The 72089-nt window shown below is 40.0% G+C and overlaps 2 protein-coding genes across 2 annotated transcripts; one reads left to right on the forward strand and one right to left on the reverse strand.

Moving 5' to 3' along the window:
- Positions 1-13838: 13838 nt before the first annotated feature.
- On the reverse strand, positions 13839-22110 carry LOC149297999 (cilia- and flagella-associated protein 68-like). The gene is made up of 3 exons (XM_089487860.1): positions 21886-22110; positions 15272-15341; positions 13839-13975 (listed from the first exon to the last, which is right to left on the reverse strand). Exons 1-3 carry the CDS (start codon positions 22108-22110, stop codon positions 13839-13841), a joined length of 432 nt encoding a protein of 143 aa, XP_089343986.1.
- A 1964-nt stretch (positions 22111-24074) lies between these two features.
- Positions 24075-30429, forward strand: LOC149298000 (ferredoxin-fold anticodon-binding domain-containing protein 1-like). The gene is made up of 6 exons (XM_089487861.1): positions 24075-24078; positions 25505-25690; positions 26125-26281; positions 26629-26832; positions 28460-28609; positions 29247-30429. Exons 1-6 carry the CDS (start codon positions 24075-24077, stop codon positions 30427-30429), a joined length of 1884 nt encoding a protein of 627 aa, XP_089343987.1.
- Positions 30430-72089: the final 41660 nt, after the last annotated feature.

The following is a 72089-nucleotide window of genomic DNA, read 5'->3' on the forward strand; positions in this document are numbered from 1 at the left end:
GAGAACATCAGGTCAAAATGGCTTAAAATGCAGTTTTTCAATTTCATAACTTTTACAATGTGTTTTTCAGATAAACTTGCTATTTCCCAATTGGTTGAACAACTTGACAATCCTGTGCAGACGATCGGTGCCTCAGTTGCTGAAGGTATTTATTTGCTATATTTCATTTTATTAACCCCTTTATCTCCAGTAGCCAGATATAGACCGATGTGTGTATTGAATATTGTTACAAAGAAGAAGTGCAGTGCTTGAGCCATAACACTAGTGGTAGATTCAAAAAAAGGATTAGCGCCGTTGGGCTGGCAGATGCTCGTTCAACGACTCAAATCAACTTTACTTCTGTACAGCAGATCGGGGATTCATTTATACCCAAATTGTTGCTGAGATTTGGAAGAGGTAGAACGTAATTAAAAATAATGTTCTAACAGGTACTTTTCCTCAAAGGAGACAAATAGAGGTTTAGTCTTCACCGACCCGATATTCTAAACATGAATAAACGATATTGTAAAGTATATGGTTACCCCTGCATCCCGACGATCACAGAATGGGTGGGAAATGTATGTATTTGGCCCGTAACTAAACTTTTTTCTTTTGGTAGGAACTCACTACATGAACACAATCGATGCAAGTTTGAAACACCTTAAAGCAAACTTCAGTGCCATCTTTAACCAGTTTATGACAGAAAGTAAGTAAGGATTTAAGAAAAGCACAATCTCTTTGGAAACCTAAATAACTAGTGTGTTAATATTAGATTTGAAATGTAACTTTGCAGGTAATTAACCAATAGAGCATTAACAATAATGAGGACTATTTTTTAGATTTGATGTATTTTTTGCATTATGTGTAAAGAGATTACTGGTGGTTCTGTATTAATTTCTATATAGTTCATCATGTTTATGCTCAGTATGGGGGTATTTATTTTCACATTTTGGGGTTTTTCTTGTTACATTAGTGGTTGGGCAACAGATATTAGACTGTATCCCAGCTCCCTGCTTAGTGCATCATGTGAGAGGGAACACGTAATAGAAATGTGTGATGGGGATGCTTATTTCTTGATCCCCTCGTAGTCAGCAACAGGGATAAGAAAGAAGACTCCTAGGGATAGATAGAAAGCAGTCTTTGCAGTTATTTGGCAGGGCATTGGTTGTAACCTTTATGGATGACTCGAATAGTTCAATTGGCCGATATATACTGTATGCATGCAAATACACTTTACAGAAGAGGCATTAATGATGTTATCTTTGTTTCCAGGGTACTGTCCTAATCTGAAAGGTAAGCACAATTTAAAGTTTCTAAACATCTATATGTGTTTTTTTTATCCAAAATATCAACATGTCCCAAATGGCTTAAAACAATGACTACATTTAATGAATGAAGAACTTTAAAAGAAATTATATCCAGAAATCAGTTTCTTAATGAAAAACCTTTATTGAGATAAACATTAACAACGGTCGAATAACAATAACATCTTCCGACATTGTAGCATTGTGGCATTTTTACCTTGTTGGGTTACAAAATCCCACAATAACCATCACTAAAACAATAAAATATAGTTGTCCAACCTAATGCTCAACGTCATTTCTTGTAAAGGAAGAATTGTGTATTGGCTGGAAAGCTCTACAGAACCTAACTTTAAATATTTGGTGTTTGACTCTTTTTCATGAAGTTATTATATATTTCCGTAGATATATTTTCCTAACTTAAAGTTATTCCAGATTTTTCCAAATTCCTTTCCAAAACTTCAAAATTCCAAATGTTCCAAACTATTATATATTAATTGACCTGGTTTTAACCCAGGAATGCTATGGACATGTCTTATTTAGTATTTATCCACATAGTTTTACTAAATCTATAACCCTGTAATCTAAAAACAGAATAAAATCATTAATTTCCACATTTAATTTATTGCGGAATAACACATAATGTAAAAACATGTATCTTTGTACTTTTAGTGTTAAATAGCAAATCATTTTTTTTCATTTTCTTATTCTGTTTTCTTCTCTTTTTAGGGGATAAAGCATGTGGTAAGTGTCTTTCTAATATACTTTAATCACGACAACAAATCACAATCCTTGTCAACATTATGGTTCCAACTGTTCAGCACTGGCATGATTCTCCACATACAATATGTCCTAATTGCTGGTGATTGAGGGTATGAGTGTTAATGGGGGGAAGAGAAATCAGAAATGTATCGTGCAATACAGAGAAAGGAGATAATCCAATGGAGCAGCCGAGAGGTGCTGTTAAGAGAGTGGCCACTGAGAGGTTAAGATAAGTCCTACTTTGATAAGGAGAGAAGCAATATATTGTAATCAACAGAAGCCCCTAGAATGGAAACAGGACAACAACCACTAAGGGGTTCCCAGAACTGGTCTATATTAATCTGAATGTTCTTCATATCAGCCATCATTGTATTGATTTTTTAAATGTTTTTCTGCAGGCTTGATGATCCAAACTCTCACAAGCTGTAAGAACTGTGAAGAGGTAAAGGTACCGTGCATGGGAGGTCATAGCCAATGTAATGGTAAGTGTTTTGCTCCTCACACAGTATCAAATGAAAATATCCACTCATAAATTACATTATAAAGGTTATCACTTATTAAAATAAAGTCAGTCGTGATATATTCTCGTGATGTGTCTAGTAAACCTGGTTGGTGGGCTCATAAAAGATTCCATAGCTTCAGTGAAAGTTCTTTTTCTACAAAACTCTACTCAAACATGTGTTATATGTAATTCTCCTACGTATATCTCTTTCAGCACGGAATATGCTCTGTGTTGAAATTTCCCCTGGATTATCCTATTGCCACCAGAATACGCTGCTTGTTTCTATAACCATTTAACCCCTTCGCGACCTTTGCCGGTCAAAGGTCATTTAGCGACCTTCATGTCATGACGGTCCTGAACCGTCATAAAATAAAATAAGCTTAGAAAGTGATCAACGATCACTTTCTTCGCTTAAACGGCGTTACTGTAATGCCTCGATGTCGAGGCATTCAGTAACGCCGAGATCGGCATCGGGGGCCATGTCTGGCCCCTCCCCGGGGCGTCAACAGCCGCCATACATTGTATGGCGGCGGACGCCCGTTTTAAAAGCGTTTAGGAGGCGATCGACGATCGCCTCCTAAACTTAAATGGTGTCGCTGGAATGCCTCGATCAGGAGGCATCCAGCGACACCAAACACTTACCTCTGGGTGGGCTGTGACCGCTCCGGAGAGCGGTCACAGCCGCCGCTGCCGGTGATCTTCGCCATCAAGCAAGATGGCGGCGGTCCGGGAAAATAAACAATAAAGATGATAGAGTTAGCTAGACGGTCTCCAGACCCTCTAGAGAACTCTGGCTCCACTTGCAGGTTGAATACAGGTACTGCATTCAACCATGCAAGTCAATGGAGCCCAGCTTTCTAATCACTATGTGATTAGTAAAATATTAAAAAAAAAATAAAAAAAAATAAAAAATGGAAAAAAAATAAAAAAAATTTGCTAACATTTAAAAATAATTATGCAGTGATGTCACTAGATGAACCATCCAGTACATTGCAAAATGTGTAAAAAAAATATAAAAAAGTATTAAAAAGATAAAATAAAATAAAAAAATAAAGTTTATTATTTTGAGCAAGTGCTAAAATTTCTCAAAAATCTCAACAAAGAGTTAAAATAAAAGCACTTCAAATACCCAAGGGGTGTCTAATATATAAAAAAATGGCTGATGGGGTAAATTGGAGTGGCCAAGCTCAAAGATAGGGCATAGGTACAGACTGACCAAAACGGAGAAAAAAAGCGCACTTCCCAAATGTGGCATTTTAAATCTCAAACAACCCGACAAACCCATGCATGTCGGGTATCACTGCACTCAGGAGATGTTCCTGAACACATATTGGGGGGTTGTTTGACAGTGGCATATACCAGAACCTGTATATCTATAACTAAAGTACAATTTGTGTGGAAAAAAAATAAAAAAAAAATACTATTACAAAGTTTGACAAAGTGTAGTTCTATAATTGGTGCACGGAAAGGGTTAAAATAACAGCATTTGGAATACCCTGGGGTGTCTAGTTTTCAAAAATATATGGTTTAAATGGGTTAAATTGAGTTAACCGGCTTCAAAGATATTCCAAAGAGGAGATGGAGGCAGAATGACCAAATGACCACCTGGATTACGCATGCCCCAAAAGTAGCCTTTTACCAGCCAAACAATCTGACAAACCCATGCATGTGGGGTATCGCTGTACTCAGGAGATGTTCCTGAACACATATTGGGGGGTTGTTTGACAGTGACATATACCAGAACCTGTATATCTATAACTAAAGTACAATTTGTGTGAAAAAAAAATAAAAAAAAAATACTATTACAAAGTTTGACAAAGTGTAGTTCTATAATTGGTGCATGGAAAGGGTTAAAATAACAGCATTTGGAATACCCTGGGGTGTCTAGTTTTCAAAAATATATGGTTTAAATGGGTTAAATTGAGTTAACCGGCTTCAAAGATATTCCAAAGAGGAGATGGAGGCAGAATGACCAGATTTGTTAAAAAAGATTTGGAAATCATAAAACGCTGCTTGTACTTATTGCCCTATAACTTACAAAAAACAGCAAAAAAACATAAAAACATTGGGTATCTCTAAACTCAGGACAAGTAGTAGAATCTATTTAGCTAGTTTTTTTACTTGCTTTTTTAGGTGAGTAAAAGATTTTTCAAATAAAAGTCATAAAATGTGTTTTTTTTCAATTTTTCACCATGTTTTTTTTATTTTTTTTATAGTAAATAAGATGATACGATCAAAATAATGGTATCCGAAGAAAGCCCATCTTGTCCTGAAAAAAACAATATATAACTTATGTGGGTTCACTAAATGGGTGAGGAGAAAATTACAGCTGAACACAAGCACCACAAAAGTGTCAAAACAGCTGCGGTCCCACAGGGTACAAAACGAAAAATGAGCCTGGTCCTTAAGGGGTTAATCCAACTATGACTTTTTATTTCTGTTTTAGAAAAGATGGATCAGTGTTCGCTATGCTTTTGTACTGCAGACAACAATAAATGCAAAGGTAAGAAACTACCAGAAAATTATATTAAGCATTTTTATAATGGTTCATAGGTGAACTCCTTCGCATGGCACAAAAAAAGACAGATCCTATTATCAAGTAGCAACACTGGCCTGTAAACTCAAAATATCTGTTTATTTTCTGTGAAATAATCACGTATCTAGGCTGATTATCTACACAATATCATTAAGAAGCATGTAATAACTAAATATTGCAAATAATGGCATTTGTATTGTTCTAGATGTGCAGAGTGGGAAATCCTGCAAACCTTGTAGCGGGCACGAATCCTGTATGACCGAAGTACTGAAATGTGGAGGTAAGACAGTCATAATTTTGTACAAGGAAATAGAAAAATGATTTCTCTTCTTTATTAAAGTCATAGGATACATTGGCAAGACCTGTTCTCCCAATCCTTTACAACCTCTTTTCTCTCTATCCCACATTTTCTTCATTTTCTAATTATTGTTGTGTTTTATGTTTTGTTTTAACCATTTTAGCCATAACCATAATGGCTAATTTTCCATATTTTCACCTTCCTATTTTTTTATCTTCAGCAAGAATGGAAACGTATTCCTGGTGCTCTGGTGGAGGTCTATGCATATCTGAGTTAGCCTTACGCTACTAATTATAAAAGAAATGAGTCTTTTTCGCATATTTTATACTACAGTTGATATAATCTTGAGGTCATGATATATATAACACTTGTGATATTTTCATTTTAGATCGGACTACAGACGTAATCAAAGGTCAAGAAGTAATCTTTGATTGTAGTTTAAATTGGCACGTCAATGTGGGGGAACCAATCCAGTACGTTTTTAAGAAGGTAATGTTCACAAGACCTTATAAGACAATTCACAACTAGAATACATATTTCACTGAAGACTAAAAAGTAGTTTAAGTCAAGAATAGTTATTGCAGTTTTTCAAATTCCAAAATACCAAGTAATATCAGAGCATCGCGTTATTCCACATTAAACTGTAAATAACATGAGAAGTCATTTGGCTTATAAACTAAATTGTGGAACTACTGTTCATGGAATGTTTGTCAAAAATACCACTGGTAAAAGCACTCTTTTTTCTGTTAGAAAAAAATATTTTATTTTGCCGCATTAAAGGCAGATCATTCCAGGGGCAAAAATAATCAAAAAGCGACTTAGGGTTTTTTGTAAAAGAGCAAGTGTGACACGAGGGAATTAGTAGCGCACATACTTAATAACAGTAAAAGTAATGAAGCTGATGCCTATTATTATTGTTCTGTTTATCTCCATTACTCATTTTAGGTAGTAAATCACAAAAGTGAAACATTGAGCATCACAGACCAGCCCTTCTTGGAGAAAAAGGATGTTGACTTTGGTGATGAGGGAGAATATACTTGTACTGCCCAAACGAAGACCAAGACACCGGTCAGCACCCTGTTTTATAGAGTGAACGGTAGGTTTGATTTTGTGATCAAAAAGATGGTGTTTATTTCCACATTCCATATTATTCTATTTCCCATACACCACTATATATTGATCTTACCAGTGAGATATATAAGTCAACCTCATGTCCATAGATATTGCTACATGTGGGTCAATGTACTAAAGAGTGAGATATCAATTGTTTAATATGACTCACAAGCTACTGAGCTGATACTTGTTAACTGTAAGTAAGGAGTAACAGTTTATCAGGACTTGATACTCAGACTCAGCTGCCACCTCAGTTATTGAATAGAGCAACAGAAATGCAGAAATTGTTCAATTATCTTCCACTTGGTGAATGAGCCTTATTTCACCCAATACAAGATTTTGTGTAGAGACACTTAACAGGTATGCATCATATAAGCATATTTCATCGATTCTCTTTCTTTCTCTTCATGCAGTTTCAAAAGGGCCAGGAATGCCCTCAAACGCGACACAAACCCCCATTAATTTAGACGTGGAGATTGTGGAACAAGGCATCTTCCTGATCGGTACGGTTGTACTCATTTGTTTGATTATAATATTTGCTGTGGGAATACGGTGAGTACATTTTATGGAATTTGTTTCTTTCTTCATCCCAGGTCTCTGGAGATTGTGAGAAGTTATTCCTACTATTGGATACGCTATGAATATATCTTATTACCGTGACTAGATACATACATGCATGGAAGTGCTATTTACATGCAAATAATAAAAAGGGATGTATTGTTGGGCTATCAGTAACAGGCTTAATTATCTGGTCATGTTTAATCATCACAGGCTGGACATGGATTTATTTGGGCAGCTAAGTAACAGCAAATTTATAAGCCTTAACATGTAAATGAACATGAACTCTTTTCAGTGTAGTTTCAAAAGGGAGAACCAGGCAGTGAGATTATGTGATGTTTTATTAACAATTGCAATACAAATATATGTGACAAATATTTAATGTTTTTTTCAGCATCTTAAAGTACCAAAATGAAAAGCTGGAGAGAGCCATAGTAGAACAACTGAAAGCACTCGAGGAAGGCTTGGAATCCAATTCTGATTAAGATGATCACCAGAAACATCTGTCCCATCCCACGGATTCATGTAACATCTGAAATAAATTCCAATTTCATACAATTAACACCAGGTGACTGTGCAATATGTAATTATTCAAAAATAATTATTTAAAAGATCAGTGGACTCTTACATTTGATGGGGCTTCCCTAAGCCCATATAGTGCGCCTATTCCGGAATAATTTTTTTTTTTTTTTTCCTTTTTCTTTTTTTATCTATATATTTTTATTCAAAAGTTCAAAATACACATGTAAGACATATCATTCTCAGAACCATATTTCATATATCAAACTTCTGAGTATGAATACATATATACTGTACGTGTATGCAGATGCGTATCTACTGAAAATAGTGCCTATGGCAAGCACTGAAATTGCGCCCCTGTCCAAATATCTAAAACCAATTTACTAGCCCCTGCTGCCCATATATATATATATATATAAATATTAGTCCCTGCTGCCGATAGCAGGTATAGATCAACACACAAACCCAGATCAATTAAAATTCACTTGTGATCTCAGCACTGAAGGTATATATCAAATAAACAGAATCAGATACAAATCCTGTATTTGAAGGTATACAATAACAATATATGAAATGTAGCATCGCAGGTATAGATCAAATACATGGAAACATCATTGCAGGTATTAATCAACTGAATAAGATATATTAACCCTGTATTTGCAGGTATACATAAATGATGTATGGAAACATAGCATAGCAGATATGGATCTACAGAATAACACAAAAACCCAGCTTTGCAGGTATAGATCAATCCATCTATTGATGGACAACTCATCCACACATTAACTCATGCTCTTCCTCATTAAGATAATTCATCCACACATTAACTCATGCTCTCCCTCATACAGACAACTCATCCACATATTAACTCATGCTCTCCCTCATACAGACAACTCATCCACATATTAACTCATGCTCTCCCTCATACAGACAACTCATTCACACATTAACTCATGCTCACCCTCATTCACTCAATGCATCCACACATTAATTCACACTCTTTACTTATATCTACCCCCTCTCCTGCCCTTATCACTTTGTAACCCCTCTCCTTCCCTTATCACTTTGTAACCCATCTCCTTCCCTTATCACTTTCTAACCCCTCTCCCTCCCTTATCACTTTCTAACCCCTCTCCCTCCCTTATTACTTCCTAACCCCTCTCCCTCCCTTATCACTTTCTAACCCCTCTCCCTCCCTTATTACTTTCTAACCCCTCTCCCTCCCTTATCACTTTAAAACCCCTCTCCCTCCCCCTACTCACTATCTACCCTCTCCCCCTTTGTAGTTCTCTCAGCTTGAGGTCCAGCGACGGGAGCAGGAGGCTTCTTTCTTCTAGCACTGTTGCAGTGCCCGCTGCTTCACTGCTGAGCGCCGTAATATGACGTATTACGGCGCTCAGCAGTGAAGCAGCGGGCACCAGCGAGCGCCTTTTAAATGCTGTCTTTTTTTTGATGCTGAGGAGAACGAGGGGCGTCGAGCGGTTGCTAGGCGCCCCTCTCTCTCCTCCGCATCAAAAAAAACAAATAAAGACGGCGTTTGAAAGCCGATCACTGGCGTGCCCCTTTCAAATGGCGCCGATGCCACGAGCCATAGGTGCCATACCCTAGATACGCCTCTGCGTGAATGCGCCCAATACAAAAGAGATGCAAAGAAAAAATAAATAAATAAATAAAAAAGAATTTCTCACGATATATATATAATTCATAGAACTAACAAATATCGTTTACCCTTTCTTCTTAACATTCATACATCAACGTCAACATTCTCTCCTGGGAGTAGCCGGAATATATCTTGTGGGCCCGCAAGTTGATCTCATAGTAATTTAATAAGTTGATTTCAAATGTGCAGGGGCCAAAAATATAAAAGAAAATGTTGTCATGTAGGGGTACCAACGCGTTCCTCCCAAAATAATTTCCAGGGTCGCCAGATTTTATCAAACAGGGGCGGCGCAAGGAAGGTGCCGGCCTAAAGCACAGTCCAGCGTGGGGGTGCCTACCCTCTATGGTGGACTAAATGAGTAGTCCAGTCATCTGAAGATAAGGCACCTCCATGTAGATCTGCTGGTGGAGTGGGGCCATTTGGAGAGATCATGGCTCTCTCTCTAACTTGCCCTAAATAAAAGGAGTGCAGGGCCTGTTCAGACCTTTGTCTCATTGCTCCCTTGTGAATCTGCCGTCTCCGCATATGACCGTCAGTTGAGCGGACATTGGCTAATCCCCAAGATAAACGGAGGCATGCATTGCGTGACCCGTTGGGGGTAGCAGGGCAATCTGCATCGAAGACCGGCTGAGGTTTTCAGTAGTAAGTGAGCTACATGTAAGTGTGTGTCTGTCTTGGTATTTTTGTGTGTGTCTGACTATGTATATGTGTCTGGATATGTTTGTGTGTCTGTCTGTTAGTATGTGAGTTGGTATGTAAGCATGTGTGTCTGGGTATGTTCGTGAAAGTGTGTGTTTGGGTATGACAGTGTGTGAACATGTGTCTTTGTCCGGGCATGTTAGTCTGAGTGCCTAGGTATGTTTTCGAGTGTGTGTGTCTGTGTATGTTAGTGTGTGAACATGTGTCTTTGTTTAGTATGTTAGTGTGTGTTGTGTGTCTGTGTATGAAAGTGTGTGAATATATGTCTTTGGGTATGTTAATATGTCTGGTTGTGCTAGAATGAGTATCTGGGTATGTTTGGGTTGGTGCATTGGTGTGTATATTAGTTTGTGTGCATTTGTGTTAGTGTCTAGTGTCTGGATGTGTGTGGTTTGAGTGTCTGTGTGCGTTATTGAGAGTTTCTGGCTGTGTGTTAGTGTGAGTGCCTCTCCAGAGATCAGGCTTTGGATCCACACCTGGCTCAGCAGGGAACCTGTGTACACCGCAATGGAGCATTATCTACCCATTATCTACCCCCCCGTACTTACCTTTCATCAGTCCTGATACGAGTCTCCCTGCTCGGTCTCGGTGCCGGCTTGTAATGCTGAGCGCCGGAAATGACATCATCTTCCGGCGCTCAGCATTACAAGACGGCAACGAGACCGAGCTACAGGGCTCGCAGAGGAGAGAGAGGGGGGCGCCGAGCAGGTACTGACAACTTGGTAAGTGTAAACCACTCGGCGCCCCTCTCTCTCTCTTCCGCTTTAAAAAAAAGGGCTTGGGGCGGAAAAGTGCCGCCCCTTCAAAAGTGCCACCTGTAGCAGTTGTCCCACTCGGCTCCATTGTCGGGCCGCCCCTGGTTGCAATGTAGGCTCCATCAACACAGAGGGGGTCATGTGTATGATGAGCTCAATGGCTCTGCCCTCAAGGGGGTATACTGGAGCCAAAGGAATGGCAAAATGAGGTTACAAAAATTGTTGCACCAGCCCTGGCCACAACTTGCCTGCAGAAGTGCTACAGTGGGGCAGCTATGTGGGACCATTGTCTGAACATTGCGATTGTCCTATAAAAACCATGACACTTGGAACGTAAATACTTGCTAATTTGGTACCATATTGAATGCACAAACTACTGATTCAACTAATCTGTAAATGCTCAAGTTCCCTGTAACATCACACCTGGGCATCTATGCAAGCCTTAAACAGTTACAGCCGTGTGGTGCTATGATTTAGACCCCAATGTCTATCGTTGCTGTAGTAGACCTTATTGGATTTTTTATCACAATTAAAACTTTGGCTAATGTGTCTCACAATGAGAAACAGCTGATGTCCATCCAAGATCACATATGTGGTAAGATTCTAAAGACCCGCATGATACTGCTGTGGAACATTACAAGTTGTGCAATACAGAAAGGTCTGAACATGTAGCAGAAACGAGCAGTTCTTTCTTCTGTCTGTTTCAGTGTTTTTTTCTGGACCAGATTCATATTCTCCATTCTCACCTCATCAGATCCAGAAACTAATGATGCAAATTGGAGATCCTCTAATGAAATTACATATGAAAATTATGAGATACAATATGTAAGTAGTGCAGTGGTTTTCATAAAATGGAACATCATAAGACCACACCTTGTTAACAGGGCCGGACTGTTCAACCCTTGAACCCGGCTTAAAATCACTCAAGGGAGCCAGAGGTCTGTTAAAGACCTCCGATATCGCTCCCTTACGATCCGCGCGGCAACAGCTGCTGCGCGCCGGGGTTTGTTGTCAGATCCCGGCGCACATCACTGAAGCCGCGCCCACTGAACCGGAAGAAGACAGAAGAACTGAAGAAGAGGAGCGAAGAGGAGGAACAGAAGCAGTAAGGAGAAAAGAGGAAAGGTAGGAAAGCATTCAATGAGTGAGAGTGGATTGGTGTATGTGTGGATTGGTGTATGTGTGGATTGGTGTATGTGTGGATTAGTAAATGTGTGGATTAGTGTATGTGTGGATTGGTATGTGTGTGGATTGGTATGTGTGTGGATTGGTATGTGTGGATTGGTATATGTGTGGATTGGTATGTGTGTGGATTGGTATGTGTGTGGATTGGTATACGTGTGGATTGGTATGCGTGTGGATTGGCATGCGTGTGGATTGGTATGCGTGTGGATTGGTATGCGTGTGGATTGGTATACGTGTGGATTGGTATATGTGTGGATTGGTAAGTGTGTGAGAGTGATGGGTGTTATGCTGTACCATTTCCAATGTATTTTTCATTATATAATTATGCTCTAGTACATCATAACTCCCATCACTCTATATTGTTCCATACAGTGGCAGAGCTGGGAGACAGAGGCCTTGCACCCCCACCGCAGGACTCCTGAAAGGTAAGTGAACTTCAAAGGGGGAGAGGGTAGATAGTTAGGAGGGGGTAGATAGGGAGAAAGAAGTGAGACGGGGGATAGGGGGTAGATAGGGAGAAGGGAGTGAGAAGGGGTAGGTAGGACAAAAGGGAGTGAGAAGGGGTAGATAGGGCAATCATATTCCTATCATGCCAAGTCTGGAATCTGGGTATGCCTGGGCATGATAGGAATGTGATTGCTGTTAACAATCATATATATATATCTATATATATTTATATATATATATATATTGTTATTTAATTGTTTTGTCCTATTTTGGTGTGTTACTTACTTTAAATAAAAGTGTTAGATTTTTTTTAATGGTGTGTAGGGGGGTCATTTCGGTTTCGGCCAGGTAAATGCTGCATTTTCAGTTTCAGTCCAGAATTCATTTCGGTGCATCCCTACTACTAATGAAGTGGTAGGCCTACACCACATCAATGTTTGGCTTAGTATATAGTGATAGGAGTTATGCTGCACTATTGTCAATGTCTGGCTCAATGTATAGTGATAGGGATTACGCTGTACCACCGTCAATGTGTGCCTCAGTATATAGTGATAGGTGTTATGTTGTACCACCGTCATTGTCTGCCTCAGTATATAGTGGTAGGTGTTATGCTGTACAACCGACAATGTCTGCCTCAGTATATAGTGATAGGTGTTATGCTGTACCACCGTCAATTTCTGCCTCAGTATATAGTGATAACAGTAAGTGTTATGCTGTACCACCTTCAGTGTCTGAGCCGGTATATAACGGTAGAAGCTATGCAGTTTTAAAGTGTGTGTGTGTGTGGGGGGGGGGTGCCACATACAGGATCCGCCCCAGGTGCCAAATACTCTAGGTACGCCCCTGCCACAGGGAAACTACGAGTCGGCGGAAGTGGCAAAGCAGCATGCCCCATTTTCCGCCCCTGTACCTCCCTTACCACCATCCTGCAATGGTAAATGTAGCCACAAAGTTCCCAGGTATGATTTTGTCTTATTGCGGTGTTAAGCAGTGAGGACAGTAGCCATGGAGGGGATATCTGGGGGCACTGCCCTCGGCGAATAGTTTTGCTGGTTTGTCAACCCAGAAAAATATTTATCTTCTAGATTAGAATACTATATAATATTAGCAATGGGTTACCAACAGGTTTCATAATCTAAATAAATGCCTACAAAATTAATAAAAAATTAGGTATACTATTAATGTTCATATTCAATTTTTATTTGGGAAAATAATGTTGAGATTTCCTCATACAGGTGTTCATAAAGTGTTTGTTAATATGAAAACCTACATAGTTGGGACTATCAGCCAGTAGCATGTGGTTTGTTTTAGCAATACTCTTTACGTCAGAAGCAACTGTATAAGGCCACAGCAAAGTGCCCCACTGATAATGTATACTTACACTTAATAGACTTTCCAATAAAATGATTTACTAAAATGTTATAAACACTGGAAGGTCATAAATACCAGGCAATCCTTACAGGGGAGCTCCTAATATTATATTAATTTTAAGGCTCAGGGTACAAATAGGAGCTTTTGTTGTCTTCACTGCAAAGGATTTTGGGGTAGCAGCCAAGGATTTTTATAATCAGTCATATAGCATGAACTCTGAAGACGTTTGTCTGGGGAGATATCCAGTTCTGGCTGATGTCCCGGAAAAGCATGAGGTTCTTGTTTGAAAACTGCAAAAAATGTAAACATTATAATTTAAAGTATGTTTTCCTGATTGTTAGTAGGACACAGCTTTCTCTATACAGTTGGACAATTAAAAAAAAAAAAAACAAGTAGCATTTTAAAATATAACACCAGTTCACTTACACGTCTGCAAAAATCTCTTATTCCAACTTTAAACTAGTACTGCCTTAAAGTATTTTTTTTGCTAGTCATTTTCCCGAATTTTCCATTATCCAGGAGCTTGATCAATGTTTAGACTAAGTGTGGAAGAACGTAGGCATTTTCTAAAACTTTACAGCATATATACCATCCTAAGTGTATTCAGGGGAAAGCAATGTGTTCTGTCCTGCAACGCTAATTGTGATAAGGAATTTAACCCCGTTGGCATCTACACCACTTGTATCAGTGTTGTGGCACAAACACAACTAGTGCCTTATGGGACCAAGAGACGCTTCAAAATATGGTTTGGGTAATTAATATTTGGTAGGGAACAGTACTTTAGGAGTACTTGTGGGTATTTAGAGGTACTTGAATCACACTAGTAACTATTGGAAAACGCTACATAAACTCTATGAATGCCATCTACTGACCAAATATTGTAATTCACCATCTCTATTCTGTTACTTTTTACACTAAAGATTTATTCCCTACGAGAAATGTAAAAAATTCTAAAAAGTCCAAAAGTTCAGCTTTACGTCCCCAAAATATGCAATACAGAGGTTTAACCTAGGGCATGAATTTGTGACACTAGGAACTGGCCAAAAAAGTCAAGGAAACGGCTTGATTTTTTTTAGGAGTTGATATAAAATAGAACAAAAAATAGGAGCCTAATCTAAAAATCAAGGAGCCACTGCTACCTCGCTCCTTGCATTTGTCAAACTCTGCATTACCAAGACTGATATTTATGAAGGAGCCAATTATCCATAAACAATGGTGTTGGCATGATGGGGGCCATGACTCTACCACCTAAATCCTGTGCCTCTCAGCAATGACCTGCTGAACTGCACCGGGGCATTAACAGTCCTCCATAAGCAGAGAAATCACGTTAGGTCACATATAGAATTGAGGTTCTATGGCTCTTATGAAGGCCGCTAAAGACCAAAAATTAGTATTTTACCAATGTAAGTACGTTTTGCATTTGTAAATTACTTCTGCACATACCAGTGCCTGTCCAGGCATTATTATAGGTAGCCCCCTTTCAAATATGGATTTCTTACAAGGCCTCAGAGTCAAAGCTTCAATGGAGTAAAGGGACATTTTTCCCGAAGAAAATTTGACCAGTAAGAGACAAAAATTTTACTTACCCTGTCGCCTGGAAGACAAGTCTCTTTTGGGGTAATCAACGGAGTGGGAGGTTTGGTAATAGTGAGCAAACTAAAATAAAAAAATGAGGTTTTATCAGTACCTCAAATTCCTGAAAACTTGCCAAACATTTTGTGATATTATATCTAATAAAAGAAAAAAACAAAAAACGGAAATTTTTTACTTACCGTAAATTCCTTTTTCCTTAGTCCAGTGGCAGTACAAGTGGGTAGTAATCTTACTCGGGACAAGTAGAATCTAAAAGTGAATAAACAGTTAAATATCCGAAGCCCCTCCTCCTTACCCATAAAAACCGGCACCTCTCCAAAGATGGCAGTTAGTAACAAGACACACAGAAATGGATGCAAAGTAAAGTTTATTCTCAACGAAGGGAGGGAAATCTGTACTGCCACTGGACTAAGGAAAAAGGAATTTACGGTAAGTAAAAAATTTCCGTTTTTCCTGTCATCCAGTGGCAGTACAAGTGGGATGTAACAAGATCCCGGAGAAGGGGGGGAAAAAATGCCTAGGAGACAACAGCTCGAAGCACCTTGCGCCCGAAATCCGCCGCAGAGGAGGAAAAGACGTCTAGCCGGTAATGTTGTATAAACGTATTGAACGAGGACCAGGAAGCCGCCTTGCAGATCTCTTCAGGAGAAGCCGAAGCCCTTTCAGCCCAAGAAACAGACATGGCTCTAGTGGAGTGAGCCCTAACGGGAAATTGAAGCAACTCGCCCTTGGCCTGGTAGGCCATACGAATGGTGTCAACAAGCCATCGAGAAATGGTAGCCTTTGAAGCCGCCTTACCAGCAGAATGACCAAAAAAATGGACAAAAAGGTGGTCGGTGGTGCGGAAGGATGAAGTACGCTTGAGATATATGTCCAAAGCCCTTTTAACATCCAAGGAGTGCCATTTACATTCTTCCGGGGAGGAAGGAGACGGAAAAAACGAGGGAAGAACCAATGGTTGATTGATACTCGCCCTGGAGATGACCTTTGGAAGAAACGAGGGTTTCAAATGCAACACGACCTTGTCCTGATGGAAAACAGTGAAATCCGCCGAAGACGAGAGGGCTTGAAGTTCCCCCACTCTCTTGGCTGAAGTAATCGCCACCAAAAAAATCGTCTTGAGGGAAAGGATCTTCAATGAAACTTCCTCCAATGGTTCGAAAGGAGCCGAACAAAGAACCTGCAGGACGAGAGTAAGGTCCCAGGTAGGAAAAGGAGACCTTGACGGGGACGCCGAATGGTCGCGGCTTTAAAGAAACGTCTTACTAGAAGGTGAGAGGCCAAGTCTGAAAGAAAAAAATGATTAAGTGCCGAGACCTGACCCTTTAAGGTAGAAACACTGAGACCTGAATCCAAACCATCGTGCAAGAACTGCAGAATAGAGCTGATATTCTGAGGGAAGACAGTCAAACCTCGAGCAGAGCACCACAGAAGAAATTTTTTCCAAATACGAAAATATATTCTGGATGTAGAGCGTCTCACAGAATTCAACAGAAGATCAGAAAGGTCACCGTCAACACCTTGGTTCCGCAGAATCATCCTTGCAAAAGCCAGGCCGTCAACCGAAACATCCGAAGGAGGTCTGGACGAAGCTCCCTGTTGTCCAACAAAGGCTCTGACGTCGGAAGTTCCCAGGATGCCAAGGTAAGTTGTCTGAGAAGGGCAAACCAACTTCGACTTGGCCAGTAAGGTATGATGGCCAAGACCCTGGCCCTGTCTGAGCAAATCTTTTGGAGAATTCTCGGGATCAAGGCCACCTGAGGAAATATGTAGGCCAAACGGAAATTCCATTGAATTGAAAGGCCGTCCAGAACCTGAGGAGAATCCAGCCTGTTGAGGGACGCAAAAACCGGCACTTTCCTGTTTTTTCTGGTAGCCATCAAGTCTATCTCCGGGAGGCCGAATCTTGCCACCAAGATGGAGAAGGTCTGCGCGGTCAGGGACCACTCCGCCTGAGACCACTTTGCCCGGCTGAGGTCGTCCGCAATAAGATTGTAGCAGCCTCTGATGTGGGTTGCCGAGATGTCCTGCAGATGTTGTTGGGACCACTTCATTAAAACAGAGCACAGAATCTGAAGCTTTCGTGTTCGCGTTCCTCCTTGCTTGTTTATGTAAGCCACTGTCGTAGCGTTGTCCGACTGAATTCTTACAAAACGACCCTCTACATGGGGCCTGAAAGCCATGAGGGCCAGAAGGACTGCCTTTAATTCCCTGTAATTTGAAGACTGATGAGAATCTTCCGGAGACCAAATTCCCTGCCTGAAGAGGCAACCTAAATGCGCCCCCCAGCCGATTCTGGAGGCATCCGTGGTTAGAGTTATCCAATGTCTGGGTTGGAACGAGAGACCCCCGGAAAGATGGGTTGATTTCTTCCACCAGTTCAGCTGAGATAGGACTTGGCGTGATATTGTGAAGATTGCGTCTAAGTCTTCTTCCCTTCTTGACCATTTGGAAAGGATCTGCCACTGTAAGGGACGCAGCTGAGACTTTGCCCAACGGACCGCAGGGATGGACGCTGTAAGAACACCCAGGACACTCATAGCCCTTCTGACAGAGCAGGTAGGATTCCTTTGAAGAAAGGAAATTTCCTGTCTTATCCTCCTGATCTTTGATTGCGGGAGGAAGATGCACTGGGAAACTGAGTCCACCATCAACCCCAGGAACTGGATCCTGGTGGAGGGAAGGAGATTGGATTTCTCCTTGTTGATGATCCAGCCATGTTGTTCTAGAAAATGAACCGTGGTGTCCAAGTCTGCCAGAAGTTTTTTTGTAGAGTTGGCCTTGATGAGCCAGTCGTCCAAGTATGGTATGATAGCGACACCCCGGAGTCTTAGGCTTGCCGTCAATGGGCACAGGATCTTGGTAAAAACTCTTGGAGCCGACGAAAGACCGAATGGGAGGGCTGTGAATTGAAAGTGATAAATTCTCTTGTTTACTCGAACCGAGAACCTGAGGAACTTTCTGGACGCGTCGGCCATAGGCACATGAAGATAGGCGTCTTTCAAATCCAGTGTAACCATAAAATCTCCTCTTTGCAGAATATGAGTGACAGATTGGAGGTTCTCCATACGGAAATGTTGATAGCGTACACAACTGTTGACCCTCTTTAGATCCAAAACCGGACGGAATGAACCGTCCGGCTTTGGAACCAGAAAGAGACGAGAGTAGACACCCTGGAATCTGTGACGGACTGGGACCTTCTCTATGACTCCTTTCTGTAGCAGCGTGAGGCATGCTGAAAACAGGGCTACATTTTTGCTTTCCGCAGGATATGAGGAGATGAGAAAGCGGCTCAAAGGAGGTCGAAAAAACTTGATTTTGTATCCCTCCGCAATGATCTTCCGAATCCAAATATTTTGAGTGGTCTGCTCCCAGGCGTCTCTGAACCATAGCAATCTTCCTCCTACTTTGTCAGAACTTCCTCCTTTCTTGCTTACCAGGACGTTCTTGGAATTTCCGATCTCCGTAGGGACGACGAAAATTCTGAGAGCGGGAAGACTGGAAAGGTCTGGCATTCCGATAAGGGTATTTACGATTCCACTTGATCCTTCTATCTTGAGGGAGAGCTCGTTTGGTATCCGACATCTGTCTGATCAGGTCTTCTAGTGGAGCTCCAAACAGCTTTTTCCTCTCAAAAGGTAAATCACATAAAGAGGCCTTGGATGCCGAATCCGCTGTCCAGGATCGTAACCACAGGGCTCTTCGTGCCACTGAGGACAATCCCATAGTTCTGGTCGATAATTTAAGAGATTCATGAGATGAATCCAACAAAAAACTATTGGAGAGCTTTAACCTGTTAAGGAGTCTGGAAATCTCAGAATCTGAGTCATCGGAGAGACATTCTCCCAAGGCGTGAATCCAAATATTCTGGGCTCTAGCCACCGCTGCGCTGGCCACCGTTGCCTTACACTGCGAACCTGCAGCCTGAAATATGCGCCTACACAAAGTTTCTGCCCTTCTATCCATGGGGTCTTTAAGACCTGACACCCCTCCAATTGGAATGGTCGTCTTTTTGGAAAGCTGTGCAATTTGGAAGTCCACTTTAGGGGGATCATCCCATGTGTCTTCCCCTTGACGTTTAAACAGTTGTCTGAACTGTTTTGAAATAAAGGCTCTTTTACCTGGGTGCTTCCATTCTCTTTCCATAAGTTCTGTTAATTTCGGAAGAACCGGAAAACCTTTAACCTTCTCTGAATCCTCCTCTAGTAACAGACGCGAAACCTCCTTAAAAAGCTTACGAAGCTCCTGAGGAGGGAAAAAAACCTCATCTTCTGAACTATTACTTGAAGTAGAAAGAGATGAGTGAGAGATTTCACCGGAGGAAAGGTCTGATCTAGATGATGATCTGGACCTCTTGCGTTTATGCGAACTTTCCTTCCTTTTCTCCTGGGAATGAGAAGCAGAAAGTTGAAAAGCTTCAAAGGTCTGGGCCAAATTCTCCTGGAACCAACCCAGGAAGGAATGCAAATCTTTTTGCTTTTCAGTAGCAAGTTGTTCCGCCAAGCATGAATTACACATTTTCTTACGACAACCATCTGGGAGAGGAGTAGCACACTCTGAACAAGCCACATGCTTGGATTTAGAAGTAGCTTTTCTGGGAGCCGGTGGCCTTTTATCTTTCTCCGGAATTTCTATAGGAACCGGACTAGACATCTGATAAAAGAAAACAGAGGTTAAAAAAATTTTTTTTTTTTTTTTTTTTTTTTATATATGAGGGCAGAGAAAGTATAGAGCCAAGATAAATAAAATCTTACCCTAAACTCCTCTGAACCGTGTGGGGGGGCTGGTGACACGGTAATCCTGTACTGGCAATGCCCCTGCAGTCAGACAGGAAAAGCGCCTTTTATAGCATTCAAAAATGCCGCCCTCCGGAAGATCCGATTCGCGCATGCTCAGTAGCGCGATCGGATCTTCAGTGGAACGCAACGACACCCGGGCGTGCGTTCCACCGTAATGCGCATGCTCCCGCATCACCACTACAAAAGGATGCATAACAGTCATCTTCCGTAACGCGAACCGCTACGGAAGGAAAAGCCTCTCTCTGCTCACCACCCGGGGAGCAATCGGAGGAAGAGGAACCCCCAGGCAGCAACCCGTGCGCCTCACCAGCAAGTCCGTCCGGAACTGAAGATTCTACCGTCCGTCCCTGAAAGGGACAAGAAAAAAACTGCCATCTTTGGAGAGGTGCCGGTTTTTATGGGTAAGGAGGAGGGGCTTCGGATATTTAACTGTTTATTCACTTTTAGATTCTACTTGTCCCGAGTAAGATTACTACCCACTTGTACTGCCACTGGATGACAGGAAAAAACTTATGGTAGTGGATGGAATGGGAATAATCAATTCAGAGCATTGCACCTAGGCTTCCATTCATTTTACCTCAGAGAAGAGACAAAAGGTGGAAATAGGATATTAATTACTGTTCTGAAATCTATTCCATCTACTCCATCCACATCGCGCTTACCTATAGAAGAGGCCGCCTTTATAAGGTTACCCATTCCTTCAGTCGTATAAACACATAACAGTAATTCTGATAAAAAGATGAACTCTAGATTGTAAGCTCGTTTGAGCAGGGCCCTCATCACCTGTTGTCTCTGTAAGTCAATTTGTTATGTTACATATTACTTATGTCCTGTCTACCCATTGCACAGCGCTACGGAATTTGATGGCGCTATATAAAACAATAAATAATAATAATAACACCACCAATACAGAGATTCTTAGATTTGGGGACACTGACAAATCCACTTTAACATAGACCTATCATGCCCAGTTATTTAATAAACCTCTTAAAGGAGTTTTTAGCCAATTCCAATTACTTTTTGGGGTTAGTTGGCCCCAGTCACATAAACCAAAGGACAAAGAACACACCATTTACCAAAGCAGTTTGGGTAAACACATTTTTATGTGTATCGTGGTTCATCTTAAGCTAGGGTTGCCACCTTTTCCTCAAAAAAATACTGGACATAGTTATGGGTTGGCGAGGGAGAAGCCACAAAAACAGACTTTTTCACTCAATCTAACTCACACTTTCTCATACTCTCACCCTCAATGTCTCCCAACCCCCTCCGTGTCCTCTTCTCCTTTTCCATAGCTCTGCTTCTACGTTATCTTTTGTTTTCTTTTTTCATCTTCTTCCCCAATATCAGTTTTGTTGACCAGGCCTTCCAGAGAGCTTCTGCATAACGGCCTTTTGAGTAAGCACTCTAGGAGGCCTGGTCAACAAAGCTGACACCAGCAAGAACCTGAGGAAAAAAGAAGACGGCAGAACACGAAGAGGCAAGAGAGGAAGTGGAGATTGGAAAAAAAAGAGACAAGGATGTGGAAGAGAGAGGGGAGAAGAGAGGGGAGAAGAGAGGGGAGAAGAGAGGGGAGAAGAGAGGGGAGAAGAGAGGGGAGAAGAGAGGGGAGAAGAGAGGGGAGAAGAGAGGGGAGAAGAGATGAAGTGGAGACTTGGAAAAAAGAGACAAGGATGAGGAGGAGAGAGGAGGAGGAGGGAGAGAGAAAGTATAAGAAAGCTTGAGCAACCCTACCTAATGCCACCTCTCTATTATAAAACTGTAGCCCTACCACAGTAATGCATATTCTCTAGTTATTGGCTCCCAAGTACCTGTGAGGGCATGGGCTTCCTCTCTTTCAGTTTACGTAGGTCATTCCGTTCCTCATTCCAGTTACCCATGAGGGTCTTATTGGAGTAAGAATCCTCTTTAGTTGTACATCTCCAGCCATACTGCTTGAACTTAGAGAATGGCCCATGATCCATCCACACCTCTCCATGTCCATCTGCATGTAAGAGAGATCCGTAACAAGGTCTGGAATATAGGCGCTCAGACATTCCGCTGAAACAGACAAACTTAAATGTAAATACAGTGCGCAAGGGTGGAGACTGTCACTAAAAATATTAGATCATCTGTTTAGGGCCTTGAATGCTTTACGGGAATCCTTAGTGGGTTGTCTCCTAGTTTTCCTGTATTATGTCGCTTACAGATATCGTATGCAACTATATCTGTTTAAGTCTAGTCTTCATGTTGTCAGTTACTGATAACTCCTCGCACTTTCCGAGCCCCGTGCAACATCTATTCAAACGATACAATTCACATTTAGAAATTCAATACTAAAAACAAAGCAGATTCACATTGTGAGACATTGCAAATATTTAAATTGTACATTTTTGTCTTAATAACATGCTAAACATGTGGTCTATTTTTTTGTTACAGGTTCATTGAGATGCATATAGAGATCTGCAGAGGCTGCATTCTCAGGTGCTTCAATTTGGATAAAAAAAACAGCTTTACTTGCAAATAGTATTCAAATAAACTATATTGACAAACATGTTTATCATTGAAAAATCAAAATTGCCTGTTTTATTAGTATTTCGAAAAACAAACTTACAAACTCTCGTTTAGATATATAGATATAGATATATATTACCGTATTGGCTCGAATATAGGCCGCACTTTTTCCCCCCACTTTAAGTCTTTAAAGTGGGGGTGCGGCGTATATTCGGGGTCTAGCGGCACATCCGGCACCGGAAGTTGTATACGCGTATTGCGTAGATGTCCCCCGCCGGCCTCGCAAGACACCCGGGAGTCTGCTCCGGTAAGTCGGGGGGCACGGACAGTGGCAGCATATCTCGGGGGGGGGGACGGACAGTGGCAGCATATCTCGGGGGGGGGACGGACAGTGGCAGCATATCTCGGGGGGGGGGACGGACAGTGGCAGCATATCTCGGGGGGGGCGGACAGTGGCAGCATATCTCGGGGGACGGGGGGGACGGACGGACAGTGGCAGCATATCTCGGGGGGGGGACAGTGGCAGCATATCTCGGGGGGGGGGACGGACAGTGGCAGCATATCTCGGGGGGGACGGACGGACAGTGGCAGCATATCTCGGGGGGGGGACGGACAGTGGCAGCATATCTCAGGGACGGACGGACAGTGGCAGCATATCTCGGGGGGGGCGGACAGTGGCAGCATATCTCGGGGGGGGCGGACAGTGGCAGCATATCTCGGGGGGGGACGGACAGTGGCAGCATATCTCGGGGGACGGACGGACAGTGGCAGCATATCTCGGGGGGACGGACGGACAGTGGCAGCATATCTCGGGGGGACGGACGGACAGTGGCAGCATATCTCGGGGGGGACGGACAGTGGCAGCATATCTCGGGGGACGGGGGGGACGGACGGACAGTGGCAGCATATCTCGGGGGACGGGGGGGACAGTGGCAGCATATCTCGGGGGGGGGGACAGTGGCAGCATATCTCGGGGGGAGGGAGGACAGTGACAGCATATCTCGGGGGGGGGACGGACAGTGGCAGCATATCTCGGGGGGGGGCACGGACAGTGGCAGCATATCTCGGGGGGGAGGGAGGACAGTGACAGCATATCTCGGGGGGGGGGACAGAGTGGCAGCATGTTTTTTTTGGTGCTTTTTTAAAGAAAAAAACTTTTTCTTTAAAAAAGCACCAAACTTTTAGGGGGCGGCCTATATCCGAGCCAATACGGTATATATTTAGCATTCGAGACTCACCAATGTGCGGGCCACTAGTACCCTGACCTGTAACCTAAACTTGTTGATACGTTACTTGGCAACCACGACGTCATCAACGTGCGCTCTGGGAGACAAACGCGTGTTGGCCGGTGTATGTGCTGATGCCTTTTGTAAAGTATTTTGGGGTCTGTCAGGATCGTGCGCGGCCTGTGTAGAAGTCGTAACAGAGATCGCTGACAGAGAGGGGATGTAAAAGCAAGCGACTGAAGACAACAACTTCCTGGGACGGATCTCGAGTGTGCGTCGCCATGGGTGAGCCCCTTAATCTGTGTGATGCATACAGTCTTCTTTGTAGGGATTAACCATTTGGTTGTCGGCTTGTCGCGTTATGAAAGTGGTCTCTTGGGACCAAAGGCCAAACTGAATCCCCTATGTTGGGTAAATAGAGGCTGGTTGAGCGCTTCTTGCATATAAGTACTCATAAGGGGTCTGGCTTCCAGAATCATAGACGGGATACGAAGATTTGTCTCTGGCACTTTAACATAATAGGAAAGTCTATGCTTCTGGTTCTCGGTTACTGGATCTGCTCCATTATTATTTTCCTGCTAATCGCGATTGGGCAGCCAAAGGCAAGAACATTTCCTAACTATGTGTACACAGCTTGTATGTTTGTCACTATTTTTACAAGGTACCCCTTATATATATATATAACGGTATATGTCAGAAATTTCCATGGTTTTGTGGGGAAAAAAAACCAAAAGCATATTTTGTCCAGATGGTGTTAATGTTGTACATAACTGTTGCAGCTGTAAACTGCTGATTTCTAATGGAAGATCTTTATAGGCGTACGGAGGCTCTTTATCACTGTGTTCCAATAGCACGTTGTGTTCGCTAATTCATACGTTTAAAAGGTTAATTTGTCATTAGAAAACCCTTTTCCAATTATGTCACCATGCCGTCGTTAGCAGTCAAGGGGTTAAACCTAAAGGCCCTATTAACCATAACTGCCCCTAAATTAACCCTAAACACCCCATCAACCATAACTGCCTCTAAATGTACCCTAATGACCCATTTACCATAACTGCCCCTAAATTAACCCTAAACACCCCATTAACCACGACTCGCCCTAAATTAACCCTAAACTCCCCATTAACCATGACTGATCCTAAATTAACCCCCACCTCCCCTATCTTTCAGCATCCCAAATATTAATTTTATACTCAGATGAGTTGCTGAGCAGTGTGGACGCTATACGGAAATGGGCGGGGCCAATCATCAGTGTGGCTGCAGGGAGGGACTGGGAGAAAAAAGGGGCTGGGCCAATCATCGGAGGGACTGTAAGTAGTAACTGCTGCGAGTCACACTGAATGAAACAGATTATAAAATGAGGGGTATTATTCAGAGCATTTGCTGTGGAAAATACCCTCATTTTATAATCTATCAAAAAAATTGATTCAACTAGTCAATAATGAAATTCGTTGGCAATGATTTTCATTATCAATTTTATCGATTAGTTGTTGCAGCCCTATAAACCAGTGACTAACACTTTGTTTAAATTCTTAAACTAAAAAGAGATGTTGGTGTGCCTTATGGCTTTGTTTGAAATGAGCATGGCTTATAGTGACAAATTGTTGTATAGCTACCGGCAGCCATGTGTACGCCGAGGAACTATAAAAGAATGTCAAAACAAAAGAATTGCGTAGTCCCCCCTTTTGTTCTAACTGGATTTCTCTTTTAGATCAAAATAACACAGAGGAACGTCTTAATGTCTTGTTGGTGGGTGAAGGAAATTTCTCCTTCTCCCTTGCCCTTTGCAATACCAGCCAAGACAAATATCATATTACTGCCACCTGTTATGATGCTGAAGATACAATATGCGAAAAGCCCTTTGCCTGCCAGAATGTACAGACACTTCGAGACAAAGGTAAAAGCGGAGGAATGATTTGCAGCGGATTGGTTAAATTACTATCTAGACGTAGTTCAATGTAAGTTCTCAGTCTCGTGATGTTCCTACTGTTTTCTTTCGTTGCACTGTAAGAACTAGGATTCATAGAATTCCATTAGGGAGTTAAACTCTGACGCACAGCTCGATGTACCTTTTATTAAACAACGTCTCACACTAAAAGAAAGTAGGATATTGGCAATCATGCATGCATTTGCTAGACGTGTAATGATGATCTGTTATGTAAGTTTGAATGTTCTGCCTCAGCGTGACATTTACTCTCCAAGCTGTCCTTAGTGAAACCATTTCTTAAGGCTTTTTACAGAAATTTGGAACTTGGCTTATTGGTTTGATTAGCCAATGCCATGATTCACTCAGCGGTATAAATAATATAATCTTGAGTTTCTTCTCTTCAGGAGCTATAATCTACTTTGGAGTGGATGCAACAAGACTTAAAGATCATGATTTGTCTTCCAATGCACCTTATGATAGAATTATTTTCAACTTCCCTCATTGTGGAAGGAAGGCTGGTGTGAAGAAGAACAGAGAGCTGCTTGCAAATTTTTTTCAAAGGTTAAGTATTAACTGGCAACCAGTTCATTTTAAATCTTTTTTTTCACAAGGTGTAGAATTGTTGATGGGAAATGGTCCAAAAGGCAACGTCCCATTGGTATCCCCAAACGCTCTTCATGCATGCTGGGTAAGATGGGTCAAAAGAACAAAAGTGTGAACATTACACAAAGTGATAATGGAGCAGACCACATATGGAATTAATGCAAGCAGCCAGATTGGCAGGTCCAGGAGCAAGAAAGATGTGTCACTGTAAAATGGGACAAGATATAAAAATCTAGGAACCACGGCATTTTTGTTTTAAAGGCAAGAATTAGTGATCATTGACAGTGATACCTATTCTTTTGCAGCTGTGCAGATGTTTTAACCCAGAAAGGGGACATCCATGTGGCCTTATGTAAAGGACAGGGTGGGACTCCTGCTGACCGTCCAATGAGAGAATGGCATAACAGCTGGCAAGTGGTATCCATGGCAGCCAGAGCGGGGTTTGTTCTGAGTGCAGTTGTTCCCTTTGCCAGTGATGTATACAGTGGGTATCAGTCCACAGGGTACAGGTAAGTTGATGGTGGATCTCCATGTGTCTCTGTATTTTAAATGTATTGCCAGAAATCATTCCATTCAGGGATTAAGAATTGCTACTATCCAAGATATGGGACCTCGTGATATATAACTGCCAGCATAATGTATTTACCATATTTGCTCGATTATAAGACGACCCTGACTATAAGACCCCCAAAAATCTGAATATTAATTTATGAAAAAAAGCCTGAATATAAGACAACCCTATAGGAAAAAAGTTTTACCAGTAAATATTAATTCATGTAAACTATGTGAAACAATTGTTTGTTAATAAAAGCTACGATTGAGAAAAATATTTTGTTTTTATTTCCTTTTTTCAACCTGCCCCCAGGCTTGCCACTCTGCCCCAGAAATGCCTTATACCCTCTATATGCCACTGTGCCCCATGATATGCCTTTTGACCCCCCTATGTGCCACTCCAGAATTGCCTTATACCTCTATATGCCACTCTGGCATTTAGGGGGTTAAAAGGCATATAATGGGGCAGAGTGGCATATATGGGGGTATAAGGCATTTCAGGAGGCAGAGTGGCGCATAGAGGGTTAAAAGGCATTTCTGGAGGCAGAGTAGCATTAAGGGGGTTAAAAGAGCACTCTGCCTCCAGAAATTACAACTACACTTAGTCCGGGCGAATCGCGTAGAGCTCTACACGCTGCCCGGACTAAGCACCAGGGACTCAGAGGCACCAGTAAACTGGGGGGGCATAACACAGGAGGTAGATTCCCCTCCCTCCTCCAACCTTACCGGTGCTTCTGAGTCCCCGGTGCTTAGTCCGGGCAGCGTGTAGAGCTCTACGCGCTTGAGCGGAAGTTGTCTACGTGAATCGCGTAGAGCTCTACCTGGACTAAGCACCGGGGACTCAGAAGCACCGGTAAATTGGGGGGAATAACACAGGAGGATCCAGGTCCCCTGCATCTGAGTCCCCGGTGCTTAGTCCGCTGTCCTCGCTCTACACGCTGCCCGGACTTAGCACCGGGGATTCAGAAGCACCAGTAAGTTGGGGGGCGGCATAACACAGGAGGAAGATCCAGGTCCCCTGCATCGCTGTGGGGGATCTGGATCTTAGTCTCATAGTCTGACCCATTTGAGGTCTGATTATAAGACGACCCCAATTATAAGACGAGGGGTATTTTTCAGAGCATTTGCTCTGGAAAAAACCTTGTCTTATAATCGGGCAAATACGGTATATTGTAAATAGTTTATTCAAGTGAACACAATTCTTTCAAACCAAGGACCTGAGGCATGCCTGTAGGGCATACTCAGCTTTCATGTGCAATAAAGTGCGTTTGATGGTTTGAGTGTCCCTTAACTCATGTCATAAGGTTTTCTTTTTTCTTTGCCTGTTTAAGATGCCGGTAATCTGTTGCAATAGCATCTACTAATCATGCACCATGAAGGTTGTATACGGTACATGCTTTTCTTAACAGTCCACAATAATGTTTAGCTCCTTGCTCTTTGCGTGAAGGTTTCACTTATACATTTGATATTATTCAGCAGCAGCTCATGGGCCTCTGCTTTGCCTAAAAAGTTAAACATATCTTGTGGTCACTGAACACATGGATGTTTTATATAATTGTTTGTGCCCGTTTCTCTTTGCCACAGAAGCCAAGAAAAATCATTTCTTGTGGATGGCTCATTGAATCATATCTTCACCAGAGGTTTGCCAGTGGAGAACATGATTCCGCTGGACATAATCAGTATGTTAATGGAAACGCCACCTTCTCACCAGACCCCAGAATGGAGTGATAAAATGTAAGTGCTAATGATGGCTGTCTAGTTAGGTACTAATGCGTGTATGTTCCATTTGTGTGATCTCACTATATGTTTGCGGTTTGTTCACTAAAGTAAACTTGACTTCACTATGCATTATAAAGGTCTACCACTGTGTATTTGCTGCAGGAGCTGCCTGGCTCACTGGCTGGCTTTTTATAATGTATGTTAAATCAATGAGTGCTCAGAATTTTCTTATGCATTATACAGGTCTAGGTGAGTTCAGCCCTTCCTGCTCAAGAAAGTTGCCACTGTTGTGAAATGAGGCATTTGAAACTCCAACGCTCTTGCAAGCTCTTCTGCTAACTCCCTATTGCCCAAACTCATGGAATTGCCAAAATAGCTTCTACATAAGCATGTTTATGTAAAATATTGTCTTGAAACATCCCCCATCAGTCATTGTCTAGCTAAGCAGGATCTTGCCAGAATCATTATGATCCATCAAATCATACTTTTGGAAAATACAAGGAACATTTAGTGTGTCCAGCTGATAACTTTTGACAACTTCAATAATAATCTGTCTGTTGTATATGGCATATATTTTTAGATTTATAATTACATCTCATTAAGAGGTTGTTCCTAACATTATATAACAATGTCGCTTCTTTCATTTATGTAGTGGAGATTTACTGAGAAGAGATCCATGTCATCCCACCAACCTACTCAATGATAAACTTGTGGCCTTCCTTGGCCAATCCATGATCCTAAATCATTTCAAAGACACATTCCCTCTTGTACGTGAGACTTGTGTTTCTTCTGCTTGTCCTTGGCAATTAGAGTCTCAAGCCAGTTTGTATTATATCCGGACTACTGACAAGAATGAAATACCATCAAGGGACTTTCATGATCTTCAGGAAAAGAAGGCTTCTTGTGATAAAAACACTTATGTGATGGATGTCCATGCAACATGTGATGAAAACACAGATCAGAACTTTAGAATCAGTTACTTGAGGCCATCACTGACACACTGTATTGACTGTATAATTAAGAAAAATCATATTTCATCCAATTCTCTGTATGTTTTAAGTGGGCCTGTTTTTAGGAAGTGTTTAATATCACCGTGGATTATGCCAGTTTACCGTGAGACTCTTATCATGTTGGGCTTTCAGAGTAACGATGCCACAACCAATCATCAACTGCTGATTGATGCTGTTGAAAAGGCTATAATGTCTCTAGTGACTTTTACATCCAGTGAATCTATTTGTTTTGTTAAGAATGAATTAGAATCCTGTACAAATGTGAACCCTTTAACTGCTCACCAGAAGCTTACTGGTGCACATTATACAATTAATATGTCAGCACCTGCTTGTAATGGAGATCAAGTTGTAGGACGCATAATTTCAGTTTTACCAGGGCAGCTAAGTAACAACTTTGGTCTTCTACTGGTGACAATTAATATAGACCTAATAACCTTGCTTCTTTTAGATGTCCCTGATTGGCGACTGCTCTGGAGAGCAGATGCTCGATTCATGCAACAGTACAAGCATCACCAGCTAAAACCCTTTCAAACCTTATCTTTGTATCCGCCATACTATGTCCATGATGTCAGCTTCTGGGTCGGTGAAGGCTCAGTGTTTGATGATATAGAGTTTCACACTATTGTCCAAAGAGTCTCCAAGGGGACTGTTGTTCGCATTCAGCTACAGGATCGATTTGAGAACTCCACAGCCAGAAAGACCAGCCTGTGTTATCGGGTTATCTATCAGTCTTGTGATAGGGCTCTTTCGTATGAGGCAGCATCAGCAATACAACTGCTACTAAGGGAAGAGCTGCAACGGTGTCTAAGTGTCACTCTTAGATAGTAAACTGCTGTGTGCATGAACCTTGCAAAACCTTGCTCCTGTTAACAAGGAAAAATGGTCACTTTATCAGGTACACCTGTATAATTGGTTGTTAACACAAATAGTTAATCAGCCAATAACATGGCAGCAACCCAATGCATTTAGGCATGTCTATGTTGTTCAAACATCAAGTCTTCCAGTCTTCCATTGTCCGGTTTTGGTGGTCCTGTGAAAATTGGAGCCTCAGTTTCCGGTTCCTAGCTGGCAGGTGTAGCACCTGGTGTGGTCTTCTGCTGCTGTAGCCCATCTGCTTCAAGGAATGGTTATATGAGTTACTGTTGCCCCTTACAAAAAATTACTGCAGTTTTTCTGAAGTAATACTGCAGTTTTTTGGACATGAAAAAACTGCAATACTGCACATTTACTGCAGTTTTACTGCATTTGTACTTCACTGTACTGCAGTTTTACTGCACATTTACTGCACTTTTTTTTTATATTGCAAACCTACAGTTGTACTTCAATGTACTGCAGCTTTATTGCATTTATTGCAGTAAATGTGCAGTAATACTGCAGTAAAAGTGCAGTATTGCAGTTTTTTCATGTCCAAAAAACGGCAGTATTACTTCAGAAAAACTGCAGTATTTTTTTGTAAGGGGCCTTTCTGTCATCTCGAACCAGTCTGGCCATTTTTTCTTTCACTTCTGTAAAGTATTTTTCAAATAAAAGTCAGAAGCTGTGTTTTTGGTTCATTTTTTCAACATATTCTATAATTCTTTAATAGTAAATTAGATGATATGATTAAATTAATGGTATCTTGTCCTGAACAAAAAAACAATATTTGAATATTAATTCAGGAATTCCTCTATAGGAAAAAAGTTTTATTAGTAAATATTAATTCAATAAACTATGTTTCTATGTTTAATAAAAACTGTGATTGAATAAATGCCTTTTTTTTATTTAAATGCCACTTTGCCCCCCCAGATATGCCACTCTGCCCCCTTATATGCCATTCTGCCCCAAGAAATACCTTATACCCTGTGGCGTCACTAGCTTTCATATTTGGGGGAGGCACATGGGGGGACAGAGACCAAAGTGTGTGGGGGACAATTATAAAACCCTACATATACACTTATATATATATATATATATATATATATATGCGTTAGACATGCATTTTTAACGATGCAATATATACTTATCTCTTTAAAGTAAAGACTATGATTAAAATATGATTTCTGCTGAACTGGCAGTTTTCATTCTTTAATATTAGACCCTACTGCCGATATTTATAAATATTAGCCCCTGCTGCCAATATGAATATAAATATTAGACCCTGCTGTCAATATATGTTAATATTAGACCCTGCTGCCAATATATATATAAATAGCCCTTGCTGCCAATATATCCAATATATATAAATATAAGATCCCGCTGCCAATAGATATATATATATATCTATAGATATATATCTATATATAGATATATATATATAAATATTAGACCCTGTTGCCAATATATTTTAATGTGAAATAATTGGACCCTACCCAAGCACTTCCTTGGGCCCTGCCCCACGCTCCCTGTCATGCAATTAATTCCTCCTCTACAACACCCCCCAAAAAATTGCCCACACTGACTGCAGATCAGGGGACGACTGTGAGAGTCTACGCAGTCTTCCTTCCTTCTGACAGCACCGTGACATTGAGAGGTCCTCTCCCCGTAATCATCCCCAGAGTCCCTTTGTCCCCTCATTTACTAAACCACACCCCTCTTTTACTTACTCCCTGTAGTTCAGGTATAGATCAAATAAATAACACATGTAAATAGCACATGCATGTATAGATCAACTGAATAAAACATAAAAACACTGTATTTGCAGGTATACATAAATAATGTATGGAAACATAGCATTGCATGTACAGATCAACATAACACACAAACCCAGCATTGCATGTGTAGATCAACTGGAATTCACATGTAAACTCAGCACTGAGGGTATAGATCAAATAAACAACACATGGAAACAGCACTCCAGGTATAACCCCTGTATTTGCAAGTATACATAACTAATGTATGGAAACATAGCATAGCAGATCAACAGAATAACACAAAAACCCAGCTTTGCAGGAATAGATTAATTGGAATTCACAGAAAAACTCAGAATGAAAGGTATAGATAAAACCCCCTAAGGCAAAGATCCAGGGGCGTAACTAGACGCCTCAGGGCCCGGGTGCGAGAATCTGTTAAGGGCCCCCCCACCCCCTCACCCCCCCATGAAAAACATGATTTTTACCCAACAATTTTTTTTCAACAAATTCAATTTACATATTGAATCATATCTGTAAAAAAATCAAAGAAAAAGGGGTGCATGTACAAAGGGCATAATCCAGGGGTGTCCAAGTTTTTTCTGCAGTGGGCCACTTCATCAGAATTGTATACGTGCGCGGGCCGCACTCATTTTTCACTGTGACAAAAAATATGGCCTTTAATAAAACATGCAGATTAAAATAAAGTAAAATGACACAAAACCTTTACTCTTCCTCTCACTGATTTCTGGGCCTTGAAAGTTTTGCGACTACAAATTCAGGATTCCCTAGATTTATTCTAGGGATGAACTAAAATGAAAATTCTGGACCAAAACATTCAGGGTTCACTTAGCCAAAACCGAAAATGACCCCCACCTTTAAAAATAATAATAAAAATGTTTAATAAAAGTAGGTAACACACAATTGGACAAAATTAGCAATATGACTTGGCATGATAGGAGTGTGATTGCTAACAGCAATCACACTTCTATCATACCCAGGCAACCAGTAAATGCTGGTACCTAGGCATGATGGGACTGTGCTCGCTGTGATTGCTGTTAGCAATCACACTCCTATCATGCCAAGTCAGCCAGTACATGCTGGTACAGGGTGGCTGTAAGTGATGTGCAGACCCCATACTGCTGGCAGCATCACTACACAAGGGGGGCAGCTAGCTAGGTTTCAGCATGTACTGGCTGACTTGGCATGATAGGAGTGTGATTGCTAACAGTAGTCACAGTCCCATCATGCCTAGGTTCCAGCACTTACACATCCATCCAGTAAATGCTGGAACCTAGGCATGATGGGACTGTGATTGCTGTTAGCAATCACACTCCTATCATGCCAAGTCAGCCAATACATGCTGGTACAGGGTGGCTGTAAGTGATGTGCAGACCCCATACTGCTGGCAGCATCAATACACAAGGGGGGCAGCTAGCCAGGTTTCAGCATGTACTGGCTGACTTGGCATGATAGGAGTGTGATTGCTAACAGCAATCACAGTCCCATCATGCCTAGGTTCCAGCACTTACACATCCATCCAGTAAATGCTGGAACCTAGGCATTATGGGACTGTGATTGCTGTTAGCAATCACACTCCTATCATGCCAAGTCAGCCAGTACATGCTGGTACAGGGTGGCTGTAAGTGCAGACCCCATACTGCTGGCAGCATCACTACACAAGGGGGGCAGCTGGCCAGGTTTCAGCATGTACTGGCTGACTTGGCATGATAGGAGTGTGATTGCTAACAGCAATCACAGTCCCATCATGCCTAGGTTCCAGCACTTACACATCCATGCTATCACACACACATCACACACACACACACACACACTCATAATCATTCATTCACAGATTCATTCCCTCAATCACACACACTCATTCAAACACCCTCCCCACCCCCTTACCTGCACTGCAGCTCCTCGATGCCGCTCACAGACTTCAGCAGGGGGCGCGGCCTCCCTCTGCCTTCTCTGCTAAAGCACAGAGGAAGTAGGATGTCACGTGAACTCCGCTTCCTCTGTGCAGTCCAGAAGACCCTCCCACAAGTAAGTAGCAGGGCTTGAGGTGCGGCTCGTGTAAGATCGGTTGCCCTGGCCGCATGTTGGACGCCCCTGCCTTATTTAAAAAAAAAAAAAAAGGAAAAAAGATTTCGGGCGGCCCCTTGGCGACCCCTGCGACCCTGGTAGTTCCGCCACTGCAAAGATCACAGGCCACGCACCCCAAAGGCCAGCCTTGGCATCAACGCTATTCACATTATTCACACAATCATTTATTCTTTCACTCTTTCACACAAATTTGTAACACATAATCATTAATGCATTCTCACAAATTCATCCATTTTCTCACTCATTCACACAATTCATCCACACATTAATTGATAACCTAACTCGTTCACACAATTCATCCACACATTAATCCATTCATTCTCTCTCTCATTCTGACTCTTTATTTCAATATTCTCACTACCCTCCTTTCTCACTATCTACCCCGTCTCTCCCCCCTTCTCACTATCTACTCACTCTCCCTCCCTTCTCCCTATCTACCCCTTCTCACTCCCTTCTGCTTATCTACCCCTTATCACTCCCTTCTCCCTATCTACCCCTCCTATCAACCCTCTCTCCCTCTTCTCACTATCTACTCTTTCCACCTTTTGAAGTTCAATTACCTTGTAGAAGTCCTGCAGTGGAAGCGCCTCTGTCTCGCTGCTCTGCAGAGAGCGCGCTGATTCACTGCTGAGCGCTGGAATATAACGTTAAACCTTTTAATCCCCTATATGCCACTCTGCCACCCTGATATTCATTTAACCCCCTTTATGCCACTCTGCCTCCAGAAATCCCTTATAACCCCCTATATCACTCTTACCCTGCCCCCAGTTACCAGTGCTACCCTAGACTTGTTCACATGCTTCAGATTCCTTGCTGTCTAGTGGGTGGCAGCCATTGGAGGTCTGCATGATGCGCACAGAAACCTCCGCTGCTCCTGCCAGTACTTCCACCGAAGTTTATATGAAAGAGCACCAGAAAGCCATGTGATGTCGGTGCTCCGTCACAGAAGCCCCAGTGGATGTGGCAGCAGCAGTGGAGGTTGTCTGCGCGTATAGCACAGACCTCCACCGACTGCCAGAGAGAAGGATCCAGGTCCCCTGCAGCACTGCAAGGGATCTGGATCTTACTCCTCTATTTGAGATCTGATTAGAAGACGACCTCGAATATAAGACCATAGTTATGGTTCTATGATCGAGCAAGACGAACCCCCACAATCTGAATATTAAATTAGGAAAAATAGAAAAAGCCTCAATATAAGACGACCCCATAGGAAAAAAGTTTTACTAGTAAATGTTAACTCATATAAAATATTTTTTCATATTTAATAAAAGCTATGATTGAGAAAAAAAAATTTCTGTTTTTATTTCCTTTTATTTGTCAACCTGTCCCCCAGTTCTGCACATCTGCGGCTAGGCTTGCCACTCTGCCTGCCTGATATGTCTTATACCCTCTTATACCCTCCTATATACCACTCTGCCTGCCTGATATGTCTTATACCCTGTTATACCCTCCTATATACCACTCTGCATCCCTGATATGCCTTATAGCCTCCTATATGCCACTCTGCCCCATGAAATGCCTTTTAACCCATTATATGCCACCCTGCCTCCAGAAATGCCTTATGCCTTCTTATGCATATAGGGGTTAAAAGGCATATCGTGGGACAGGGTGGCATAAAGGGGGTTTAAGGGATTTCTGGAGGCAGAGTGGCATATAGGGGGATTTAAAGGCATTTATGAAGGGTATTTTTCAGAGTAGTTGCACAGAGTATGTGAGTGCAATGTCACCAATTCTAGACAAGAACCTGGTTGCATGAAATATGACTGGGGGATGGGTTTCAAACGTAATCAAACTAGAAAGAAAGAATCAGAGAATTAGGGATCACAGAACGACTTCATCAGTTATAATATAATCGGTCCATAATACAAACCATGCCCCATATTTCTGAATGAATACAGCCAAACACCTTTCGTGGACACAATTTGAGTGTTTGTTTCTGGTGGTATGACTGGTGTGTAATCAAGGTAGTCTTGAGTGTGGTTTTACCGATGCTGGCTGATGACATTTGGATTCCCAAGCAATACCTATTATCCAAAAAAAATAAAAAATTCACGGGACAGAAAGAGATACATGCAGGACCTGGGACTTACCTCTTCATTCCAGGACCGTGCAAGTGAAATCTGGGTAGGATGCCGACTCATAGCACAGCGCACCTGCGTGGCTCAGCATGTGGGTTTCAGAGGTCAAACCACCTTACTGGAAGTTCCCAATGTATGATTTGACTTAAAAAGTGCAGTCTTTTTTGCCACCTGCGAGATGTTGAGCTCAGCTACAGGGAGTTACACACCATACATTATCAGCATGGGAATAATACTGATGTATATTATAATTTACAAACCGATACAGTTAAACATGTTTTCTGTACTTGATGTACTGTAGTTTAAGTGTCCAATTACTTTTACATGTTGTATTTGGTAACATGTACATTATTGGTACTATACACATAAAATGTCAATATCATTTTCCTTAGATTTCCCCTAAAAATGTATTCAGTGGCTTCTCTTCTGCATGCACATGGTAAGTGTACTGGCTCCCTGCATAATACATCTCCTGCTTTATCTCCGTGCCCTGCTTATATGTTAGAGGGTAATACATTCCCTCTACTTTACACATGTGCATAACCACACTTATCCTAATATACAACCATACAGTTTATTAAAGGTTTCGGTAGTGTTTATTTGCCTATGGGCACCTGGGATATTCATTTGCCTATAAGATCAATCACAAGACAGTAAACTAGTAAACAGGATCTGCTGTTGGCCTCTGCAAGAAGTAGATGGCTGTGCAAATCAAAGTGGGCATCTCTATCCTGTGAAAGAAATACAAAAATGAAACATTATTACATGGTTACTTCCACTGTTGCTTTTTTTTTTTTTGGCTGCAAATCAATTCAAACGGAGTGTATGTTTTCAATCAGAAATACAAAAGTAACCTCCGGATATTTCAAATAGCCACAGAAGGCACACTTTTGTATTATCTCCTACTCAGTGGTATCTTTTATCTGATTGTGGTATAGATACATAGGGTCCCCTGATGAATTTTAATCAAACTCAAGGTTTCTACTACATTGTTTGTGGGTATAAGAGCGTTTACTGGCATATATACAGAAATGATTAACACATACTATGGCCAATGCAAGTGATGGGTGCTTTGTGATGTAACAATGATGACATCACAAACCCAGTGAATTTATGCTCTGTCAACTCTGCTCCTTGTCACATTCCATTAACTGACAGCTGTTTGGTTAGTTGGAAAGCTAATGTCTAGCAGAATGATTTTCTGTATTGTATTTCTTTTGGTGTTAATGCCTGATTCCCAGGTTTCAGGCTGCCTAAAATGTCATCAGGACGCTGAAAGAAAGCTTGATCAGTTTAAAATAATTTTGAAAAACAAGCATGTAGCAGATTTTCAAAAAGTCCATGCTTACATAACCAAGGGAATAAGTGACATAACAGATCACTTTGCAGGTCTTCTACTTGGTAAGTAGTAACAGCTTAATAAATGTATTAGGATTAAAACATGAATCATCATTACATTTTGTATTAAGCATTAGGGTTCTATCTGTGGGAGTGGCTGGTGGATTATATTTCATTTAAATTTGTTTGGTTTAATATTGGCCCCTGTAAGGAATGGGATTGTCATATAGAAAGCTTCCAAGGGTCAGCTCGGGTACAATATGTCCTAATTCTAGCTGTGCCAACACCAATGACAATATCAGGGTGGAAAATCCTCTTCAATCTTGTATAAAACTTTATAACTTGAAATTTCTTAACATTTGAAAATGCTGATTTTTTATGATGCCGCTGCACTCAGTGGGTCGATTATTCCTGGAGAACATCAGGTCAAAATGGTTTAAAATGCAGTTTTCCAATTTCATGACTTTTACAATGTGTTTTTCAGATAAACTTGCTATTTCCCAATTGGTTGAACAACTTGACAATCCTGTGCAGACGATCGGTGCCTCAGTCGCTGAAGGTATTTATTTGCTATATTTCATGTTATTAACCCCTTTATCTCAAGTAGCCAGATATAGACCGATGTGTGTATTGAATATTGTTACAAAGAAGAAGTGCAGTGATTGAGCCATAACACTAGTGGTAGATTCAAAAAAAGGATTAGCGCCGTTGGGCTGGCAGATGCTCGTTCAACGACTCAAATCAACTTTACTTCTGTACAGCAGATCGGGGATTCATTTATTCCCAAATTGTTGCTGAGATTTGGAAGGGGTAGAACGTAATTAAAGACAATGTTCTAACAGGTACTTTTCCACAAAGGAGACAAATAGAGGTTTAGTCTTCACCGACCCGATATTCTAAACATGAATAAAGGATATTGTAAAGTATATGGTTACCCCCGCATCCCGACGATCACAGAATGGGTGGGAAATGTATGTATTTGGCCCGTAACTAAACTTTTTTCTTTTGGTAGGAACTCACTACATGAACACAATCAATGCGAGTTTGAAACACCTTAAAGCAAACTTCAGTGCCATCTTTACCCAGTTTATGTCAGAAAGTAAGTAAGGATTTAAGACGCACAATCTCTTTGGAAATCTAAATAACTAGTGTGTTAATATTAGATTTGAAATGTAACTTTGCAGGTAATTAACCAATAGAGCATTAACAATAATGAGGACTATTTTTTAGATTTGATGTATTTTTTGCATTATGTGTAAAGAGATTACTGGTAGTTCTGTATTAATTTCTATATAGTTCATCATGTTTATGCCCAGTATGGGGGTATTTATTTTCACATTTTGGGTTTTTTCTTGTTACATTAGTGGTTGGGCAACAGACCACCTATTGTGGAATTATATCGATTTATGTATTTATGAGGAATAATAATTTTATCCAGACCTCAGCTTCCACCCTAACCCACATAATCACATTATCAGGCTCTGTCACCCCCCACTCAAAGCAGACATACTTTGTGATTAAGTGGGGATTGAGTGCTCTCCTAGTGGAGTTCTTGGATATTAGACTGTATCCCAGCTCCCTGCTGAGTGCATCATGTGAGAGGGAACACGTAATAGAAATGTGTGATGGAGATGCTTATTTCTTGATCCCCTCGTAGTCAGCAACAGGGCTAAGAAAGAAGACTCCTAGGGATATTTAGAAAGCAGTCTTTGCAGTTATTTGGCAGGGCATTGGTTGTAACCTTTATGGATGACTCGAATAGTTCAATTGGCCGATATATACTGTATGCGTGCAAATACACTTTACAGAAGAGGCATTAATGTTGTTATCTTTGATTCCAGGGTACTGTCCTAATCTGAAAGGTAAGCACAATTTAATGTTTCTAAACATCTATATGTGGGGGGTTTTTTATCCAAAATATAAACATGTCCCAAATGGCTTAAAACAATGACTACATTTAATGAATGAGGAACTTTAAAAGAAATTATATCCAGAAATCAGTTTCTTAATTAAAAACCTTTATTGAGATAAACATTAATGGTCAAATAACAATAACATCTTCTGACATTGTAGCAGTGTGGCATTTTTACCTTGTTGGGTTACAAAATCCTACATAACCATCACTAAAACAATAAAATATAGTTGTCCAACCGAATGCTCAACGTCATTTCTGGTTTTTGTAAAGGAAGAATTGTGTATTGGCTGGAAAGCTCTACAGACAGACAGAACCTAACTTTAAATGTTTGGTGTTTGACTCTTTTTCATGAAGTTATTATATATTTCCATAGATATATTTTCCTAACTTAAAGTTATTTCAGATTTTTCCAAATTCCTTTCCAAAACTTCAAAATTCCAAATGTTCCAAACTATTATATATTAATTGGCCTGGTTATAACCCAGGAATGCTATGGACATGTCTTCTAAAAACGGAATAAAATCTTTTATTTCCACATTTAATTTATTGTGGAATAACATACAATGTAAAAACATTTATCTTTGTACTTTTAGTGTTAAATAGCAAATCATTTTTTTTCATTTTCTTATTCTGTTTTCTTCTCTTTCTAGGGGATAAAGCATGTGGTAAGTGTCTTTCTAATATACTTTAATCACAACAACAAATTACAATCCTTGTGAACATTATGGGTCCAACTGTTCAGCACTGGCATGATTCTCCACATACAATATGTCCTAATTGCTGGTGATTGAGGGTATGAGTGTTAACGGGGGGAAGAGAAATCAGAAATATATCGTGCAATACAGAGAAAGGAGATAGTCCAATGGAGCAGCCAAGAGGTGCTGTTAAGAGAGTGGCCACTGTGAGGTTAAGATAAGTCCTACTTTGCTAAGAATGGAAACAGGACAACAACCACTAAGGGGTTCCCATTTTAGGGATACTGTCACCAGAACAGGTCTATATTAATCAGAATGTTCTTCATATGAGCCATCATTGTATTGATTTTTTAAATGTTTTTCTGCAGGCTTGATGATCCAAACTCTCACAAGCTGTAAGAACTGTGAAGAGGTAAAGGTACCGTGCATGGGAGGTCATAGCCAATGTAAAGGTAAGTGTTTTGCTCCTCACACAGTATCAAATGAAAATATCCACTCATAAATTACATTATAAAGTCAGTCGTGATATATTCTCTTGATGTGTCTAGTAAACCTGGTTGGTGGGCTCATAAAAGATTCCATAGCTTCAGTGAAAGTTCTTTTTCTACAAAACTCTACTCAAACATGTGTTACATGTAATTCTTCTACGTATATCTCTTTCAGCACGGAATACGCTCTGTGTTGAAATTACCCCTGGATTATTCTATTGCCACCAGAATACGCTGCTTGTTCCTATAACCGTTTAATCTAACTATGACTTTTTATTTCTGTTTTAGAAAAGATTGCTCAGTGTCCGCTATGCTTTTGCACTGGAGACAACAATATATGCAAAGGTAAGAAACTGCCAGAAAATTATATTAAACATTTTTATTATGGTTCATGGGTGAACTCCTTCGCATGGCACAAAAAAAGACAGATCATATTATCAAGTAGCAACACTGGCCTGTAAACTCCAAATATCTGTTTATTTTCTGTGAAATAATCACGTATCTAGGCTGATTATCTACACAATATAATTTAGAAGCATGTAATAACTAAATATTGCATTTCTTTAGAAAAAAGTTGTCAGAATAGTGGCAAATAATTACATTTGTATTTTTCTAGATGTGCAGAGTGGGAAATCCTGCAAACCTTGTAGCGGGCACGAATCCTGTATGACCGAAGTACTGAAATGTGGAGGTAAGACATTCAGAATTTTGTACAAGGAAATAGAAAAATGATTTCTCTTATTTATTAAAGTCATAGGATACATTGGCAAGACCTGTTCTCCCAATCCTTTACAACCTCTTTTCTCTCTATCCCATATTTTCTTCTTTTTCTAATTATTGTTGTGTTTTATGTTTTGTTTTAACCGTTTTAGCCATAGCCATAATGGCTTATTTTCCATATTTTCACCTTCCTATTTATTTATCTTCAGCAAGAATGGAAACGTATTCCTGGTGATCTGGTGGAGGTCTATGCATATCTCAGTTAGCCTTACGCTACTAATTATAAAAGAAATGAGTCTTTTTCACACATTTTATACTACAGTTGATATAATCTTGAGGTCATGATATATATAACACTTTTGATATTTTCATTTTAGATCGGACTACAGACGTAATCAAAGGTCAAGAAGTAATATTTGATTGTAGTTTAAATTGGCACGTCAATGTGGGGGAACCAATCCAGTACGTTTTTAAGAAGGTAATGTTCACAAGACCTTATAAGACATTTCACAACTAGAATATATATTTCACTGAAGACTAAAAAGTAGTTTAAGTCAAGAATAGTTATTGCAGTTTTTCAAATTCCAAAATACCAAGTAATATCAGAGCATCGTGTTATTCCACATTAAACTGTAAATAACATGAGAAGTAATTTGGTTTATAAACTAAATTGTGGAACTACCGATCATGGAATGTTTGTCAAAAATACCACCGGTAAAAGCACTCTGTTTTCTGTGAGATAAAATATTTTATTTTGACACATTAAAGGCAGAGCATTCCTGGGGCCAAAATAATCAAAAAGCGACTATGGGGCTTTGTAAAAGAGCAAGTGTGACACGAGGGAATTAGTAGCGCACATACTTAATAACAGTAAAAGTAATGAAGCTACTGCATGTTATTATTGTTCTGTTTATCTCCATTACTCGTTTTAGGTAGTAAATCACAAAAGTGAAACACTGAGCATCACAGACCAGCCCTTCTTGGAGAAAAAGGATGTTGACTTTGGTGATGAGGGAGAATATACTTGTACTGCCCAAACGAAGAGCAAGACACCTGTCAGCATCCTGTCTTATAGACTGAGCGGTAGGTTTGATTTTGTGATCAAAAAGATGGTGTTTATTGTCACATTCCATATTATTCTATTTCCCATACACCACTATATATTGATCTTACCAGTGAGATATATAAGTCAACCTCATGTCCACAGATATTGCTACATGTGGGTCAATTTACTAAAGAGTGAGATATCAATTGTTTAATATGACTCACAAGCTACTGAGCTGATACTTGTTAACTGTAAGTAAGGAGTAACAGTTTATCAGGACTTGATATTCAGACTCGGCTGCCACATCAGTTATTGAATAGAGCAACAGAAATGCAGTAATTGTTCAATTATCTTCCACTTGGTGAATGAGCCTTATTTTACCCAATACAAGGATTTGTGTAGAGACACTTAACAGGTATGCATCATCTAAGCATTTTTCATCGATTCTCTTTCTTTCTCTTCATGCAATTTCAAAAGGACCAGGAATGCCCTCAAACGCGACACAAACCCCCATTAATTTAGACGCGGAGATTGTGGCGCAAGCCATGTTCCTGATCGGTACGGTTGTACTCATTTGTTTGATTATAATATTTGCTGTGGGAATACGGTGAGTACATTTTATGGAATTTGTTTCTGTCTTCATCCCAGGTCTCTGGAGATTGTGAGAAGTTATTCCTACTATTGGATACGCTATGAATATATCTTATTACCGTGACTAGATACATACATGCATGGAAGTGCTATTTGCATTCAAATAATAAAAAGGGATGTATTGTTGGGCTATCAGTAACAGGCTTAATTATCTGGTCATGTTTAATCATCACAGGCTGGACATGGATTTATTTGGGCAGCTAAGTAACAGCAAATTTATAAGCCTTAACATGTAAATGAACACGAACTCTTTTCAGTGTAGTTTCAAAAGGGAGAACCAGGCAGTGAGATTATGTGATGTTTTATTAACAATTGCAATACAAATAAATGTGACAAATATTCAATGTTTTTTTCAGCATCTTAAAGTACCAAAATGAAAAGCTGGAGAGAGCCATAGTAGAACAACTGAAAGCACTCGAGGAAGGCTTGGAATCCAATTCTGATTAAGATGATCACCAGAAACATCTGTCCCATCCCACGGATTCATGTAACATCTGAAATAAATTCCAATTTCATACAATTAACACCAGGTGACTGTGCAATATGTAATTATTCAAAAATAATTATTTAAAAGATCAGTGGACTCTTACATTTGATGGGGCTTCCCTAAGCCCATATAATGCGCCTACTCCGGAATCAAGTTGTTTTTGGTTTTTTTCCTTTTTCTTTTTTTATCTATATATTTTGATATACCATAATTTCAGAACCATATTTCATATATCAAACTTCTTAGTATGAATACATATATACTGTACGTGTATGCGTCCAATACAAAAGGATACAAAGAAAAAAAAATTATAAATAAAAAAGAATTTCTCACGATATATATATAATTCATAGAACTAACAAATATCGTTTACCCTTTCTTCTTAACATTCATACATCAACGTCAACATTCTCTCCTGGGAGTAGCCGGAATATATCTTGTGGGCCCGCAAATTGATCTCATAGTAATTTAATAAGTTGATTTCAAATGTGCAGGGGCCAAAAATATAAAAGAAAATTTTGTCATGTAGGGGTACCAACGCGTTCCTCCCAAAATAATTTCCAGGGTCGCCAGATTTTATCAAACATGTCGATCTTTTCAAGTTTATAATAATATCCCCTTTCCATTGTGCACTGGTATTGTATTTGGTTAATAACTATCATCTCCCAATTTATTATGCCAGCGTTTCTCCACTGCCTGGCGATACAAATCTTTGCTGCCAAAAAAACCCATGTATAATAAGTATTCTTTGATTTAGCTTACGTTCCTCTAACCCCAGGTGGAACAGAAACATCCGTGGATCCACCTGGTCCTGGAGTTGGAAAAGGAGATTGAATAATTGCGAGATATTCTTCCTAATATTTTAGTAGTCACTGTTTCTGCGCTCTCCCCTCTATACCAGCGGCACCTTATTTATGTGATTTCCCACACACATACAAATGTGAAATATACACACAAAAAAGAACACAAATAATGTATAAAGTGCGCTCAGCATGTGTCTATTGACAAAAATAAAATATATATATATATATACACAACGTGTATATGTTTTGGTTCTGAACGATATCTGGGTATGATTTATCTTTAAATGAGAAAACACATAATGGTGTAGTAGATCAGAAAGCGATATGTTGATTAAACAACCATTGCACTCACATGCTTCATAATGAAATTAGGCTCCTCAAAAAGTCTTTTCCTGGGGTTTTGTCTCCAGCAAATGGTATAGGAAATCCGGGCTCTGTTTCAAAGGACAGCTTGCCACATTTCCACACCTCTGTAATAAGCAAGAAGAAAAAGACCGTACTCGAGAATAGAAGATAAATAAATATTTATTCCGATTCGTTAGAAGTTTTAAAATCCGTTCGCTAAAAAGTTAAAAAAAAACGTCCGCTACGCGTTTCGCTCCGTTGAGCTTCTACCAGGTGTTTCAAACTTCTTCTCGGCGTCTTCAGTTTACGTGATGCTATCTTCCTCTTCTCCATACGTCACACGCATGCCGGAGGAAGTATCGCGGGATCTCGTGTACAGTCAGTTCTTCCTTCAGTCAGTTCGTTATAGTCTTTGAGTCTAAAGTTCATCTCCGGATATCTCTCAGGTAAGTTGTAGGTGAATGTATATTGGAATTAATATTCACAATTCTTATGACACCCAGATTTTATAATTTTCCATAATTTATAGTGATGTATTTGTAGAGATAAAACCTTTGGGTTTTAATGTTTCAAATTCAAGGACCCACTTCATTTCTTTTGTCCTATTTGTTTTGCCAATACACTGTTTCTTGCTGCATGCTTACACCTGTTTGGTAGGCCTCGTATTACATATTTGTATTATTTGAGCCTGTGACTAGCTTAGCGCACCGACATTTTTTCTTTTCCCTATTTGTTTTATAGTATTGCCTCCTCTCCAGTGTTTATGAATTTCTTCTATAGCGCAAAATTTTAATTCCTTTGGATCTTTATTGTGAAACTCTAAAAATGTTGAGATACTGAGTGTTGTAAAAATCCTTTTTTATATTTCTGATGTGTTCACTAACCCTAATCTTTAATTTCCGTATTGTTCTACCTATATACTGGAGTCCACAAGGGCATTCCAGAATATAGATCACATTTTTAGAGTTACATGTTAATAATTTCTCGATATCATACTCTTGATATAACTTTTTTATAGGAACTTTTTGTTATTCTATCTATAGAAAAGGATTAAATTTGATTTCTATGGAGTTCATTCTAAATATAGGTATCCTCCCATTTTGACATAAATAAATTTGCTTAACTGGGGGCTGCCTTAGTGCCCATTGCCGTACCTTTTATTTGAAGAAAATATTTATTGTGAAAACAAAAATATTTTTTTTCAGAACTAAATTGACTCCTTCTATGATATACTCCACAAATTCAGAGGAATAGTCACCCTCATTTTCCAATACCTGTTGAATAGCTGCACAGCCTTGTTCATGTGCAATAATAGTATAAAGCGATGTTACATCGTTTGATACTAGCATGTAATCTTCCTTCCATTCAAAGTCTTCTAGTACCTTATCGTGTCTTTTAAATATGATTTTATTTTTTGTACGAATGGTTGTAAAATGAAGTCTAAATATTCTGATAAATTGGAAAAGAGGGAATTGACCACCGAAACTATAGGCCTTCCTGGAGGTTTCTCTACATATTTATGGATTGTTGGGAGGAAATAAATACCTGGTATTATTGGGTTAATCTTATCAATATATCTGGCTTCACCTTTTGAAAGAAAATTGAAGCCTCTCCCATATTTCACATATTTACTCAAAGTTGTGCTATATTCTTTTGCTGGATCTCCTTGTAGTCTTTCATATGTATCCTGTTGATTTAATTGTCTGTAGGCTTCTTCCATATAATATTCTTTTGTTAGAATGACTATTCCACCCCCTTATCTGCAGGTTTTATTACAATACTCTCATCCTTTCTCAGTTCTTTTAATATTTTCAATTGCTTTTTATTTAGATTATATTTATCATATTTTGATGTTTTTATCCTTTTTAGGTCATCTATTACCAATTTCTCAAACATTTCCAGAGCCGCTGATTTGTACGTAGTGGGGTAAAAGGAGGACTTATTTTTTAGATTCGTCTGTGATATTTCTTTAGGGGGATTTAATGTAAAAAATCTTTTTATCGTAGTGTTTCTAATAAATTTATTGATATCAATAAAGGCTGAAAATCCGTCAAATTTTTTTGTGGGGGCAAATTTAAATCCCTTTTTTAGTGTTTTTTCTTGTTCTTTAGTTAGAATGTTATTTGATAAATAAAAAATTCCCCCTTTTTCCTCCTTCCCTATTTCGCAAATAGTTTTTTTGAGTACCTTCCTTCCTCCCCTCTTACCTCTCCACCTTGATCTTTTACTATTTTTACATATGTATCTTCTTCTTGTCTTATTACTCTGCGTTTCAGTCTGCGACTGTCTGAGTCTAAAAAAGGACTTGGTAGATCTCTTATAACAGATCTCGGACCTTTTAGTTCTTTTTTTCTTTCTCTCACATTGTTCCAATGAATCTGCTGTAAAGTCCCTTTCACATCTCAGGATCAGTGGATCTTTCTCATCTATATTAAGGCTTTGTAAGAGCATAATTGAGCTTGAGATTTGCTTTTTTTATGTGTTGTCAACCAGTGTCCTATTGCCGGATTATTATCTATTCCTATCCGATTAATAACATTTTTAATCCCTAAATATGTAAATAGTTCCGAATTTGGTAAGGAATATCGTTCGCTAATCTGGGAAAATGACGTAAGAACATCTTGGTTTAAGATATTGCCAATACAAGAGATACCACTCACAGGGGCGTACCTAGAGTACTTGGCACCTGGGGTGGATCCTGTATGTGGCACACCCCCCCACACACACACTTTAAAACTGCATAGCTTCTACCGTTATATACCAGCGCAGACACTGAAGGTGGTACAGCATTACTGTTATAATTATATACTGAGGCAGAGATTGACGGTTTTACAGCATAACACTTATCACTACATACTGAGGCAGAAATTTACGGTGGTACAGCATAACACCTATCACTATATACTGAGGCAGACATTGACGGTGGTACAGCATAATACCTATCACTATATACTGAGGCACACATTGACAGTGGTACTGCGTAATCCCTATCACTATACATTGAGCCGGACATTGACAATAGTGCAGCATAACTCCTATCACTATATACTAAGACAAACATTGATGTGGTGTAGGCCTACCCCTTCAGTGTCTGCCTTAGGGATGCACCGAAACGAATTCTGGACTGAAACCGAAAATGCAGCATTTACCTGGCCGAAACCAAATATGACCCCCCCAACATAAAAGAAATCTAACATTTTTATTTAAAGTAAGTAACACACCAAAATAGGACAAAACAATTACATAACAATATTAATATATATATATATATATATATATATATATATAATTGTTAACAGCAATCACATTCCTATCATGCCCAGGCATACCCAGATTCCAGGATGTACTCGCAGACTTGGCATGAGTATGATGAGTATGATTGCCCTATCTACCCCTTCTCACTCCCTTCTGCCCTATCTACCCCTTCTCACTCCCCTCTCCCTATCTACCCCCTGTCCCCCGTCTCACTCCCTTCTCCCTATTTACCCCCTCCTAACTATCTACCCTCTCCCTCTTTGAAGTTCACTTACCTTTCAGGAGTTCTGCGGTGGGGGTGCAAGGCCTCTGTCTCCCAGCTCTGCCACTGTATGGAACAGTATAGAGTGATGGGAGTTATGATGTACTTTAGAGCATAATTATATAATGAAAAGCATAATACCCATCACTCTCACACACTTACCAATCCACATTTACCAATCCACACATATACCAATCCACACATACTAATCCACACATATACTAATCCACACATACACTAATCCACACATAAACTAATCCACACATATACTAATCCACACATATACTAATCCACACATAGACCAATTCACACATATACCAATCCACACATACCAATCCACACTCACTGTCACTCTCACTGAATGCTTTCCGACCTTTCCTCTTTTCTCCTTACAGCTCCTTTTCCTCCTCTTTGCTCCTCTTCTTCAGTTCTTCTGTCTTCTTCCGGTTCAGAGGGCACGGACAGCGGTGGGCGCGGCTTCAGTGTTGTGCGCCGGGATCTGACAACAAACCCCGACGCACAGCAGCTGTTGCCGCACGGATTGCAAGGGAGCGGTTTAACAGACCTCCGGCTCCCTTGAGTGATTTTAAGCCGGGTTCAAGGGAGATCTTTGAACCGGCTTAAAATCACTCAAGGGAGCCGGAGGTCTGTTAAAGACCTCCGATACCTCTCCCTTGCGAGCCTGCTCCTCCAGCGGACTGCCCCACTCCCACCCCCCGCTGTATCGTATATTATGGGTTTCAGATTACTTATCTTCTTTGCTCGAGATGCATTAGCCCAGAACAGATAACCTAGTTCCACTTTCTTAATGTCTGCTTCCTCATTTTGTAGCCATCTTGGTAGGTTATTAGATCTTTTATCCCATGCTAAGTAATGGGTCAAGATTGTTGCTTCGTGAAGATTTTTAATACTTGTATAGGATATTCCCCCTTGGTGTGATTTTTTTGTTAAAATATTATTATTTATTCTTGGCCTCGAGTTATTCTTGGCCTTAATCAAGGTGCTGCCTTTCATCCGGACTTTATCTCATCAAAATCAAGAGATAATAATGAAGGTTGGTGGTCTTAAACAAGATGTTGTATTCAGCTTCTTTGTAAATACAATCCGCAATGTGAGAGTAGGTAAAGAGTAAAAAGAAAATTTCACCCTAAGAAAAACGATGAATGAAAAAGGAAAGTGGCTTTAAAATGTCATAACCCTTAAAAAGTGCACACATCATACCCAAAGTACACGTGAATACTTAGACATAATGAAAACTGATTGACTCATCTTATATATTACATTTATAAGAAATCCAAGCATTAACATGTAACTTTTATTGACATTTATTAAAACACCATTTGATGTTCTTACACTGATTGCTAACAACAGCCTTCCCAAAACATACAACTAAATCCTACAGACGAGGTATCAACACAAAATATTTGAGTGTTATGTGCAAAAACTCATCCTGGTACAATGTTTAAAAAGTAGTCTCATCATTGTAGCCACCAAATTAAGGCACTTGCTCATTTTAGTATATTAATTCAAAATACTCATAAGTTTTAGTAAGCATTCATAAATATTTCTTTAAAGTGCTCAAAGTGCTTGCAATCGGTGACTATTATGTCTCTAATTAATCTCTCTATATCTATTATATGGAGAAAAAAAAAATAATTAATAAAGTGCCACTAAATTAATAAAGTGCCTAAATATAATACATATTTAAACAATTAAATGAATTTCTATGTATATTACTCCGTTATTAGACAATTGATGAAAGTGGATATTTCAGTAATTCAACTTAACAGAATCCCACCATTTTTGAGCGTCTTCTAAAGATCTAAATGTTATTGCTCGGTTTTCATAAGTTACTATTAAGTTAGATAGTTGATCCCATTTATATCTTAGTTGTTTCTCACGTAGATTTTGAGTGGCAGAACTGTATTGAGAACGAATTTGTCTCGTACGTCGTGATATATCTTGTAGAAAAATTATTTTTTTATATCTGGAATCGTCCGTCTTATATTTTCTTGCTTCTTGAAATATTTTCTGTCGTGCATATATTGTAGAGAACCGAACTATTACATCCCGTGGAGATTCTGCAGCAATTTGTGGTGGTTTAGCGACTCTGTATGCTCTTTTTATTGAAGATATTTCCTGAAGGTTGTCAATGCCCATATCCTGAAACAACAGTTTTAGCTGAGGGATTGGATCAGAAGAGATAGGTTGGTCTATTAATCCCCTAATACGAATATTTTTGTGTCGATTCATATCTTCCATAATTGTTATATGTGATTCCAATTTTAATATTTTTTCTTCTGAGTTTCTCAGCTTTTTGGTTGTGTCATTTAGTACAGATTCCATCATATCAACTTTTTTTTCTATTAAATTTATTCGATCCCAATAAGGGTAATCTTTTTTAATATATCTTCATAGTGATTCTGTAATTCTTGTTTGATTAGAATTAATTGTTGATCAGCACATAATTGTATACATTGCAGCATTTTAGAGTGTGAAAATACTTCTTCTTGTTTTTTTGTAGTTTTAGTAGATTTTTCATGAGAAGATATTTCTGGATATTCTGCTGAATCTTCTAATAATGAAGTGAATGTTGCTGAGATTGAGTCGTCCGAATTTATGTTTTGCTGTGATTTCTTACCAAGATTAGGGGAAAATATAGATGCCGTTTTTCTATCTTTTTTAGCCTCTACATTCCTCTCTCTCCTCTTATCTTCAGCTGGTTTTTTTTCGAGACATGATTCCTTCCTTTCCTTCCCTTCTCCCCTCCTCTTTGTTCAAATTTAAGAGTTCAGCGTATTTTTGCCGAAATTTATATTAACATCATGATTTTAGTAAATTTGCTTTAGCTGCCTCTCGGTCTTCAAAGTGTCCGTTTATATATATATTATAATCTTCAGACAAATAAAGTGCGGGCTATAGTGCAAAAAATAAAGTGCATCATGTATATTCTTCTGTGTCTTATCGTATTTTTGTTTTAGCTGCCTCTCGGTCTTTAAAGTGTCCGTTTATATATATATTGTACTCTTCAGACTAAAAAAGTGCAAACTATAGTGCTCTTCAGGCAAATAAAGTGCGGATTATGGTGCAGAAATATAAAGTGCATCATATATGTTCTTCCTTAGAAATTTATATTAACATCATGATTTTAGTAAATTTGCTTTAGCTGCCTCTCGGTCTTTAACCCCTTAACGACAATTGCCGGTCCTGGCACGACACGGAAAAGCATGTGCTTTACGACAATTGACGTGCCAGGACCGGCACGTCTTTAAACGGGTGCAGAAAGCGATCTGTTTTCGCTTTCTGCACCCAAAAAACGTTGCTGAATGCCTCGACCTCGAGGCATTCAGCAACGCCGCGATCGGAACGAAGGGGCCATCTCTGGCCCCTCCACGGGCGTCAACATCCGCCATACTTTGTATGGCGGCGGACGCCCGTTTTAAAAGCGTTTAGGAGGCGATCGACGATCGCCTCCTAAACTTAAATGGTGTCGCTGGAATGCCTCGATCAGGAGGCATCCAGCGACACCAAACACTTACCTTTCGATGGGCTGTGACCGCTCCGGAGAGCGGTCACAGCCGCAGCTGCCGATGATCTTCGCCATCAAGCAAGATGGCCGCTGCCCTGTAACAGGAACCAACAAATTTTAAAAGTTCGCTAGATGGTCCAGACCATCTAGAGAACTTTGGCTCCACTTGCAGGTTGAATACAGGTACTGCATTCACCATGCAAGTCAATGAAACCCAACTTTCTAATCACAGTGTGATTAGTAAAAATAAATTAAAAAAAAAAATAAAATTAATAATAATTAGAAAAAAAATAGTAAAAAACTAGTAAAATGTAAAAATCATTTCCCACTGATGTCACTATCAGGGGAACCTCCAAGTTGAAAAAAAATGTTAAATTTTTTTTTAAAAAAACAAACAAAAAAAAAATATATATAAAAAAAATATATTTTTGTGAGCAAGTCCTAAAATTAGCATATTAGCTTAAAACAATTCTCACATGGAAAGAGTTAAAATACTGGCATATTAAATGCCCGTGGGGTGTCTACTTTTAAAAAAGGTATGATTTGATGAGGTAAATTGAATTGGCCAGGTTCAACAACGTCCCAATTAACACCGGGGGAAGGATGGCCACACATCTAATTTCCAATTAGAAAAATGCACACGTACCAAATGTGGCCTTTTAGTTCCCACAAAAATGACAAACCCATGCATGTGGGATATCACTGCACTCAGGAGATGTTGCTGAACACATTATGGGGTGTCGTGTGACAGCGGCATATACCAGGAGCTGTAAATTCATACATAAAGTAGGTGTGTGTGGGACAAATACACACACAAAAATACTACTGCAAACTTTGAAAACATGCTGGTGGTAAAATGTGTGCATGCAAAGAGTTAAAATACCAGCATTTAAAATACCCTGTGGTGTCTAGTTTTGAAAAATATATGGTTTTGTTGGGCACACTGAAATGGCCCGGCTCAAAGATGTACCAAATAGGGCATGGGCAGTGGATCCCCAAATGCCAAAGTTCAACATTGAAAAATGCGCATGCCCCAAATGTGGCCCTTTTGCCCCCAAACGGCCAGGCAAAATCATTCATGTGAGGTATCGCTGTACTCAGGAGATGTTGCTGAACACATATTGGGGTGTTTTGTGATAGTGACATATACGAGAACTTTTTAATTCATACCTGAAGTAAAATGTGTGTGGAAAACCAAATGCAAAAAAATGACTACCACAAAGTTTGACAAAGACTGGTGGTAGATATGGTGCATGGAAAGAGTTAAAATACTAGCATTTGAAATACCCTGGGGTGTCTAGTTTTCAAAAATATATGGGTTTATTGGGCACACTGAAATGGCCCGGCTCAAAGATGTACCAAATAGGGCATAGGCAGTGGATCCCCAAATGCCAAAGTTCAACATTGAAAAATGCGCATGCCCCAAATGTGGCCCTTTTCCCCCCAAACAGCCAGGCAAAATCATTCATGTGAGGTATCGCTGTACTCAGGAGTTGTTGCTGAACACATATTGGGGTGTTTTGTGATAGTGACATAAACGAGAACCTTTTAATTCATACCTGAAGTAAAATGTGTGTGACAAAACAAATGCAAAAAAATGACTACCACAAAGTTTGACAAAAACTGGTGGTAGATATGGTGCATGGAAATAGTTAAAATACTAGCATTTGGAATACCCTGGGCTGTCTAGTTTTCAAAAATATATGATTTGATGGGGTAAATTGCATTGGCCGGGTTCAAAGATACCCGAAATGGCACATGGGGGGAAGAATTACCAGATTTGGAAAAAATGGCTTTGAAATAGCAAAACGCTACCTGTACTTATTGCCCCATAATGGGTAGAAAAAAGCAAAAAAACATAAAAAAATTGGGTATTTCTAAACTCAGGACAAATAGTAGAATCCATTTAGCAGGTTTTTTCATTACCTTTTATAAATGAGTAAAAGATTTTTCAACTAAAAGTTAGAAACAGTCATTTTTTTCTAAATGTTTCACCATATTTTATACTTTTTTTAGTAGTAAATAATATGATACAATCAAAACAATGTCATCTAAAGAAAGCCCTTCTTGTCCTGAAAAAAACAATATCTAATATGTGTGGGTTCAGTAAACGGGAAAGAAGAAAATTACAGCTAAACACGAGCAGCGCAGAAATGTTAAAACGGCCATTGTCACGAAGGGTACAAAAAGTAAAATCAGCCTTTGTCACGAAGGGGTTAAAGTGTCCATTTATATATATATTGTACTCTTCAGACTAGTAAAGTGCAAACTATAGTGCTCTTCAGACAAATAAAGTGCGGATTATGGTGCAGAAATATAAAGCGCATCATATATGTTCTTCCTTAGCTGCCTCTCGGTCTTTAAAATGTCCGGTTATATATATTCTGTGGTCTTCAAACAAATAAAGTGCGAACTATGGTGCAGGAGATAAAGTGCAGCGAAGGGTAAAAATCTGCCTCAAAAACCAATCTGCGCTCATATTTTATATTCCATCCTATGGAGTAGATAGTATGTTGATTAAAGCTCCAAAACGGGAAGAGCCAAATCGGCTGAAGAACCCCGACAGCAGCACCAGACCGAAGAGCACCAGACCGAAGAACAAGCAGCAGCACTACCGCACTACCGCAGAGACTCAGATCGGCATTACATGGAAACCGTCAGCCTTCCAGCGTCGGACACCATCCCAGCAAGTCAGTCTTCTCTCACTTTGCCCGCGAACTCCGGACGCCGCCCCTCTGGCGTCTTGACATTGATAGGTATTTAGTTGGTGTGTCCTTTTTCTTTAAGCTGGCTGGGAAGCAGCATGCGTTTAAAGATTTTTTGATTAGGCAAATTTTGAAAGGGTATCATAATCGGTTGAGGATGCCTGATGATAGGAAGCCCTTATCTTCGGAGGTTTTGAAGTGTTTAGTAGGTGTTTTGCATAAAGTTTGTTGGGACAGTTTTGAATGTTTATTGTTTCAAACAGCTTTTGTGATAGCATTCTTTGGAGCTTTTAGGGTGAGTGAGTTGGTAGCGAATAATAAAAAGGGAGGTTCGGGTTTGCAGTTTAAGGATGTTATTTGTCGAAAGGATTTGAGATTGTTTTTGAGGGAATCAAAGACAGATCAGCATGGTAAAGGTTGTTGGGTTGTTTTGAATAGATTGAGTGGTTCAGAGATTTGTCCGTTTTTTGCTGCTGAACGGTTTAATGCTGTCCGTCCTGCGGTCAGTGGGAATTGGTTGGTGCATCAATCAGGTTTACCATTGACTAGGTTTCAGTTTAGGAGGGTTTTGAGTTTAGGTATGCGGAAATTAGGTTTGGGTGAGGAAAAATATTCAACACATTCATTTAGGATTGGAGCTGCAACGGAAGCAGCGTTATTAGGTTTAGACGAATCAGTTATTAAAAGGGTGGGTAGATGGCATTCAGAGCGACCACATTTGTTGTAAGATTGTATGTATTTGTTTTCTGTTTAATCATAATTTCTTTCAGGTCTTCGGCAGTTTATAATATAGATTGTTGGTCACTCGTTCGTTTTTTGGTCACAAAGAAGAGCGGCAATAAGAAGTTATGGCGAAAATCTAGGTTTTAACAAAGATGAGATAGTTATTTACTGGGTGGGCATTAGAGGTTTAAGGATAGTGCGGTTGAAAGATTCGTTAGATCAATGTGTTAATTGTCTTCCGTGGCCTAATGCCATAATTATTCATTGCGGGGGTAATGACTTGGGTAAGATGAAATCATTAGAGTTAATTATTTATTGTAAGGAATTAATTTTATGTTTAAAAGAGTCTTTTCCTGATGTGATATTTATTTGGTCCGAAATTATTCCACGTCTTCTGTGGCTTCAGAGGCCAGAATTTCGTGCGTTGGAAAGAGTTCGACGTAAGTTTAATAAATCTATGGAAAAATGTATGCTCTTGGAGGGAGGTGTTACATTTAGGCATAAGGAATTGGAAGGTGGGTGTTTGGGTTTATATAGGCAGGATGGTGTTCACTTGTCTGACATTGGTTGTGACATTTTTAATGTGAATTTACAATGTATGGTTGAACAGGCCGTGGTTTTGTGGGGTAGGGCCTCAAATGGTTTAGAAAGACTTTAATAAATAACCATTTGAGGCGGTTGGGGTGAACTGATGTTTAAAAGTTATGCCAGCTGGCTTATAGGGCGGTTGGCAATTGGTGTTTTTTGATTTAGGAAGTGCTCTGGGGCTTGTGCCAAGGGCTTAAGTGGTTTGGTTTATATGTATCGGTTATAAGTTATATGAAAGTTATTTTGTATGTAATGTTAAAACTAAATAAAAGTCCACGGCCTGGTTCATCCAAGATTTATTGTGTTGTGTATTTATTTTGTGCTTGTTTTGTATATATGTTTCTTTAAATTTATTTAAATTAGGTCCCCTACAACTTCATGATAAAGCCTGCAACCATAGGGCAGGCTGACATGAGGTTGTGGGGACAGGGTTAGTTATATTCCAATAGATTTAATATAGGGTTCAAATAAAGGTCAGGAGTGTTATATAACTAAATGGTGTTTGCGCCTGCGCCAGCGATTTCCCGGTCTTTTTAGTGGTCTCGCAGGGGGCCTCGCGCTTGCCTCGCGCTGCGTTTGGTTGGTCGCACCCTAGCTTGCGCCGCGTTATGGGCGGGAAATTTAAATATAAATAGGGGCTCATGAGGGAGATATTTTACTTACCTTGCGAACCGCTGAGCCGATACTGCACTGTCCTTGAGACTGGTGAGCAGTGGCAAAGCGGTTAGCGGAAGATGGAAGACCTAATGAAAATGCGCCCTCCCTTATGTTATTCTGTATTTAAATAAAAAAAAAAAAAAAAAAACGTAAGTCTTTTCTATTCCTCTGTGAATTGTAGTGTTGGAAGGTTTTGAAGGTTGTTAGATTTATGAATGTTTTTCAGAGTTTGTGGTGCTTTTGTCTTTAGTCTCTTTTTGACCGGGAAGAACACCCAACTCTGATGTTACCGGATTATGTTGTATGTAACTGTGTAGAGTTGTTACCGCTTCTGCTGTATGTCATGTTTAGGTTCTATTTTCTGGATTAGCGGCCTGTAGCAGGAGGACATGTTGTTCAGAATGCGCAGCCGCTGATTATATCTTCAGATTATGATGTCAGAAACTGAACCTGCGGAGATCCCAGAATCTCAGCAATACAACTGAATACAGATGGGGCCGTACCAAAAATCATTTATACAAATTGAACAGTTACATTTCAAATATTTTCCATATATGGTCAACATGCATGACACGCCTTGATTCCGCCAGACCTTCTGACATCACAATGGGCACAGCTTCGTAACTGGCACAAGGTAAGTGTAGCAAGGATCTGAAGCCTCCAGGTAAGTTATTTCTTTTAGCTTGGAAAGGGAAACCGGAGAAGAGGCAATAGATTGACAATCAGAGGACAAAGCATTGAAGGTAAGAACATTCTGGACTGAAGATGTGAACTGCTAAACCGTAAGTCTTTTCTATTCCTCTGTGAAATCTCAGAAGTTTTTGAAGATATCGTTAGATTTATGAATGTTTTCAGAGTTTGTGGTGCTTCTGTCTTTAGTCTCTTTTTGACCGGGAAGAACACCCAACTCTGATGTTACCGGATTATGTTGTATGTAACTGTGTAGAGTTGTTACCGCTTCTGCTGTATGTCATGTTTAGTTTCTATTTTCTGGATTAGCGGCCTGTAGCAGGAGGACATGTTGTTCAGAATGCGCAGCCGCTGATTATATCTTCAGATTATGATGTCAGAAACTGAACCTGCGGAGATCCCACCATCTCAGCGTTAATAATGAATACATCTGGGGCCGTAACAAAAATTAGGAATTATAGGAAAAGGTTTCAAAACGGTAGCTACTGTATTCAGACCTATATACAGAAGAGGATTGAAAGCATATTCTTTTTCTGTTATCTCGTTTGTGAACCTTTTACATTTTTCATCCATACGTACTAGACTTGTGCATTCAGATTTCTACGAATTGCAACAAAGCTCCGAAAACCAAGACAGACACCCTATGAATAGGATTAAAACAAAGCAAACAACTCTGAATTTTCATCTGAAATTCGTGGGTCCACATTCGCTGACACGCACTCACACTGTCACTCACTCTCTCACACTCTCATTCAGTCTCTCTCATGCTTTCTAAATGTTTCCCTGCCTTTTCTGCCAACCATCAGTGAGTGAGACTGAATGGGGGTGTATGTGTGCAATGGGCAACAAATTTAGTTCAAAGTTAATTATGCCCATTAATTTTTACCCAAACCCAATGGGCAGGGAATGGAATTCGTTGCCTAAGAACAAATGAGCCAAAAACAAACCGAAACATTTGTCCAAACAGTTTTTGGCCCATTTGCACATGTCTAATAGATACATATACACACATACATAAAGTACATGTGATTGCCATTAATCTGGCCCTGCATCCTGTGGGCTGGAATCATTTTAAAACTGCATCGTTAAACTTCTACTGTATACAGTAGGAGATATGTACTGTAATGTACATAAAACAAGTGGCACATTCTGACCCCGGGAGCATGTAAAGCCAAGCGGCCCCATCGGCCCCTTACCCCAATAACTTACATGCACACCAACTCACAAACTTACTAACACACACTCCTTCTCAGACAGACATACAAATTGACATACACATTTATACTTACACACATAAACTTACACACCGACACATAAACATTCATTCTCAGATGCTAATTATAATTATAATAAATATAACTTAGAAAGAAATAATAATAAAAATATTAATATGCACTCACACATTTACATTATTATACATTCATGCTCACACACACTGGATTATGTTGTATGTGACGGTGTAGTGTTTTTACTACTTCTGTGTGTTTTTACACACTTACACATTCATCCTTACACACAATCATTCACGCTCATGAATTCATTCATACATTCCTACATGGGTCATACATGATAAAATCTACGAACAGATATCTTTTGGATTGTGTGTCGTAAGGAGATTCACAGGGGTGATTGAGCAGTTTGGACTAGAAGATAGAAGATTTGACCTGATACTTCTTGCTTATGATCTACATCTCAACGGACTCTGAAGCACACGGTCAGGAATTATCGCTACACTTCAGGGCTGTAACACCAATCGCCTCTCTTCTTTGTCAGGAAGGACAAGTACATTTTCCCTTCTCTTCTATCCTTTCCTGCTTGCTTGGCAATCTCTTTTGCACCTCACTTGCTGACATGTTTCTTCACTTTTTTCAATCTTCTTTCCCTTTTCTCTCTTATCTTGCATGTCTGCCTTTTAAATTTTTCAAACAGATGCACATCGACGCACACCAACTTACTAACACACATTGCCTCTCACACACTTACATATAAACATTTTGATATATATATATTCTTTTTTAGTACGCAGCTATACATAAACTTTCATGCCCAGAAGCTAATTATGATAAATATAAATTATGAACATAATAATAATAATAATATGCACTTATTACATATATACACATCTACATTCTTGCTCAGACACACTTACATATACATTTTTTGGCACACACATTCATACAGGCACACATAATAATAATAATAATAATAATAATAATATGCACTTACACATATACATTCACGCTCAGACACACGTACACATTTATCCTCACGCACAAACATACGCCCTCATTAATTCATACATAAATTCCTACGTGGATCGTACATCATAACATCTGTTAACAGACCGGCTTGGATGGCACGTCATATGGAGACTCACAGGGATGATGGAGCAGGTTGGATCATGTTCCCTCCCCTAGAGGATTTGACCCGATGCTTCTCATTTACAATGTTACGAGGGACTTGGAAGAACACGTTCAGGAAATATCACTACCCTTCAGAGCTGTAACACCAATCGCAATGTCAGGAAGTATTTTTTGCCTCCTTCTGGATCATTTTGGATTTCCTGCTTTTAGTAACTTTTTTCACTTTTTTCTCGGCATTCTCCCTCTTGCAGTACTTTTTCCTTGTGCTATGTTCAAGCATGTGACACTGGTTGTCCAATGGATGTTGACCAGTTGTCCTGACCACCTGGATACAGCGTCTGTGCGTCTTACTACAATATACCTGCAAACAGACTCTTTAAATAGACATTTATAACATACAAGTCTTTCAGGGACGATGAAGGATTATGCACCCTATAAAGGGCTTTAAATAGAATTAATATTTTAGAGCTTCTTGATCCAAGGAGAAATCCGATTGCCTTTTGGAGTCAAGAAGGAATTTTTTCCCCTGATTGCATAATTCGAAATAGCTTAATTAGGGGTTTTTTGCCTTCTTTTGGATCAAGAGTAGAAAAATGTTAGGTAGAAGGGTTGAATTTAATGAACTTAGGTCTTGTTTCAACCCTATGTACTATGTATGTAACTATGTATGCAACTATGTATGTAACTAACACTTTAAAGCTCTTGGCTGCCCGTTCATGAACAGATTGGCTTGGATCTCACGTGATAACATCTGCGAACAGACCAGCTTGGAGAACACATCATAAGGACTCCGAAGCCCATGTTCAGGAAATATTTCTACCCTTCAGGGCTGTAACTTCAAATTTCTACTCGGCACACAGGATACGTGTAAACTAACCTAAAAACAAATCTAAAATATAAAACTAACCAATAAATAATATTTAAAACTTTATCGTTCAGCTCTTGTTGTTGTGTCTTTCTTTGTTCTTTGTTACTAAACACAGCTTTAAGATAACTTTGTTTCACAAAACAAAAGTATGGACATGGATCATTAGCCATGTATATAGACTGTAGGTGATCATTCATTTTTCGGAAAACAAAACCTTCCTTAAGGTTAAGGTCTGTAAAAATGTCCCATTCTAGAAATAATCATTTGGCCGAGAAGTAATGCAAAAAACTTGCAAAATTCAAAGGATTAAATTAAATACACCAGCATACCTGCCAGCCATTCCGTTTTTAATTAGACAGTCCCGATTTGAATGTATCTCTCTTGGCCCAAGGAGTTGCAAAAAAGAGGTCTATTAAAGCTTCAATGCCCCGGTCTCTAGATAAGACCTCCGCTTTGGACATCGGAAATGTTAAGGGTTTTAGGAGGTCAGTGGTTTCAATTTCTTTAGAATCTGCAGTTTGGATAGAAAAAAAAAACATGCCTTGAAACAAGAAGAAAATTGAGTATATGAGTAACACTAGAAAGGCCCTTTCCATAGATATGGATGAATAACTTTCAAGGGGAGTGTGTCAATGCTCAGTATGGGAAACAGAATCAACAGTGGAGGATGTGCTCCCCAGGAATGGACAGGGTTAATTTCTAGCATAGGAGCATTACGTTAAATTGCTGTAATCGTGAAAGAAAAGATACACTATGGTTCAAAAGTTTGGTTCACTCAGCTGGTTTTATGGAAAACAAGGATTTCTGGGTGAAACATAATTTCAAAAGGGTTTTCTAACAATCAATTAGCCTTTTAATCTTAAACTTGGGTCAACGAACACAACGTGCTATTGGAACACAGGAGTGATGGGAGTGATAAAGGGCCATTGAAAGACAGGCGTGATTGGAGTGATAAAGGGCCATTGGAACACATGAGTAATGGGAGTGATAAAGGGCCATTGGAAGACAGGAGTGATGGGAATGATAAAAGGCCATTGGAACGCAGGAGTGATGGGAGTGATAAAGGGCCACTGGAACGCAGGAGTGATGGGAGTCATAAAGGGTCACTGGAACGCAGGAGTGATGGGAGTGATAAAGGGCCATTGGAACACAGGAGCGATGGGAGTGATAAAGGGCCACTGGAACACAGGAGTGATAGGAGTGATGGGAGTGATAAAAGGCCATTGGAACACAGGAGCGATGGGAGTGATAAAGGGCCACTGGAACACAGGAGTGATGGGAGTGATAAAGGGCCACTGGAACACAGGAGTGATGGGAGTGATAAAGGGCCTCTGTACACCTATGAAGAGATTCCATAAAAAACAGCCTTTTCCAGTTACAATAGTCATTTAGAACATTAACCCCGTCTGCACTGGATTTCTAATCCATTTCATGTTATTTTAATGGACAAAATTTGCTTTTCTATAAAAACCAAGGACCTTTCTAAGCGACCCCAAACTTTTTAATAGTGGTGTACATTCACCTGGACCAAGGAGAACCTCAATGTTATGGTCACATTATCTACTTGAAGAACCAAAGCTTCGCCGTGGAACCAACCAAAGATCCCAGCTTCCTTGACGCAAAATAGTTTCTTATTCGAAAAAGAAAAACTCAAAAATTACACTTAACGAAAAACAAAAACAAGCTATAAGTAGTTTTTTTCCTCTCAAGCTATGATTCTTCATAAAAGACATCACAGAAGGTGCAAAAACTCTGCATGGCGTGTTTAATGTATGCGCTAGAACAGGGGCGTCCAACATGCGGCCCGCGGGCCAAATGCGGCCCACGGGACCTCGAGGTGCGGCCCGCGTGAGATAGGCAGCCAGGATCACAAGAGCCCTGCTGCTTACTTGTGGGAGGGTCTATTCTCTGCTCCAGTCCTGCCTCCTCTGTGGGGAGAACGAGGGAGGCCGCGCCCCCTGCTGAAGTCTGTGATCGGCATTGAGAGAGCTGTAATGCAGGTAAGGGGGTGGGGGAGGGTGTTTGAATGAGTATGCCTGATTGAGGGAATGAATCTGTGAATGAATGAATTTGTGTGTGTGTGTGATAGCATGGATGTGTAAGTGCTGGAACCTAGGCATGATGGGACTGTGATTGCTGTTAACAATCCCACTGCTATCATGCCAAGTCACCCAGTACATGCTGAAACCTGGCTAGCTGCCCCCCTTGTGTATTGATGCTGCCAGCAGTATGGGGTCTGCACTTACAGCCACCCTGTACCAGCATGTACTGGCTGACTTGGGATGATAGGAGTGTGATTGCTATCAGCTAACAGCAATCTGCTAACAGCAATCACAGTCCCATCATGCCTAGGTTCCAGCATTTACTGGTTGCATTGGTATAAAAAGAGTGTGTTTGCTGTTAGCAATCACACTCCTATCATGCCAAGTCAGCCAGTACATGCTGAAACCTGGCTAGCTGCCCCCCTTGTGTATTGATGCTGCCAGCAGTATGGGGACTGCACTTACAGCCACCCTGTACCAGCATGTACTTGTTGACCTGGGATGAGAGGAGTGTGATTGCTAACAGCTAACAGCAATCTGCTAACAGCAATCACACACCTATCATGCCAAGTCATATTGTTGATTTTTTTTGTCCAATTGTGGTGTGTTACTTTTAATAAAAGCATGGTTACACACTAAAATTGGACAAAAAATACAATGCCCAGCCAACCAGTACATGCTGGAATCTGGGTATGCCTGAGATTGCTGTTAACAATCATAATATATAATTTTTTGTACAATTTTGGTGTGTAACTTACTTTTATTAAGTGTGGGGGGTCACTTTCAGTTTCGGCTAAGTGAACCCGGTTTTTGGTCCAAAATTTTCATTTTAGTGCATCGCTAAAATAAATAGAATTATTTTATTTTTACTTATCCAGAATCCTGAATTTGTAGTCACAAAACTTTCTACGCCCAGAAATCAGTGAGAGGAAAAGTAAAGGTTTTGTGTCATTTACTTTTTTTTTAATCTGCATATCTTATTAAAAGGCCCGCGCACGTATACAATTCTGATGAAGTGGCCCACTGCAGAAAAACTTGGACGCCCCTGCGCTAGAATGATGCAATGCATACAGATGGGCTCCTAGATTACCGGTCACCAGGAGGTCACATCAGACACGACTTAATCAATAGAGTTTGAAAGATATATTGGAACTCCTGTCATTTTAAAAATCAACCTTCATATCCAGGGCTATTTTTAATTCACAAATCTTGCCAACAGGGGTGGGGGCAAATCCTCAAAAGAATCTATTAGTAGGTCTTGTCTTTGATTTTTAAGCCATATTCCTATCCCACGCATTTTTAAACTCCCTTACTTGTATTATTTTATTGGATTCCCCCTTTTATGGCACTATTCTACAACCAAAATATTGCTTGGCACATTGTTTGTGCACAGTTACATTCAGAAGAAAATATTATGATTTAAAATCAAACGCAAGTAATTCCAAATTAGTATTTCAAGGCTCGTTGGAACTGAAAAATCCCATAAAATTAACATTTGTTTTAACGTAAAAAGTATTATATTTTCAATAAATGCTTGAATGATAATGAAACTGACTTGTCATTTAATAAAACAGATTAATTGGTCAATCATAAAATACTATCATAGTGTTAATATATTTTGACTTTTGGTATTTGTCTCAAATAATTATTAATGAAACATGCAAATTTTGCGTAACTCATTCTACTCAAGAAGAGGACTGTAATAAGGCTGTCGGTGCCATCGCTGCCCTCTAAACAGCCTCTGTGTGCCACCTCTGCCCCTTAAGTACAATACATTCACTCACTTATTTGTTGGTACATTCATTCACTCATTCGAGGAGCTGAATCAGTGGGACTGCACCGCATTTTAACACAAAAAGAGACACTCAAGCAATTTAAAGCCTCTTTAGACTCCCTCTGAAGTGGCTCATAGTGTCTCCAAGAAAGCAGACAGCATACGTCTTCCAACAGCGACTATAGAAACTATTACAATATAACCCTTGTCCGTTCAGATAAAAATACAGGCCCAATATTCTTCCTAAAATGGGGGTCCAGCATGCGCTACAAGCATCTTCACAAGTTTACTCTTGACTTTCTTTCATACATGTACATAAAGGGGTTATGTACATTAAGTGATTTGATGTAACATTTGGTAAGCAGTCTCACCACCGCAGTAAGCAATGGGGGTCCAATCAGCAGGAACCTTCGTCTGCTACATAAATGACGCCACTTTTTATCTGTACCCCCAATGTCTGTAATGTGCTACAAATTATTTTACGGTTAGCTGGTGGGGAGGACCACAATTTATCATCAGGTATCCACATACAATTTCTTAAGAAAAAAAGAAACATATAAGTTAATTTCTACACAATATTTTATCAGGCAAAATTACAAAAACAAAATGTTATATAAACGTGTTTCCTATCACTTGTGTGATGTGGGTGATATTTACACATGGAGCATGTTTGACAGTAAGGTGCACAAAGAAACCAATACGGTAGATGGGTCATGGAAAACATCTCCGGTATCCTGACGTTCACAGAACTTATGAGTGCATTCTCCAAGGAACACTGAGGAGCTCCAGCGGGAAGTGTAAATCGCTGCATTTAGTCGACACCAACTGACCAGCGACATAACTTTTCGGCTGCATCTTGTCACAGTCTGTCGAAAACGATTGGGGTTCTTCAACAGATCAAAAAGGATTCTAGAAAGTTGGTAAATCCTCAGAAGTCTTTGTGCCGTGAATGAGTTTAATTAATGTCTGCCGCTGGAGGAGCAACTCGGTTGGGGAGATCAAAAATCTCACCCCAACCGGCTTAAAATCAATCAAGGGAGCGGGAGGTCTGTTAATACAGACCTCCGATCCTGCTCCCCTGCTATGCGCGCGGCAACTAATGCTGTGCGTCGGGATTTGATGTCAGATCCCGGCACACAGCACTGAAGCCACGCCCACCTTCTTTACTGCACCGGAAGGAAGGACACAGAAGAAGAAGAAGAGTCAAGAGGAAGAACGAAGAGGAGAAGGAAAAGTAACTAACCGAGGAAAGGTAGGAAAACATTAGGTGAGAGTGGATTAGTAAGTGTGTGAGAGTGATGGGTGTTATGCTGTAGTTTATGCTGAATGTTTGTGAATGAGTGTGTGTGTGTGTGATAGCATGGATGTGTAAGGGGGGGTATAGCATGGCATAGGGAGGCTGTAATCACATTAATATGATGCCCAGGTTCCAGCATGTACTGGCTGACTGGGCATGATAGGAGTGTGATTGCTGTTAGCAATTATATATATATATATATGTGTATATATATATATGTATATATATGTGTGTGTATATATATATGTGTGTATATATATATGTGTATAGATGTATATATATGTGTATATATATGTGTATATATATGTATGTGTATATATGTGTATATATATGTATATATGTGTGTATATATATGTGTGTGTATGTATATATGTGTGTATATATATATATATATATATATGTGTGTGTATATATATATATATGTATATATATATATATATATATATATATATGTGTGTGTATATATATATATATGTGTATATATATATAGATATATATATATATATATAATATTGTTGTTGGGGGTTTTTGTTCAATTTTGGTGTGTTATTTTTAATAAAGTGGTTTTTTTTTTAAAGGGGGGGTCATTTTCAGTTTCGGTCAAATGATTGCTGAATTTTCGGTCCAGAATTTTCATTTCGGTGCATCCCTATATACTAAGCCAGACACTGAAGCAGTAGGCCTACACCACATCAATGTTTGGCTTAGTATATAGTGATAGGGGTTATACTACATTATTGGCAATGTCTGGCTCAATGTATAGTGATAGGTGTTGTGCTGTGCCTCAGTATATAGTGATAGGTGCTCATGATTCGCAAAAATTAATTTTTGGTGTGAGAATTTCACCTTTAGAATAGACCATGGATTCAAAAGGGTTGGAAATATATAGCTCCACCACCTTGCAATGTGATTTTTTTTTTCCAGCTCCACCAACTTTATATGGACTGTAGAAGCATTTTGTGCGCACAAAATTTTGGCTCTGGGAAAAATTTTGCACAACAGAAATTTTCTGCGCACATCACCCAAGAAAAATTAGAGAGAACATTGGTGAAGAAACCAAAATGAGTCTAGAAAACAAAAAATTTGATAACTTAAAAAACAGAGCCTTGCTAAAATAAAATACCACACCTGGCTCATAAGTGCCAAATCTTCAAAAATTGTATAAATTACCAAAATGTCCTTGGGGGCTGATAAAGGGACACATGTTAAGGGTGCATAGTCCCTTTAAAGCTTTTTGCAAATTACACAGGGAGATTCTCAAAAATCCCCTGAAATGCACTCGCCCCTCCCCCCAGCTAAATGCCCTGTAGAAGATGCATTCCACCAGTCTAAACCAGTGCGCAGGGACACTAGACTAAAAATAAAGATACCAGAAATCTTACACATTTAATATCCGCTTGGCTTTCTGCCTTGGTTCCCTCTGGAGCTTCTACAGGTTTTAGTAGCTCTTCCTGAAGAAGGACTAACTGCAGCGGCGAGCTGCTCCTGGAGTTACTGAACAGCCGTGGATCTTCACTTTGGACCTCCTGCTGTCCCTCAGCTGACATGGGAGACGAAGCTCGAGAGGTTGGGTCCATAAAGTCCGTGGGAATTTGCGACGGCATGCTTTGAGCCATGGCAGGCATTCCGGTATACGGGTATGAAGTTGGACAAGTATACTGAGGTGGAAAGAAAGGTTGAGGTATCTGCGGGTTCATTTGTGGGTACACGTTGTAGTTGTGGAGAATTACTGCCATTAGTGTACCCATGTACGGAGACTGAAATCCAGGAAACGGCTGTATGTTGTAGGGCATTGATAGTTGTGGCGGACATTCAGGTGCCATGGAAGAGGTGGGGAAATTTCCAGTGGCTGAGCTCATATGTGGAAGAGGGAACCCAGGCATGGGATATGCGGGCTGGATGGGTATCATCACTGGAGGTGGAAAAGCCATGTTTGAGGGGCTTGGATGAGATACTTCAGATGGTGGCCAAGACTGTGGAAGTGGACCTTGTCTTCTCAGACGTGGAGGCAAATTAGGGTGAGAACCGTTACTGTCTGAGGATTCCATGGGTTTCTGACGTTTATGTTTCCCATGTTTCTTTCCTTTTTTCAAGGCAGCTGGCGTAGTCTGATGTGAAGAATCCTCGCCTACAAAAATAAACACCCCTGGCTTTAGAAAAATAACCGTAATATTATCATATTCTGCGATAGTAAATTTAGTGATACATTACATTAAATGTTAATTAAGGGATGCTTGACAAAACCGTGGGATAGTATGGGGGATGAATAGCATAAATACTTATAATAGAGCACGGCGTATATGTATTCTTGCTGTATGAGCTTCTGGAACAATTCACACAATGGCGACAGTCATAAAGCAGAAAAATATAAAGTGCGTCAAAGTACCTTCAACACCTTGTTCATGAGAACAAACTTTTCTTCTACTGTCTTGCTGGAGGTAGCTGCTGTATGGAGACTGAAGGATCCTCTGCCGAAACCGATCCACATAATTTTGCTCCTCTTTCTGAGTGTGAGCGGATAAAACCTCCTTTGTTAAACCAACCTGCTTAAATTCCTCGGGTGCTACGGAGGACCCCGGGGCTTGAGAGGACCTCATTTCAATTTGTTCGCTTCCACCCGTAGCATCTTCTATGGCTGTGACCTCTGAATGAAGACAAGAAGAGAGTGGGACATGTTCACAATGCTACAAAGTACAGCGGAACGCACAAAGTACACCTAGCCTATCATACACTTATAATCTGATAAGAAAGTGAAATAATAAAAAAAAAAAAGGAAAAAATGGCGATGGTGGAAAAGGAAAGAAATTGATCTCCACTCCAGCAGATCCATACTGCGTGTTCATCATTCATTAAAATATATATATATATATATATATATATATATATATATATACATAAAATGTATTAGCAATACATAAGAGTTTATTAGAAAAATCAATTAGTATGAACCCATAAAAAAATCACTATGGATTACAACTCGGTATTTGTTTGAGTTTTTCATTTTTGATGATTGGAATAGAAAAAAAAATACAAAAATAGTGAAATTCATGCCATTGATGGTTATTGTAACCAATCTAAGCTTAATAGTCAGACTCAATAAGCTGACAGGTTCCACCGAGGTCATTAGACAGGTTAATTTACTTGTCTAGTTCATTCGCCATAAACAGGAAAAAAAAAAAGATCAGTAAGTGCACACCAGCAAAAAAAATTAGGGAAATGTCTCTTCTTGAGGTGCAACAGGTAGAGCAATTGATCCTCTGATCAATCCAAAAATCACAAGACAAAGTAAAAATTAACTGTGCGCATTCTGAGATGTTAGCTAAATGTTTTTTTCACCTTATTAAGGAGGATGAGAGTGCGCACAGTTCATTTTTATTCTTTCCCCATGGTGCAGCAAAAAAGTATTTCATTTGGGGTTTTACTGGGTTAGGAAAAATATCACCTGATAGATGATATTGTTCAATTGATATAACCCTTGTTCAATTGATATAACCAAAAGTTAATATTGAGAGGGGGGGAGAATTTGTCTGCGTGATCATAAAATTCTAAAGGAATGGAAGCTAATGAGATACCTGAGGTTGTGGAACATGCACAATTGTACTGCTGTAGCTACACTGGCTGGTGACAGAAACCACGCTCATGGCCTTGATGTAAAGGGTCAGATCTGTCAACGGCGCTCCAACCACGGCGGCTGTTGTCTGAGCATCTGTGGTTACCATCGACTCAGCAGATAACTGGCTCGTGGAAATGGGTGCTGTTAACACAGGAACATCTTGCAACGATACAAGACAAATGCGATGACACCGAGTGTGAAGGCAAGTTGTGATTTGATTTTGATTTTAGGAAACTCCATAAGTCAAAACGGACCCAGGTTTTTTTGTTTTTTTTAAAAGGGGCACCGTGATACTTGGATTCAAGGGCAACTGTCACGTTCCAGATAATCTTTTCAAGTATTAACATGAAACTGATCGCTGTTCTGCTGCGCTGGAACCGCCATCTTGCCGTTGCCTCATCCCACCCTAAGATCTTTGTGATAGTTGGTAATCATACACTCCCTCTGTAAAACTATGACTTGAGGCAACAGGTAGAGTCCGTCAGGATAAAAGGACAACTTCCTACACAGGCTCATAGGAAAGTGAGGGTCATTTACATGGAATGACTGGGCAGGACATACAAAAAAACCTTAATTATTATATAAAGAATAATAACACGACTGGCATGCAGTTACGTGCCCTACACTCATGGTTATCTAGATGTGACAGTTGCCCTTTAATGGAGTATTTATGACCGGAAAAAAAACTTTTGATATTAAACAAAAGCAGGTACTTTAAAATTTCCAAATCTGATTCTTCCAACTCCTTAATTCCATCCTAATAGCACTTTAAACTGCAGAAGATGCCCGTTCGGCAGCTGGCTGGACCGTCGGCATGGCTGTCAGCGGCTCTACAAAGAGGCAGTAAAAGTATCTCCATGCTGAGCAGTCCAGCCCCGCCAGGCATTCACAATACCTGATGTTTAAAGCGCGATGAGGAGAAATCCAAAGAGCATTGCAGCAACAGCAAAATATATCTAGAAGACCAAAAACTCCTCCTCATCATCATGATACAATTCCAAAATAATGCCCCAGCGGGGACAAGGGTAAGTTACAACTACCTTAGAGGGGGCTACTTGTCTGAGTTTTTAATTAGCCTCTGTCACTGGTCATAATTGAATTATTTCTGTTGTTAGGACTGCAGCCATCAACAGTATGTATGACCTAATATTAGTGTTACACAGCTTATGTTACAGTGACGTATACCTTTCATGGTAGGACTGGTGACACTGGTGTTTTTAAAAATCTTTTTTTGGTTATACCTTTTAATAAACATATTAATAAAAGTCATGTTTTAGGGTGGGGTTATAATAAGGGTATTTTTTGATCCCGGGAACGGGATTGGTTTATTTGTAGTCATCATCATGATGTCTTCAAACAGCTCCAAGGTGCTTCCTTCTATGAAGGCTTTTAAGAAGCTTCATTCTGAGACTAATCCTATGGTAACATAATGCCTATATGAATAGTATCCGTACTTTTCACGCTGTTGTCTGGATGTTAAAGTCAGATGAAGGCCATCGCTACGACGGTCCGTTTTCTCGTACATAATGATAATCTTCTTGCCCTCGAAACCGGGGCAATGCGTATACAGAGTGCAGGGCAAACTTTTACAGAAACGGGAAGACGTTATCAAATGTGCCGAAGAACACGGCCATGGCGTTTAATCTGCAGCCTCTTCTGTGCGGAACACCTCATTTACCATTCACACAAACAGCAAGACACAACAATAACGAATGAACAAGAAACTTACAACCGTGCAACGCCTGGTATCTCAGAAACACTGATCAAGAATAAAATGATAGCTTCATAAATAAGCACTAACCATACAATGCTCAGTGAATCGTTTGTAGATCAAAGGGCAGAGAAACCAATTTGCACACCTCTCTGGCACTGGCACATGTGAAAGCCCCAGAGGGCCACATGCATGAGCAGAAAGAGCTCCTACTTGTTTCCTGCCACTGACTGCTTCAAGCAGCCAAAAATGCCCCCCCCCAAAAAAAAAATGGGGGAGGGGTAATGTGCTGCAGCTCTGGAGCTGCAGCCTTACCTTGAAATAAGTTCTTTATTGTTTTCCTAGAGGTTGAAAAGTACATCTTAAAGTACTTACAAACTAAGTATTCTACATTATTGGGTAAACTGTCCCTTTACACATGCACATATACAAAAAAAAGCACAGTAACAAAATCGTCATAACAAAAGGGAGACCTAAGGAGGCAGGTCACCGGCGGCTTGTAATATTTTTCTCCATTAGTTTCCATTTTCCGGATTGCAGGGTAAAGGAAAGTGATAAAGTTGGCAAGTTAGGATGGCATGCTGGCTACCTATACTGAGTGTGACTGGCAACATCGAGTCATCTAATGAGATGTACAAATGGGTTTTAGGCAGCTCTTTAATAGGACTGTCACATTTAACCCTTTGAGTAGGGATCAATAAAACCATTCAGGGTAGAGGTAATCAGAGGATCAGAACTGGACTGAATCTCATAGATGTCCGGAGTGTGGCCACCACGTGACACAAGACAAGTATCTGAACCATCTCAGAACCTGCTGTGGACGTGGTCCATAAGCACATGGTCCTGTGGTCTCACTCATGAGGTTTTTTTGGTTTTGTTGAGCTCTGGACCATGGATACTGTTATTTTCTTTCATTATTAAATGTAACATCACTCCCTGTTCATGAGTCTTTTTTTCAGCTCTGTTGTAGGTAACTATCCTTCTAAAAAATCTGGATTCTCATAATGCCTTGAGACATGGTGAGACATGCGCATTAAATATTCCATCTGCTGATGGATGCTGTTGAAAAGGCTATAATGTCTCTAGTGACTTTTACATCCAGTGAATCTATTTGTTTTGTTAAGAATG

The sequence above is a fragment of the Sceloporus occidentalis genome, unplaced genomic scaffold, assembly GCF_023333645.1.
Source record: "Sceloporus occidentalis isolate IW3139 unplaced genomic scaffold, rSceOcc1.0.p SCAF_35, whole genome shotgun sequence".
NCBI classification, from domain to species: Eukaryota; Metazoa; Chordata; class Lepidosauria; order Squamata; family Phrynosomatidae; genus Sceloporus; species Sceloporus occidentalis.

Coding starts and splice junctions, on each gene's coding strand:
- LOC149297999 (XM_089487860.1), bottom strand. CDS start 22,110: ATGTCTGAGCGCCTATATTCCAGACCTTGTTACGGATCTCTCTTACAT. Junction 15,342..21,885: donor GGAAGCCCATGCCCTCACAG/GTACTTGGGAGC, acceptor TTTTTATTTTAG/TTTGCTCACTATTACCAAAC. Junction 13,976..15,271: donor CTTGTCTTCCAGGCGACAGG/GTAAGTAAAATT, acceptor CATTTTTTGCAG/TTTTCAAACAAGAACCTCAT.
- LOC149298000 (XM_089487861.1), top strand. Junction 26,833..28,459: donor TATCAGTCCACAGGGTACAG/GTAAGTTGATGG, acceptor TCTTTGCCACAG/AAGCCAAGAAAAATCATTTC. Junction 28,610..29,246: donor CCAGAATGGAGTGATAAAAT/GTAAGTGCTAAT, acceptor TCATTTATGTAG/TGGAGATTTACTGAGAAGAG.